This window comes from Salvelinus fontinalis, chromosome 19 (assembly GCF_029448725.1).
Source record: "Salvelinus fontinalis isolate EN_2023a chromosome 19, ASM2944872v1, whole genome shotgun sequence".
Classification (NCBI taxonomy): Eukaryota; Metazoa; Chordata; class Actinopteri; order Salmoniformes; family Salmonidae; genus Salvelinus; species Salvelinus fontinalis.
This window is the reverse complement of record NC_074683.1, coordinates 20,450,744-20,522,832: the sequence shown is the minus strand read 5'-3', so window position 1 is coordinate 20,522,832 and position 72,089 is coordinate 20,450,744. Positions and strand designations below refer to the sequence as shown.

Here is a 72,089-nt window from a genome sequence, read left to right as displayed (position 1 = left end):
ACACAGGTGGACTTTGTTTAACTAATTATGTGATTTCTCATTTCACTTTACCAATTTGGACTATTTTGTGTATGTCCATTACATGAAATCCAAATAAAAATCTATTTAAATTACAGGTTGTAATGCAACAAAATAGGAAAACCGCCAAAGGGGTTGAATACTTTTGCAAGGCACTGTACATGTGCTTTTCTTATAACACATTTCTGATTTCTATTTATGTGCTGTTCTATAAAACTATTTCTGTGTTCATGCAAGTGGCTGACTGAACTAATCCTCACTATCAGTAGCTGCAATTTGGCAGTTCGCCCAAACCTTGTTTTTAGAAAGAAAGATATCTCAGTTTCAAGGTCTCAGCTTAGAGAGGAGAAGCCTCGTGAGGTATTGGTCTGTCACATGTTATGAACCAGTATTGGTCAGTCACATGAATGAAACAAAACAGTAACTATTCATTAACCTGTCTAGGATCAGCGTGGCGCAAGCGGCACCCCCCCCCCCCCCCCCCCCACTGAAAAACCAGTGCCGCGAAATTCAAAAAAATTTTTTTTTTTAAATATTTAACTTTCACACATTAAAGTCCAATACAGCTAATGAAAGACACAGATCTTGTGAATCCAGTCAACATGTCCGATTTTTTAAATGTTTTACAGGGAAGACACAATATGTAAAGATGTACATCTATTACCTAAAAACACATTAGCATAATCCACCATCTTTTATTTGTCCACCAACACCAGTAGCCATCACCAATTCGGCTAAACTAAGATATTTATAGCCCCTAACCAACAAAAAAACTCATTAGATGACAGTCTGATAACATATTTATGGTATGGGATAGGTTTTGTTAGAAAAAAGTGCATATTTCAGGTAGATGGCATAGGTTACAATTGCACCCACCGTCACAAATGGAATAGAAAAACTACTTAGAGCAACGTGTTTACCTGCTTACTAATCATCAAACATTTCGTAAAAATACACAGCATACACAAATCGAAAGACACAGATCCTGTGAATACAGACAATATTTCAGATTTTCTAAGTGTCTTACAGCGAAAACACAATACATCGTTATATTAGCATAGCACATAGCACATAGCAGCCCAGCATTGATTCTAGCCAAAGTGAGCGATAAAAGTCAACATCGCCAAAAGATATTAATTTTTTCACTAACCTTCTCAGAATTCTTCCGATGACACTCCTGTAACATCATATTACACAATCCATATAGAGTTTGATCGCAAATGTTTATATTTAGCCACCAAAATCATGGTTAGACAATGTGAAATGTAGACAAGCTGGTCAGAAAATGTCCTTGCGCCACTTAGACAGTGATCTACTCTTATACATAAATACTCATAAACGTGACTAAAAAATATAGGGTGGACAGGGATTGATCGACAATTTAATTCTTAATACAATTGCGGAATTACATTTTTTAATTTATCCTTACTTTTCAATACAGTTTGCGCCAAGCGAAGCTACGTCAAAAAACATGGCGTCCTAAGCCACTAAAATGTTTCGACAGAAACACGATTTATCATAATAAAAATGTCCTACCTTGAGCTGTTCTTCCATCAGTATCTTGGGCAAAGGATCCTTTCTTGGGAGGAATCGTCTTTTGGTGGAAAGCTGTCCTCTTGCCATGTGGAAATGCCAACTGCGTTCGGGATGAACTGAAAGCGTGCCCACCTATTCACAGCGTTAAAGAAATAAATGTCCCAAAATCGCACTAAACGGATATAAATTGCTATAAAACGCTTTAAATTAACTACCTTATGATGTTTTTAACTCCTATAACGAGTGAAAAGATGACCGGAGAAATATAACAGGCTAAACTAACGCTTGGAACAGGAGCGGGTCGGTGTCCAGCACGAGCGTTACGCAGCAAGGAAAGACTTGCTAGCTACAGGGTTTTTTAATTTATAGGGCCTGTGAACGCGCAATCGACCCCATTGGAATCGTCATCACGTAAAGGCATCCAGGGGAAGACGTAAGAAGTGTCCGTATAGTCATAGCAATGACAGTGCCCTTTTAACTGACTTCAGAACAGTGGCCAACATTTCTCAAATCTGACTCCATGTCAGGGAAATTGCTGTAGAATGGGCTCTGTTCCACTTAGAGACAAAATTTCAACTCCTATAGAAACCATAGACTGTTTTCTATCCAATAATAATAATAATATGCATATTGTACGATCAAGGATTTTGTGGGAAGCCGTTTCAAAAATTACCCAATTAGCATAAATAGTCTAAACAGCGCCCCCATCCCCAACAGGTTAATTATGCTAAATCATGCAAATATAACTTGTCTGTGTATAGCCGTATATAAGACAGCTGCTGGGACTGCCCCAACAGAGCTCCTGATTGACATGTGTACTGTGGTGCATTACGTTTGTTGGAACCTCTCCAGCACGCTGACAATTAACAATGATTAATTTAAGATTGACTTTGAATGTCCCTGTGTAAGAATTTCCACAACACTGTTCACACTTGTAATTCATTTGGGACATCTTGTAACTTGTAATTCATTGTAAACATCTCTCACCACACAAACATTTATGAAAATATTTATTGTGAAATGTAACGAGAACATCACCAAAACACAACATAATGATATCTTTTTAAATTTAGTTGTTTTAACTACCAGTTGATCCAATAGCAAACAATGCAAGATACGTGTTTCAAATTGCTCTTAGAAGTGCTGAAAGTAATATGATATAGTACTATAAATGACAGTAGATTACAACGCTTTCAGATTAGGTAATACACTTACATTACCCAACAAAATTGACAGAAAATCTATCATTTCCATAATATCTATCCAATGTGTAATCAAAGTGTGATCAATGAAGACATCCTCTACAATTATTCATACAAAAAAAAAAAAAAATCAGGTATAATTGCAACATAGGTGTACTGTGTGTAATCAAATGTAAGAAATTAAATGAAACAAATGAAATGATTGAAAATAAAAGAATGTTTAGCTTGTATTATTTTGCAGCAAGCCTGTCTTGAGCATTTGGCTATTAATTATCATCCTTATCACAGTGAATGCCCTCATTGTTAACCTTTCACGAGTATCTACCCCGGGTCCGGGATCACCCCCCACCCCCCCACACTGAGTAGCATAGCCTAGCATAGCGTCACAATTAAATAGTAGCATCTAAATATCATTAAATCACAAGTCCAAGACACCTAATGAAAGATACAGATCTTGTGAATAAAGCCACCATTTCAGATTTTTTAAATGTTTTACAGGGAAGACAAAATATGTAAATCTATTAGCTAACCACGTTAGCAAAAGACACCACTTTTCTAACTCCATCAGTTTCTTACTCCATCAGGTGCTATCACCAATTCGGCTAAACTAAGATATTGATAGCCACTAACCAAGAAAAAACTCATCAGATGACAGTCTGATAACATATTTATGGTATAGGATAGGTTTTGTTAGAAAAATTTGCATATTTCAGGTAGATATCATAGTTTACAATTGCACCCACCATCACAAATGGACTAGAATAAATACATAGAGCAACGTGTTTACCTAATTACTAATCATCAAACATTTCGTAAAAATACACAGCATACACTAATCGAAAGACACAGATCCTGTGAATACAGACAATATTTCAGATTTTCTAAGTGTCTTACAGCGAAAACACAATAAATCGTTATATTAGCATACCACATATGCAAACGTTACCAGAGCATTGATTCTAGCCAAAGAGAGCGATAACGTAAACATCGCCAAAATATATTAATTTTTTCACTAACCTTCTCAGAATTCTTCAGATGACACTCCTGTAACATCACATTACAACATACATATACAGTTTGTTCGAAAATGTGCATATTTAGCCACCAAAATCATGGTTAGTCAATGACAAAAGTTGCCCAGCTGGTCAGACAATGTCGTGCGCCATATTAGACAGTGATCTAGTCTTATACATAAATACTCATAAACGTGACTAAAAAATATAGGGTGGACAGCGATTGATAGACAATTTAATTCTTAATACAATCGCTGATTTACATTTTTTTAATTATCCTTACTTTTCAATACAGTTTGCGCCAAGCGAAGCTACGTCTAAAAAGATGGCGTCATAAGCGATTAACATTTCTCGACAGAAACACGATTTATCATAATAAATTGTTCCTACTTTGAGCTGTTCTTCCATCAGAATCTTGGGCAAAGAATCCTTTCTTGGGTCTAATCGTCTTTTGGTCGAAAGCTGTCTTCTTGCCATGTAGAAATGCCCATTGCGTTCGGCATGAACTGGAACCGTGCCCAGAGATTCACAGTGTCTCAGAAATAAATGTCCCAAAATCGCACTAAAGGGATATAAATTGCTATAAAACGGTTTAAATTAACTACCTTATGATGTTTTTAACTCCTATAACGAGTAGAAACATGACCGGAGAAATATAACTGGCTACACTAATGCTTGGAAAAAGAACGGGTCGGTGTCCACCGTGCGTCCGACGCAGCTGGAAAGGAGTGCCTACCTACACGTGTTTTTGTTTTATAGGGGCTGTGATTGCGCAATCGATACCATTCAAATCGTCATCACGTAAAGGCATCCAGGGGAAGACGTAAGCAGTGTCCGTATCCTGATAGCGTTCACAGTGGCCTTTAAACTGACTCCAGATCAGGGGCCAAAACGTGTGAAATCTGACTCCATGTCAGGGAAATTGCTGTAGAATGAGTTCTGTTCCACTCAGAGACAAAATTCCAACGCCTATAGAAACTAGAGACTGTTTTCTATCCAATAATAGTAATAATATGCATATTGTACGATAAAGAATTTAGTAGGAAGCCGTTTAATCTGTAATGCAATTATGCTAATGAGAAAACAGCACCCCCTGTAGTCGCAAGAAGTTAATGCACCACAGGGAAAACCTTTTGGCATGACGAATACAAGCTTGACATTGGTCTGCATTGATGTCGTCACATGCCTCATTCATGGCCAGATGGAGGGTGGCACGCTCACGGGATGGCTATCGAACATCTTCCATCTCCATGCTGAAAAAAAAGTATCGATAGGGTTGAGGAAAAGAGAATATGAGGGCAGGTATAGGTTCACGCATCGGGGATGCTCCGAAACCATGCCTGAACCATCGCTGCATGGTTGAACCTGACATTGTCCCACATAACGACATTGGTGACACCTTGACAGGCCTGCTCAATTTAATTGAGAAACACAATGAGGTGTGCAGCATTGTAGGATCCAAGTCATGGCCTACGTCCTACCACACCATCTTCAGAGATAGCTGCTCACATTGCGATGTTTCCCCCACGTTGTCCAGGCACTTGGATGGTCGCTCGTTGGCCGATGAGGTTCTGCCCACGGTGCCAAGTTTTGGCCAGGTTGAAGCTCGTTTCATCAACAAAGATATACTTGTGATGGTTCACAGCAACATCAAGCACCATCACCCTCTAAAAATATATTTTGGTTATTTGTTTTGTTGTAGTTCAAATATGATGTTGTGAAGTAGCATGTGCATCAAAAAGTAATGGTTTGTTTATTTATTAAAATGTTATTTATTTGAATTTATTAAAATAAAATAAAAATGACAGTTCACATTTATATAAGTATTCAGACCGTTTACTCAGTACTTTGTTTAAGTACCTTTGGCAGCGATTACAGACTTGAGTCTTCTTGGATAGGACACTACAAGCCTGGCACACCTGTATTTGGGGAGTTTCTCCCATTCTTCTCTGCAGATCCTTTCAAGCTCTCCCAGGTTGGATGGGGAGCGTTGCTGCACAGCTTTTTTAGTTACAGTGGCAAGAAAATGTATGTGAACCGTTTGGAATTACCTGGATTTGTCACGTTCCTTTCCTTTGTTTTGTCTTTGTTTAGTTGGTCAGGACGTGAGCTGGGTGTGCATTCTATGTTATGTGTTTCTATGTTGGGTTCATTTTCAATTAGCCTGATATGGTTCTCAATCAGGGGCAGGTGTTTTACGTTCCTCTCATTGAGAACCATATTAAGGTAGGCTGTTCTCACTGTTTGTTGGTGGGTGATTGTTCCTGTGTCAGTGTTTGTGAAGAGCTGGAGGCAGCTAAAGCCGAGAGGCGGTGGTATGAGGAGGAAGCACAGAAGCGAGGCTGGAAGCCTGTGAGTCAGCCCAAAAAAATTATGGGGGGGGGGGGGGGCTACAAGGGAGTGTGGCGAAGTCAGGTAGGAGACCTGCGCCAACTCCCCGAGCTTACCGTGGAGAGCGAAAGTATGGGCAGACACTGTGTTATGCGGTAAAACGCACGGTGTCTCCTTAGCCCGGTGCGGGTTATTCCACCTCCCCGCACTGGCCGGGCTAGATTGAGTATTGAGCCAGGTGCCATGAAGCCGGCTCAACGCGTCTGGTCTCCAGTGCGTCTCCTCGGGCCGGCATACATGGCACCAGCCTTACGCATGGTGTCCCCGGTTCGCCAACACAGCCCAGTGCGGGTTATTCCACCTCCCCGCACTGGTCGGGCTACGGGGAGCATTCAACCAGGTAAGGTTGGGCAGGCTCGGTGCTCAAGGGAGCCAGTACGCCTGCACGGTCCGGTATATCCGGCGCCACCTCCCCGCCCCAGCCCAGTACCACCAGTGCCAACACCACGCACCAGGCTTCCTGTGCGTCTCCAGAGACCTGTTCCTCCTCCACGCACTAGCCCTGTGGTGCGTGTCTCCAGCCCGGTACCACCAGTTCCGGCACCACGCACCAAGCCTCCTGTGAGAGCCCTGTGCGCCCTGTTGCTGCTCCCTGCACTAGCCTTGAGGTGCGTGTCTTTAGCCCGGTACCACCAGTTCCGGCACCACGCACCAGGCCTACTGTGCGCCTCAGCCGGCCAGAGTCTGCCCGTCTGCCCAGAGCCGCCTGCACTGCCCGTCTGCCCAGTGCCGTCTGCGTTATCCGTCTGCCCAGCGCCGTCTGAACTGCCCGTCTGTCCTGAGCCTTCAAAGCTGTCCGTCTGTCCTGAGCCTTCAAAGCCGCCCGTCTGTCCTGAGCCTTCAAAGCCGCTCGTCTGTCCTGAGCCTTCAGAGCCGTCCGTCAGTCAGGAGCTGCTAGAGCCGTCCGTCAGTCAGGAGCCGCTAGAGCCGTCCGCCAGACAGGAGCAGCCAGAGCCGCCCGCCAGACGGGAGCAGCCAGAGCCGCCCGCCAGACGGGAGCAGCCAGAGCCGCCCGCCAGACAGGAGCAGCCAGAGCCGCCCGCCAGACAGGAGCAGTCAGAGCCGTCAGCCAGCCATGACCTGCCAGTGCCGTCAGCCAGCCATGACCTGCCAGTGCCGTGAGCCAGCCATGACCTGCCAGTGCCGTCAGCCAGCCATGACCTGCCAGTGCCGTCAGCCAGCCATGACCTGCCAGAGCCGTCAGCCAGCCATGACCTGCCAGAGCCGTCAGCCAGCCATGACCTGCCAGAGCCGTCAGCCAGCCATGACCTGCCAGAGCCGTCAGCCAGCCATGACCTGCCAGAGCCGTCAGCCAGCCATGACCTGCCAGAGCCGTCACTCAGTCCGGAGCTGCCCCTCAGTCCGGAGGTGCCCCTCAGTCCGGAGGTGCCCCTCAGTCCCGGAGCTGCCCCTCAGTCCCGGAGCTGCCCCTCAGTCCCGGAGCTGCCCCTCAGTCCGTAATTGCCCCTTAGTCCGGTGCTGCCCCTTAATGCAGTGGGGTTAATATGGTGGGTAACCATTAGGAGGAGGCCACGGAAGCGGGGATTAACTATGGTGGGGTGGGGACCACGTCCAGAGCCAGAGCCAGAGCTGTGGACAGATGCACACCCAAAATCTTCCCTATAGGTTCAGGTTTTGCGGCCGGAGTCCGCACCTTGGGGGGGGGGGGGGGGTATGGGGGTCTGTCACGTTCCCGACCTTATTTCCTTTGTTTTGTCTTTGTTTAGTTGGTCAGGACGTGAGCTGGGTGGGCAATCAGGGGCAGGTTCTCAATCAGGGGCAGGTGTTTAACGTTCCTCTGAGAACCATATTAAGGTAGGCTGTTCTCACTGTTTGTTTGTGGGTGATTGTTCCTGTGTCAGTGTTTGTGCCACACGGGACTGTTTCATTCGTTCGTGTGTTCCTTCCTGTTCGTGCGTTCTTGTTTTATGTTCTCAAGTTCAGGTCTGTTAACGTCGTTTATTGTTTTGTAGTTTATCAAGTGTTTTTTCGTGTTCGTCCTTTCTTTAATAAATCATGATGTATTCAACCCACGCTGCGTTTTGGTCCGATCCATGCTCCTCCTCAGACGAGGAGGAAAACGACCGTTACAGGATTTCTGCATAAAATGGTCATCAAATTTGATCTGATCTTCATCTAAGTCACAACATTAGACAAACATAGGGTGCTTAAACCAATAAAACACACATTGCATTTTTCTATGTTGAATACATCATTTAAACGTTCACAGTGTAGGTTGGAAAAAGTATGAGAACCCTAGGCTAATGACTTCTCCAAAAGCTAATTGGAGTCAGGAGTCAGCTAACCTGGAGTCCAATCAATGAGACGAGATTGGAGATGTTGGTTAGAGCTGCCTTGCCCTATAAAAAACACTCACACAATTTGAGTTTGCTATTCACAGGAAGGATTGCCTGATGTGAACCATACGCCGAACAAAAGAGATCTCAGAAGACCTAAGATTAAGAATTGTTGACTTGCATAAAGCTGGAAAGGGTTCCAAAAGTATTTCTAATAACCTTGATGTTAATCAGTCCACGGTAAGACAAATTGTCTATAAATGGAGAGTTCAGCACTGTTGTCTATAAAAAAAAGTTCAGCAATGTTGCAACACTTCCTAGGAGTGGCCGTCTTACATAGATGACTTCAAGAGCGCAGCGCAGAATGCTCAATGAGGTTAACTTTTTATGCCTGCAGGGGCAGTATTGAGTAGCTCTGAGAAAAGGTGCCTATTTCAAACGGCCTCGTACTCAATTCTTGCTCGTACAATATGCATATTATTATTACTATTGGATAGAAAAGACTCTCTAGTTTCTAAAACCGTTTGAATTATATCTGTGAGTCAAACAGAACTCATTTGGCACAAACTTCCTGACCAGGAAGTGGAAAGTCTGAAATTGATGCTCTGTTCTACTTCCTGCCTATACATGGGCATGATACGTATTAGTATACGTGCACTTCATACACCTTCCCCTGGATGTCAAGAGGCGGTGAGAGAAGAAATTCCGTGTTTATCTTGGTCTGAAGTGGAATACAAGCTCTTTGTATGACGTGTCCGCCCATTTCCTGTTTTCTGGAGAGAGCCAAAGGGGACTTGGATTTGCCTTCTGTTTAGCTGCCGTTATAGGCGACTAATATCTCCGGCTTTGATTTTATTTGATACATGTGACCATATCATCGTAAAGTATGTTTTTTCAATATATTTTCATCAGATTATTGAACATTTTTCGGGAGTTTTGCCGTGTTCCGTTCTCTTCTGTTTGTTGACATGGAGAGCTTCGAGCCACTTGGCAAGTGCGCTTGCTAATTCAAGAGGGAAAATGAACATTCTAAATCCAAACAACGATTGTTCTTGACAAAGGACACCTTGTCCAACATTCTGATGGAAGATCACCAAAAGTAAGAAACATTTCATGATGCTATTTCATATATCTGTCGTGCATGTAAACTAGTCGCCGGCGCCCAACTTTGGGGTACTCAGCTATACCGAAGCTGGATGTCGTAATGAAGTTATTTTTTAGAATTCTAACACTGCGATTTCATTAAGAACTAATGGATCTATCATTTCCTATACAACATGTATTTTTTAGTTATGTTTATGAATAGCTATTTGGTCAGAATATGTGTGTCAGAAAACGTGTCAAAAAAATATCGTTGCTGTTTAGACGTTGTGGAAAAAGTAGCTAAGATAGCAACATGTATAACCACTGATTTCATCTCTAAATATGCACATTTTCGAACAAAACATAAGTGTATGTATAACCTGATGTTATAGGACTGTCATCTGCTAAAGAATTTCAAGGTTAGTCAAAAATTATATATCCTTTGCTGGTTTGTTATGATCGCTAACTTTTACTGCTGGGAAATGGCTTGTCTTTCTGGCTATTGTGGTAAGCTAATATAACGCTATATTGTGTTTTCGCTGTAAAACACTTAATTAAATCGGAAATATTGGCTGGAATCACAAGATGCCTGTCTTTCATTTGCTGTACACTATGTATTTTTCAGAAATGTTTTATGATGAGTAATTAGGTATTTGACGTTGGTGTCTGTAATTATTCTTTCTGCTTTCGGTGCAATTTCTGATTGTAGCTGCAATGTAAACTATGATTTATACCTGAAATATGCAAATGTTTCGAACAAAACATAGATTTATTGTATAACATGTTATAAGACTGTCATCTGATGAAGTTGTTTGTTTGTTAGTTTGGTTGGTTCTTGGTTAGTTAGGTTGGCTTTGTGCATGCTACCTGTGCTGTGAAAAATGTCTGTCCTTATTTGTAGTTGGTGGTGAGCTAACATAAATATACGTGGTGTTTTCGCTGTAAAACATTTTAAAAATCGGACATGTTGGCTGGATTCACAAGATGTGTACCTTTCATTTGCTGTATTGGACTTGTTAATGTGTGAAAGTTAAATATTAAAAAACACCAGATGAAAGATACACATCTTGTGAATCCAGCCATCATTTCTGATTTTTAAAATGTTTTACAGGGAAGACACAATATGTAAATCTATTAGCTAACCACGTTAGCAAAAACACAACTTTTTTTACTCCCCAATTGTTTTCCTGCATAGGTAGCTATCACAAATTCGACCAAATAAAGATATAAATAGCCACTAACCAAGAAACAACTTCATCAGATGACAGTCTGATAACATATTTATTGTATAGCATATGTTTTGTTAGAAAAAATATTTGCATATTTGAGGTATAAATCATAGTTTACCATTGCAGCCACCATCACAACTCTCACCAAAGCAACTAGAATAACTACAGAGACCAACGTGTATTACCTAAATACTCATCATAAAACATTTCTGAAAAATACACAGCGTACAGCAAATAAAGGACAAAGATCTTGTGAATCCAGCCAATATTTCAGATTTTCTAAGTGTTTTACAGCGAAAACACAATAGCATTATAGTAGCTTACTACAATAGCCTACCACACTACCGCAGTCATTCATCAAGGCACGTTAGCGATAGCAATAGGCACGTTAGCGATAGCAATAGGCACGTTAGCGATAGGGAATAAACCAGCAAAATATATTAATTTTCACTAACCTTCATAAACCTTCATCAGATGACAGTCCTATAACATCAGGTTATACATACACTTATGTTTTGTTCGAAAAGGTGCATATTTAGAGCTGAAATCAGTGGTTATACATTGTGCTAACTTAGCATCTTTTTCCCAAAATGTGCGGATATTTTTATGACACTCCAACTATTCTGACCAAATAACTATTCATAAACGTTACTAGAAAATACATGTTGTATAGGAAATGATAGATACACTAGTTCTTAATGCAATCGCCGTGTTAGAATTCTAAAAATAACTTCATTACGACATCCAGCTTAGGTATAGCGAGAGAGTGCCCAAACTCTGGGCGCCATTGACTATTTCACGTTCGACAGATATATGAAATAGCATCATAAAATGGGTCCTACTTTTGATGATCTTTCATCAGAATGTTGTACAAGGGTTCCTTTGTCGGGAACAATCGTTGTTTGGATTTAGAATGTCCTCTTCCCCAGTCAATTAGCACAGAAAGCTAGCAAAGTGGCGCTAAGAAACTAGAGAGTGTTTTCTATCCAATAATAATAATAATATGCATATTGTATGAGCAAGAATTGAGTACGAGGCCGTTTAAATTGGGCACGATTTTCCCCCAAAGTGAAAACAGCGCCCTCTGTTCTCAACAGGTTAAATGGAAGAAAGACAGGCCAGGAAACAAAGATTTTTTTTTTTTAAAACAATCACCTCCCGGGTTAGATTTTCTCAGGTTTTTTCCCTGCAGAATCAGTTTTGTTATACTCACAGACAATATTTTGACAGTTTTGGAAACTTTGTAGTGTTTTCTATCCTAATCTGTAAATTATATGCATATTCTACGATCTGGACCTGAGAAATAGTCTGTTTACCTTGGAAACGTCATTTTAAAAAAATATATAAAAAAATCTGACCCCTAGCGTCAAGAGGTTATTAAGCAGACTGTGTTGGTCTATTGTTGTGGCCTAAATGTACAGATCAAATTTCATGACCCATTTATGCAGAAATCCAGGTGTTTTCCAAAGGGTTCACACACCTTTCTTGCCACTGTATTTTCAGGTCTCTCCAGATATGTTCGATCGGGTTCAAGTCCGGTCTCTGGCTGGGCCACTCAAGGACATTCAGAAGCCACTCCTGCATTTTCTTGGCTGTGTGCTTAGGGTCGTTGTCCAGTTGGAAGGCGAACCTTCGCCTCAGTCTGAGACCCTGAGCGCTCTGGAGAAGGTTTTCATCAAGGAGCTCCCTGTACTTTGCTCCGTTCATCTCTGCCTCGATCCTGACTAGTCTCCCAGTCCCTGCAGCTGAAAAACATCCCCACAGCATGATGCTGCCACCACCATGATGCTGCCACCACCATGCTTCACCGTAGGGATGGTGCCAGGTTTCCTCCAGACGTGACGGTTGGCATTCAGATCAAAGAGTTACATTTCAGTTTCATGAGAACAGAAACTGGTCTCATGAAGGTGCCTTTTTGAAAACTCCAAGCGGGCTGTCATGTGCCTTTTACTAAGGAGTTGCTTCTGCCTGGTCGTTCTACCATAAAGGCCTGAATGGTGGAGTGCTGCAGAGATGGTTGTCCTTTTGGAAGGTTCTCCCATCGCCACAGAGGAACTCAGGAGCTCTGTCAGAGTGACCATCGGGTTCTTGATCACCTCCCTGGCCAAGACCCTTCTCCCATGATTGCTCAGTTTGGTCGGGCGGCCAGCTCTAGGAAGAGTCTTGGTAGTTCCAAACTTCTTCCATTTAAGAATGATGGAGGCCACTGTGTTCTTGGAGACCTTCAATGCTGCAGACATTTTTTGGTACCCTTCCCCAGATCTGTGCCTCAACACAATCCTGTCTCGGAGCTCTACAGACAATTCCTTTGACCTCATGGCTTGGTATTTGGTCTGACATGCACTGTCAACTGTGGGACCTTATATAGACAGGTGTGTGCCTTTCCAAATCATGTCCAATCGATTGAAGTTATCACAGGTGGACTCCAATCAAGTTGTAGAAACATTTTAAGGATGATCAATGGAAACAGGATGCACCTGAGCTCAATTTTGAGTCTTACAGCAAAGGGTCTGAATAAATACTTATCTAAATAATATTTAATGTTTATTTTTTTATTATACATTTGCTATCATTTCTAAGAACATGTTTTCTCTTTGTCATTATGGGGTATTTTATTTATTATTTATTTATATTATGGGGTGTTTATTTATTTATTTAATCAATTTTAGAATAAGGCTGTAACTTAACAAAATGTGGAAAAAGTCAAGGGGTCTGAATACTTTCTGAAGACGCTGTATATCCTGGTGGGGAGATTAATTTGTTATCAAGGCAGGATAGTAGATACAGTACATTTTAATAGAAGACAATAAAAGACCGCTGTGGGAGTCAATTACTTACTTGACTTAAATGCGGTGGTTCGCGCTTTCAGTTTTGCGCGAATGCTCCCATCTATCCACGGTTTCTGGTTAGGGTAGGTTTTAATAGTCACAAATGGGTACGACATCTCCTATGCACTTCCTGATAAACTCATTCACCGTATCGGTATACGTGTCGATATTATTTTCTGAAGCTACTCTGAACATATCCCAGTCAGCGTGGTCAAAACAATCTTGAAGCGTGGATTCCAATTGGTCAGACCAGCGTTGAATAGTCCTTTCCACGGGTGCTTCCTGTTTGAGTTTCTGCAAATAGGAGGGGAGGAGCAAGATGGAATCGTGGTCTGATTTGCCGAATGGAGGGCAGGAGAGGGTCTTATATGCATTCTGAAAGGTATTATAACAAATGTTCTTTGTAAAAATCCCCAGCTACAATAAATGCATCCTCAGGATATGTGGTTTCCAGTTTGTATAATGTCCAGTGAAGTCCAGTGAAGTTATCTCGGTAGATAGTACGGTCGGCATTTGATTGTGAGATATTCTAGGTCGGTGAACAGAAGGACTTGAGTTCCTGTATGTTATCACAGTTACACCGTAAATCGTTAATCATAAAACATATACCTCCACCCTTCTGCTTCCCATGGAGAGATGTTTGTTCCTGTCGGCGCAATGTACTGAGAGCCCAACTGGCTTTACAGAGTCAGACAGTATATCGAGAGAGAGCCATGTTTCCGTGAAGCAGAGTATGTTACAATCCCTGCTGTCTCTCTGAAAAACAGCTCTCGCCTTGAGCTCATCAACTTTATTATCCAGAGACTGGACATTAGCGGGCACACTTTGAGTATCGGGCACACCTTGAGGAAACCTTGAGGAAACCACCCACCCACCAACACAACAAGACAAACTCTAACCTCTAACCTGAAAAAAGGAAACTAGGAAGACCCAGAAACAGCTGGAGAAGGTCTGTGGAGGCAGAACTTAGAGATGTATAATCATCATTGAAAGAAGAGAAAACCACCCAAAACCGAGCCCACTGGAGGAAGTTTGTGAAAGACTTATGCTCCACAAAAAGCAAAAGGGGTTAACCTTTTATGGCTGCCATCCCACTACCTGGATGATATGACTACAGCGATTGAAAGTGCAGGGCGCCAAATTCAAAAAGCTGAAATCTTATAATTAAAATTCCTCAAACATAGATTTGTTTTATATCATTTTAAAGGTAATCTTGTTTTTAATCCCACCAAAGTGTCCGATTTCAAATATGTTTTTCAGCGAAAGCACTACAAACGATTATGTTAGGTCACCACAAAACCACAATAAGCACAGCCATTTTCCCAGCAAAATATAGCTTTCACAAAAAAACAGAAATAGAGAAAATGAATCACTAACCTTTGATTATTTTCATCAGATGACACTCATAGGACTTCATGTTACACAATACATGCATGTTTTGTTTGAATAAGTTCATATTTATATCAAAAAAGAGCCACAAGGTTTCAACAGAAATACTCATCATAAATATAGATGATAATACAAGTTATACACATGGAATTATAGATATACCTCTCCTAGCCAAATTAGCCGCCATGTTGATCTCAACAGAAACCAGAAAATACATGATAAATGTTTCCTTACCTTTGATGAATTCATTAGAATGCAGTCCTAGGAATCCCAGGTCCACAATAAATGCTTGATTTGTTCGTTAATGTCCGTTATCTATGTCAAATTAGCTACTTTGGACATGTTTACCAAACGCCAAAACCAAAGCGCATCCACTACCGTCCACTATAACGTGACGAAATGTCCAAAAGTTCCGTTACAGTCGGTAGAAACATGTCAAACGATGTACTGAATCAATCGTTAGAATGTTGTCAACATACATCTTGAATAACGTTCCAACCGGAGAATTTCATCGACTTCAGTTGACCGATGGAACGGAGCTGACTCTCACGTGAACGCGCTTGTTCAATGCGTGATTACCTCCTGGCAGAGCTCACTAATTCCTGTCTCCTTCAGCCCCCCTTCACATTAGATTCATCAGACAAAGTTCTATTGACTGTTGACATCTAGTGGAAGCCGTAGGAAGTGAAAACTCATCTCATTGAAATCAAGCTCTGTGATTTCAATGAGAGCTTGTTTGAAAATTGGCACCCCCAGAAAAAATACAAACAGCAAGTGGAACAGGTTTTTGCCTGTCATGTGAGTTCTGGTATACTCACAGACATAATTCAAACAGTTTTAGAAACTTCAGAGTGTTTTCTTATATTAATTGTGTGTAAATATTGCATCATCCATCTCATATGTATATACTGTATTCAACACTATGCCACTGTATCTTAGTCTAATGCCGCTCTGACATATTTGTATATATTCTTAATCCATTCCTTACTTAGATGTAGGTGTATTTTGGATATACAGTGGGGCAAAAAAGTATTTAGTCAGCCACCAATTGTGCAAGTTCTCCCACTTAAAAAGATGAGAGAGGCCTGTAATTTTCATCATAGGTACACTTCAACTATGACAGACAAAATGAGGAGAAAAAAATCCAGAAAACCACATTGAGGATTTTTAATGAATTTATTTGCAAATTAAGGTGGAAAATAAGTATTTGGTCAATAACAAAAGTTTCTCAATACTTTGTTATATACCCATTGTTGGCAATGACAGAGGTCAAACGTTTTCTGTAAGTCTTCACAAGGTTTTCACACACTGTTGCTGGTATTTTGGCCCATTCCTCCATGCAGATGTACTCTAGAGCAGTGATGTTTTGGGGCTGTTGCTGGGCAACATGGACTTTCAAATCCCCCCAAAGATGTTCTATGGGGTTGAGATCTGGAGACTGGCTAGGCCACTCCAGGACCTTGAAATGCTTCTTACGAAGCCACTCCTTCATTGCCCGGGCGGTGTGTTTGGGATCATTGTCATGCTGAAAGACCCAGCCACGTTTCATCTTCAATGCCCTTGCTGATGGAAGGAGGTTTTCACTCAAAATCTCACGATACATGGCGCCATTCATTATTTCATTTACACGGATCAGTCGTCCTGGTCCCTTTGCAGAAAAACAGCCCCAAAGCATGATGTTTCCACCCCCATGCTTCACAGTAGGTATGGTGTTCTTTGGATGCAACTCAGCATTCTTTGTCCTCAAAACACGACGAGTTGAGTTTTTACCAAAAAGTTATATTTTGGTTTCATCCGACCATATGACATTCTCCTAATCTTCTTCTGGATCATCCAAATGCTCTCTAGCAAACTTCAGACTGGCCTGGACATGTACTGGCTTAAGCAGGGGTACACATCTGGCACTGCAGGATTTGAGTCCCTGGCGGCGTAGTGTGTTACTGATGGTAGGCTTTGTTACTTTGGTCCCAGCTCTCTGTAGGTCATTCACTAGGTCCCCCCGTGTGGTTCTGGGATTTTTGCCGTTCTTGTGATCATTTTGACCCCATGGGGTGAGATCTTGCGTGGAGCCCCAGATCGAGGGAGCTTATCAGTGGTCTTGCATGTCTTCCCTTTCCTAATAATTGCTCCCACAGTTGATTTCTTCAAACCAAGCTGCTTACCTATTGCAGATTCAGTCTTCCCAGCCTGGTGCAGGTCTACATTTTTGTTTCTGGTGTCCTTTGACAGCTCTTTGGTCTTGGCCATAGTGGAGTTTGGAGTGTGACTGTTTGAGGTTGTGGACAGGTGTCTTTTATACTGATAACAAGTTCAAACAGGTGCCATTAATACAGGTAACGAGTGGAGAACGGAGGAGCCTCTTAAAACTTCTTTGGGATAGGGGGGCGCTGTTTTCACTTTGTAAAAAATCGTTCCCAAATTAAACTGCCTCGTACTCAATTCTTGCTTGTACAATATGCATATTATTATTACTATTGGATAGAAAACACTCAAGTTTCTAAAACCGTTTGAGTTATATCTGTGAGTAAAACAGAACTCATTTTGCAGCAAACTTCCTTACAGGAAGTGAAAAATCTGAAATCGAGGCTCTGTTCCAGGGCCTTCCTATTCATTTGCTTGAAATCTATGGATATACATGCACTTCATACGTCTTCCACTAGATGTCAAGAGGCAGTGAGAGGTGGAATGGGGTGTCTAGCTTGATCTGAGGTCGAACAAGAGCTCTTGGAATGACGTGACCACTCTTTCCTTTGTTCAGCAAGGCGCGGGAAGGAACGCTGGATTGCGTTCTGAAAAGCTTTTGTTATAGACGGCTAATATCTCCGGCTTTGATTTTATTTCATACATGTGATAATATCATCGTAAAGTATGTTTTTTCAATATAGTTTTTTCAGATTATTGAAAGTTTATCGGGAGTTTTGGCGGTTTCCGTTCTCTGCGTTTGGTGAAGATAGACAACTTCGCGCCACTTGGCTAGCTTTGGTTGCTAATTCGACAGGAGAAAAGGACATTCTAAAACCAAACAACGATTGTTCTGGACAAAGGACCCCTTGTACAAGATTCTGATGGAAGCTTAGCAAAAGTAGGAACCATTTATGATGTTATTTCGTATTTCTGTGGAAAATGTTTAGTACTATTTTCCGCCCTCATCGCAGGCGCTGTCTCGCTATAACATAAGCTATATGTCGTACTAAAGTTATTTTTAGAATTCTAACACGGCGATTGCATTAAGAACTAGTGTATCTTTCATTTGCTGTACAACATGTATTTCTCAGTAAAGTTTATGTTCTTTGATTAGATTAGGTGAGTGTCAGAAATATATCCGGAAAATTTTGTGCAGTTTGGCTACGTATTCACATTGTAAAACCACGATTTGTACCGCTGAATATGCACATTTTCGAACAAAACATATCTGTATTGTGTAATTGTTAGGAATTTTGTTAATAAATAGTTAAAAAATTCTAGCTTTAGATAAAACTATAACTAATTGAACTCTGCATGCCTGGTGAAAAGAGATTTGTGTTGTGGGTCATAAAATAGGCAGAAAGGGTCGTTAAACTATGGTTGAACTGACCCAACATAGCCCTGAGGTGTTGAGATAAACTTTTTAGGTTTTCCATTATCTTGAGTTGTCTGCTAAAGTGGTAATCAATTATAGTGAGCCTTCAGGATAATGATTATATGGTGTTTCATGTGAGTGCCCTGTGAGGTTAGAATGAACTTTTGAACCTGTTTTCTATTTGTCAGGACAATGAGACTCATTCTGTAATCTATGACGTCATATCTTGTATATAAACCTGTGTTTATGATCAAATGGCAGCTTGCTCCGAGAATAAACACTACTATTATCTAATTTTGATAAGACTGTATCCTGTCTATTTTATGTTAATAAGTATCTTACAAATTCTTATAAACAGACAGATTGAATTTAATTAATGAGTACATTAGAGGAATTATTTAATTCCACTAACAGTAATATGATGTTATAGGACTGTCATCTGATGAAGTTTGTCATGGTTAGTGAATAAATGTATATCTTTTGCTGTTTTTTTCGCTATCGCTAACTTTGCGGTGAATGAATGCGGTTGTGTGTTTGGCTATTGTGGTAAGCTAATATAATGCTATATTGTGTTTTCGCTGTAAAAAAACACAACAAAAAATCTGAAATATTGGCTGGATTCACAAGATGTTTGTCTTTCATTTGCTGTACACCATGTATTTTTCATAAATGTTTTATGATGAGTATTTAGGTATTTCACGTTGGTCTCTGTAATTGTTCTAGCTGCTTTGGTGATATTTGGGATTGTAGCTGCAATGTAAAACTATGATTTATACCTGAAATATGCACATTTTTCGAACAAAACATAGATTTATTGTATAACATGTTATAAGACTGTCATCTGATGAAGTTGTTTCTTGGTTAGTGACTAATTCTATCTCTATTTGGGGGTTTTGTGCAAGCTACCTCTGCTGTGAAAGAAATGTCTGTGCTTTTTTGTATTTGGTGGTGAGCTAACATAAATATACGTGGTGTTTTCGCTGTAAAATATTTTAAAAAATCGGACATCTTGGCTGGATTCACAGATGTTTATCTTTCATTTGCTGTATTGGACTTGTTAATGTGTGAAAGTTAAATATTTCAAAAAATATATTTTTGGAATTTCGCGCGCTGCCTTTTCAGTGGAATGCGGGGCCGGGGCTAGACAGGTTAAAGAAGAAGTTACAGGTCTGTGAGAGCCAGAAATCTTGCTTGTTTGTAGGTGACCAAATACTTATTTTCCACCCTAATTTGCAAATAAATTCATTTAAAATCCTACAATGTGATTTTCTGGATTTTTTTTCTCATTTTGTCTGTCATAGTTGAAGTGTACCTATGATGAAAATTACAGGCCTCTCATCTTTTTAAGTGGGAGAACTTGCACAATTGGTGACTGACTAAATACTTTTTTGCCCCACTGTATGTTGTGAAACTGTTAGATATTACTGCACTGTCGGAGCTATGAGCGCAAGCATTTCGTTACACCCGCAATAACATCTGATAAACACGTGTATGTGACCAATATTTTTTATTTTCTTTTTTATTTGAGAGTCAATTTGTTCATTCTGGGAGTTAATGGTTAACCAATACTGTAGGATACCTTGTGTGTTATGTGCTGAGTGCAACTCTAGCCCCAGTGTCGTCTGTTAGAAAGACGCTACAAGCCGGTGATCCACTGTTAACACTTTATTCCAATAGTCAATAGTTAAAGGCACAACAATGGCGGTTTCGACAAAGACAGTAAACTAAACAGGTGTGCCTGGATTTTCCATGATATCCAAAAGGAAAACCTGCTGATCAACTAAACCTGCCAATTGGCCCATGGGTGAGGTTAGCTGGCCAATAGCCAGCCGTTACAGGGAAGAAGACCCCGCCCACAGATTTGCCTAATCCATCCAGCCTGATGTAATCTCTTTGTTTACATCCTAAAAATGTTAAGACTATGGTTTAATGTGTTACTTGGCTCCTAGTCCAGTGGTCGTTAAATAATTGTAGAGTATGAGATTTGCAAGATGAAGATAAATGGTTGACCCCTTTCCCGAAAACAAGACTTGCTCAGACTAAGGCATGCTATTATCACCATTTAACTTAGTTAATTCCTTTCAATAGAAAGCCTATGGCTTGGTAAAGTAACAAAAATTGATGGCATTGGCGTGTGTCATCCAGATGTAAAATTGATCTCTATTAAACCTGCGAGTGGTCAAAATGTACACAATTGTTACCAGGAGAAAAATGGGGGAGGGTCATGCTTTTTCAATTTCAGTCAGGGAGAGGGTTAACCAGTTGTGGTTGAACCAAGGTTTGACCCCTCACTGGCCAAACAAAACGTGCTTCATGGCTAAATATGTGGTTGCTTCAAGTTGTCTATTTATAGTCATTTATGTGTTCCCTTGGAATAAACTCCAATTCCAATGTTAGTCCATTATAGTTTGATAAACAGCTTACAGAAACAAAATAACTGTCACGGCTGTTGAAAGAAGTGGACCAAGGTGCAGCGTGGTGAGCGTACATATTCCTTTTTATTTGAATGTCGCCAACAAAACAATAAACAATACAAAACGACCGCGAAGCTTAACAGGGCTATGAAGCCTCTAACAAAGTTAACTTCCCACACTGAAAGGAGGGAAAAGGGATACCTAAGTATGGTTCCCAATCAGAGACAACGATAGACAGCTGTCCCTGATTGAGAACCATACCCGGCCAAAACATAGAAATAAAGAAACATAGAAAACAAAACATAGAATGCCCACCCCAAATCACACCCTGACCAAACCACATACAGACATAAAAAGGCTCTCTAAGGTCAGGGCGTGACAATAACAAAATGTAGACCTATACCATATCTTCTAAATATGTTAACTTGAACCTGTTTGCAGTCCACATTGTTCTAAGTAATTGCATGATTTCAATGTGGAAATATATACATAGAATTCACACTGATATAGGGGCTAGGCCTACTGTAAATTACATACTTTAAAAAAAATGTATTTTATTTCACCTTTATTTAACCAGGTAGGCAAGTTGAGAACAAGTTCTCATTTACAATTGCGACCTGGCCAAGATAAAGCAAAGCAGTTCGACACATACAACAACACATAGTTACACATGGAGTAAAACAAACATACAGTCAATAATACAGTAGAAAAATAAGTCTATATACAATGTGAGCAAATGAGGTGAGATAAGGGAGGTAAAGGCAAAAAAAGGCCAAGGCTGGCGAAGTAATTATAATATAGCAAGTAAAACACTTGAATGGTAGATTTGCAGTGGAAAAATGTGCAAAGTAGAAATAGAAATAATGGGGTACAAAGGAGCTAAATAAATAAATGAATACAGTAGGGGAAGAGGTATTTGTTTGGGCTAAATTATAGATGGGCTATGTACAGGTGCAGTAATCTGTGAGCTGCTCTGACAGCTGGTGCTTAAAGCTAGTGAGGGAGATAAGTATTTCCAGTTTCAGAGATTTTTGTAGTTCGTTCCAGTCATTGGCAGCAGAGAACTGGAAGGAGAGGCGGCCAAAGGAGGAATTGGTTTTGGGGGTGACCAGAGAGATATACCTGCTGGAGCTCGTGCTACAGGTGGGTGCTGCTATGGTGACCAGCGAGCTGAGATAAGGGGGGACTTTACCTAGCAGGGTTTTGTAGATGACCTGGAGCCAGTGGGTTTGGCAACGAGTATAAAGCGAGGGCCAGCCAACGAGAACGTACAGGTCGCAGTGGTGGGTAGTATATGGGGCTTTGGTGACAAAACGGATGGCACTGTGATAGACTGCATCCAATTTATTGAGTAGGGTATTGGAGGCTATTTTGTAAATGACATCGCCGAAGTCGAGGATCGGTAGGATGGTCAGTTTTACGAGGGTATGTTTGGCAGCATGAGTGAAGGATGCGTTGTTGCGAAATAGGAAGCCTAGATTGGTCCATGGCTGAGCATGAACATGCCAAATGTTGTCAATAAGCAAGATCAAATTCAATCGGATGAGGCCTAAAAAGAGTGAAAATAATTATAATCAAATTCTGAACAAAAAACAACTTGTTTTAAATAGGCTATGTCTAACTACACTTATAGGCACCATTATTGCTCCCTGTGGGCATATAGTATTAAAACAACACAGACCATGGAAGGTTTTACCCACATCCAAACTTCACAGTAGCTGGACAAAGATCCAATATAAAGAGTAAGGGAGAATATCCACTCAACGTTTTATACTGCTCCCAATTATAATGTTTTGTGTACACTGAAGAAAAATATAAATGCCACATGCAACAATTTCACAGATTTGACTGAATTACTGATCATATAAGGAAATCAGTCAATTGAAATCAAATTAATTAGGCACTCGTCTATGGATTTCACATGACTGGAAATACAGATATGCATATGTTGGTCACAGATATCGTTAAAAAAAAGTAGGGACGTGGATTAAAAAAAACAGTAAGTATCTGGTGTGACCACCATTTTCCTCATGCACCACGACACATCTCCTTCGCATAAAGTTGATCAGGCTGTTGATTGTGGCCTGTGGAATGTTGTCTCACTCCTCTTCAATGGCTGTGCGAAGTTGCTGAATATTGACGGGAACTGGAACACGCTGCTGTACACGTCGATTCAGAGCATTCCAAACATGCTCAATGGGTGACATGTCTGGTTAGTATGCAGGCCATGGAAGAACTGGGACATTTTTAGCTTCTAGGAATTGTGTACTGAAACATGAGGTGATAGCAGCAGATGAATGGCACAACAATGGGCCTCAGGATCTCGTCATGGTATCTCTGTGCATTAAAATTGCCATAGATAAAATGTAATTGTGTTCGTTATCTGTAGCGTATGCCTGCCTGCCCACACTATAACCCCACCGCCACTATGGGGCATACTGTTCACCACGTTGACATCAGCAAACCACTCACTCACAGGACACCGGGTACAGTTGAAACCGGGATTTACCGTGAAGAGAACACACTTCTCCACTGTGTCAGTGGCCATCGAAAGTGAGCATTTGTTACAATGTTACAATGCCAAAATGCAGTTAGGTCAAGACCCTGGTGAGGACGACGAGCACGCAGATGAACTTCCGCGAGACAGTTTCTGACAGTTTGTGCAAAAAAATGTTGATTGTGCAAACCTATTGTTTCATCAGCTGTCCGGGTGGCTCGTCTTAGACGATCCCGCAGGTGAAGAAGCTGGATGTGAAGATCCTGGGCTGGCATGGATACACGTGGTCTGCGGTTGTGATGGATGTACTGCCAAATTCTCTAAAACGATGTTGGAGGCAGCTTATGGTTTAGAAATGAACTATCAATTATCTGGCCATTTCTCTGGTGGACATTACTGCGCTCAGCATGCCAGTTGCTTGCTGCCTCAAAACTTGAGAAATCTGTGGCATTGTGTTGTGTGTCTAAACTGCACATTTTAGAGTGGCCTTTTATTGTCCCCAGCACAAGGTGAACCTGTGTAATGATCATGTTGTTTAATCAGCTTCTTGATTTGCCACACCTGTCAGTTGGATGGATTATCTTGGCAGTAACAGGGATGTAAACAAATTTGTGCACAAATAAGAGGGACATTTCTGTATGCATGGAACATTTCTGGGATCTTTTATGTCAGCTCATGAAACATGGGACCAACACTTTACATGTTGCGTTTATATGTTTGTTGAGTACTGTAGGCCTACGGTAAGGGTAGCCGAGTGATTTTGGTTTTAAAAATGTGAAACAGGAAGCAAGCAATTGTTACAGGAAAATCACTTAAATAATATCTTTTAAATTGGCGGTATTGACGAGGTTCTCATCTCTCGTTTAATGATGGGCGTGGACACATGTGGCCTACATTATGGGGGGGGGGGGGGGGGGGGGGGGGGGGGTTACACACCTCCGAAGCACAGCAATAATAATGTAAGCCTGCCTATAATACATATAATGTCAAATCAGCTCAATGTTTTGCTCCTCTCAAAATTGATATTTTAATAAAGCTTTGGTGATTGGGATTGATTTCCAAGTGCTTTCACGAGCCACACCTTTTATTGATGGTTTAGACTAGCCTACTTGATTGCATTGGGCAGGACAAAAAGAAAACAAACTTCATTGAGAGGGGGGGGGGGTATGGTTGGTTTATAATAAAATAAAATGGGAAAAACCTTTGTTTTCTATGTTTCTAAATAAGAGGTATATAGGTATACCAAAAGCACATTACTCTTGTTCCATGTGCTACGGGCAGTGAACGTCACGGCTGGATAGGCTGTTTCCGCTGTCAAAACCAGCTTTTGGTTGGTCTTAAATATTTCTTTATTTCACCTTTATTTAACCAGGTAGGCTATTTGAGAACAAGTTCTCATTTACAACTGCGACCTGGCAATATGCCTACCAGCGCTGCCTGCACGTTGGATCATGTTTTTAAGGACACACCTCAAATATTTCCACCCGTTTTATCTGAGCACAAGCTGATGTAAGACCCATCCTTGTGCAAGAGTTTGAAAATAGCAGACTGCTGGCTTTAACAGGTCGAAATTGCATACGAACTCAGGTGTTTGACACTACACTCTAAAATGGATCCTGGGGGACCCTTAAGGATAATTTAAGGTAAAAAAATGTCCCTTAAGGTCCCTGTATGAGCTTTAGGATAATATAAAGGTGAAAAAATAATCTTAAAGTTCATTTAAGAACCTATACTCTGCCATCAGTTCCTTTTTTAACTTTTGTACACTTAATGGGTACTTTAAAGATTTTCTTTCAAAAGAGGGGTTCGTTTTGAAACAGCCGCCTTAACGCCAGCCGAAAATAGAGCCCTGAATGTCCTAATGAAAGTGCATAGGCCTACCTGATGATATGTGGCCGCTGTGTTAAAAAAAACGGAGTAGCTTTCTCTTGAATTAATTGATGATCAAACACTTCAGTTGTAACTGGTTCTGTTGTGCAACATTTTTACAGTTAATAGGCAACTTAAGCACTGTACCAAACGTAGAACTTTTTTTAACAATAGCCTATATAGAAATCAAAACCTCTCTGGTGATGCAGCAGGCACTCATTCGTTGTCATGCTCTGTTGTGGTATTGAAAGATTGTCTCCAGTCATGTAAAATAATGTGGGACTGCATTAAATGTGTTTCTTAAAGCCATTTTTTTCTCTGACCGCAAATAAGATGCTACACAGTAAAAAGGGTGTGTAAAAAAAACAGTGTTGATTTATTTTAACCCAGTAGGAGTATTTTCAACACTATGAGGAGTCAATGAGCTCGAGTGTTGGAATTAAATTGGAGTGTAAAATGATGCAGTCATTTTGAGTCAAATTAACTGAAAAAAAATGTGACGCTGTCTGTAGAGTAACTTTAACACTATGTAGACTGGGACCAAATGTTATCTGAAACAGTCTTGAATACAATTCTATAGGAGTATAATATAATGGAGATAGTTTCACTCCTACCCTTGTCAACAGGGGAATGTGGAATGAAATGCAAAATTCACGCCCTGCAAAATGACTGCATAATTTTACACTCCAATTTAATTCCAACAGTAGAGCTCATTGACTCCTCATAGTGTTGAAAATGCTTTCTAAAACTGCATATCTAAAGACTCTGGTCTGTCCTAGGAGTGAGGGTAATATTTAATAATATTTTTCATAATTGCAAAATTAATAAATAAACATATCCTCTATATTCAGGCTGTATCACATCTGGCCGTGATTGGGAGTCCCACAGGGTGGCGCACAATTGACCCAGTGTCGTCCGGATTTGGCCGGGGTAGGATGTCATTGTAAATAAGAATTTGTTCTTAACTGACTTGTCTAGTTAAATAAAAGGTTAAATAAAATAAAACATTTAAACACCGAAAATCCAGTTTTCCTATGTCAAACGGTTTTGTAATATTTCAGTCTTCTGTTCTGGTTCGTTCCTTGTTCCTTGTCAATCATTGGCTCATTGGTGAAATTAGCATTCAGACAATATCTTTAAGTAAATTACTCAAAAACCTTTATTAACTTCTTGGAACTATAGGGGGTGCTGTTCCGCATTAGCATATTTGTGTCTCCAAATTAAACTGCCTCGTGCTAAATTCTTGATCGTACAATATGCATATTATTGTTATTATTGGATAGAAAACACCTTCTAGTTTCTATAGAAGTTGAAATTTTGTCTCTGAGTGGTACAGAACAATTTCTACAGCACTTTTCATGACAGGGTTCAGATTTCAATTTTTTTTACCTCTGATCTGGGGTCTGTTTTTAAGGCGACAGTGAATGCTATGAAGAAACCGACACTGCCTACGTCTTCCTCTGGGTGTCTGTACGTCATCACGCTTTCAATGGAATCGATGGGATATTCACAGCCAGTATAAAAGACCAAAATGTATAGAGACCGCCCTTTCTCGTCGTGCGCCTGAAGCGTGAAGGGCATCGGACCTGCCTCGTTCCAAATCGTTTTCTAACCAGCAATATTTCTCCGGTCATGTTTTTACTCGTTTTAGGTGTTAAAAACATCATAATGTAGTTAATTTGAACCGTTTTATAGCAATTTATATCCGTTTAGTGCGATTTTGAGGAATTTATTTGTTGTGCACTCTGAAACTTTGGACACGTTTTGGGGTGTCGGTCGTTGGTGGTGGACATTTCGAAGGACAGAGGACATCTATCGACCAAAAGACGTTTATAACATAGAAAGGATACATTGCCCAAGAATCTGATGGAAGAACAGCTCAAAGTAAGCAATATTTAATATGATAAATCGTGTTTCTGTCGAAATATTTTAAACGCATATTTCGCCATTTTGTTTGGTATAGCTTCACTTGGCGAACCCTGTATTGAAAAGTAAGGATAATTTTAAAAATGTAAATCAGCGGTTGCATTAAGAACTAATTTGTCTTTCGATTCCTGTAAACCCTGTATTTTTTAGTCAAGTATATGATTAGCTATTAATTAAACTAGATCACTCTGAAAGATGGCGACCGACATTTTCAGGCTTGTTTTGCTACTATTTTCATTGTGTAACCACGGTTTTGTATGGCTAAATATGCACCTTTTCGAACAAACTGTATATGTATATTGTAAAATGATGTTACAGGAGTGTCATCGGAAGAATTCTGAGAAGGTTAGTGAAAAAATTAATATCTTTTGGCGATGTTGACTTTTATCGCTCACTTTGGCTAGAATCAATGCTGGGCTGCTATGTGCTATGTGCTATGCTAATATAACGATTTATTGTGTTTTCGCTGTAAGACACTTAGAAAATCTGAAATATTGTCTGTATTCACAGGATCTGTGTCTTTCGATTAGTGTATGCTGTGTATTTTTACGAAATGTTTGATGATTAGTAGTTAGGTAAACACGTTGCTCATTGTAATTATTCTAGTCCATTTGTGACGGTGGGTGCAATTGTAACCTATGGCAGCTACCTGAAATATGCACATTTTTCTAACAAAACCTATCCCATACCATAAATATGTTATCAGACTGTCATCTGATGAGTTTTTTTCTTGGTTAGGGGCTATAAATATCTTAGTTTAGCCGAATTGGTGATAGCTACTGGTGTTGGTGGACAAATAAAAGATGGTGGATTATGCTAATGTGTTTTTAGCTAATAGATTTACATCTTTACATATTGTGTCTTCCCTGTAAAACATTTTAAAAATCTGAAATGGTGGCTTTATTCACAAGATCTGTATCTTTCATCTGGTGTCTTGGACTTGTGATTTAATGATATTTAGATGCTACTATCTACTTGTGAAGCTATGCTAGCTATGCTAAACAGTGTGTGGGGGGTGGGGGGTGCTCCCGGATCCGGGTTTCTGAGGCAGTAGAGGTTAATGCAATTGCAGACAGAAGTTGACAACAGGAACATAGCACGCATGTTTCCGAGTTAGTTCTGCAAAATAGTAAAGGGCCCAAGTTATTTTATTTTAGCCCAAAGTCCAGCTTTAGTGATGTCACTGGCTATGTCATTACCTTCTACTCATGAGACCAAGCCCATGCATACACAGCTGTACAAACAAGAGTTTCAGTGTTATCTAAAGGCTCAGCAGTAAATGTCCACTCCCCAAGTTGATTTATAGTGGAATGTCTGACTAGTCTCTTATCTCGTTCACTCCCCTGCAAAGTAGTCTCAGAGTCATACATCTCTCAGACCGTTTCTTTATAAAAGGCAGAGACTAGAAAAGACCGTGGAACAATATTAAACATTATAATGAATATCTATATATATATATATATATATATATATATATAGTTAATCTGTAGTCTAGGACCATATACATGTAAGGAGCGAGGGGTCTTATAACCCCTCCCCTTCTATTAATACAACATAAGCATAATCAATTATTATAATACATCAAACATTTGGTACAGCCCTTATCATGACCCCAGAGTGAACCCGACACTTCTGTGATGTATACAAAGTCTTTCTCCTTCACCAAGATAATCCATCCACCTGACAGGTGTGGAATATCAATAAGCTCATTAAACTGTGTGATAATTACACAGGTGCACCTTGTGCTGGGGACAATAAAAGGCCATTGTAAAATGTGCAGTTTTGTCAAACAACAAAATGCACAGATGTCTTAAGTTTTGAGGGAGAGTGCAATTGGCATGCTGACTGCAGGAATGTCTACCAGAGCTCTTGCCAGAAAATTCCATGTTCATTTCTTTACCATGAGCCACCTGGACAGCTGATGAAAATGAGGAGTATTTCGGTCTGTACTAAAGCCCTTTTGTGGGGAAAAATGCATTATGATTGACTGGGCCTGGCTCCCCAGTGGGTGGGTTTGGGTCCCAAGTGGGAGCCCACCCATGGCTGTGCCCCTGCCCAGTCATGTGAAATCCATAGATTAGGGCCTAATGAATTTATTTCAATTGACTGATTTCCTTATATGAACTGTAACTCAGTAAAATCTTTGAAATTAAGAAAGAAAGACATTCTACAATTAACTTTTAACAATTGAAATGCATTTCAGGTGACTACCTCATGAAGCTGGTTGAGAGAACGCCAAGAGTGTGCAAAGCTGTGATCAAGGCAAAGGGTGGCTAATTTGAAGAATGTAAAATGTAAAATATTTAGATTTGTTTAACACATTTTTGGTTGATGAAGCTGGTTGAGAGAATTCCAAGAGTGTGCAAAGCTGTGATCAAGGCAATGGGTGGCTAATTTGAAGAATGTAAAATCTAAAATATTTAGATTTGTTTAACACATTTTTGGTTGATGAAGCTGGTTGAGAGAATTCCAAGAGTGTGCAAAGCTGTGATCAAGGCAATGGGTGGCTACTTTGAAGAATGTAAAATCTAAAATATTTAGATTTGTTTAACACATTTTTGGTTACTACATGATTCCATATGTGTTATTTCATATTTTAATGTCTTCACTATTACGCTACAATGTAGAAAATAGTAAAAATAAAGAAAAACCCTTGAATGAGTAGCTGTGTCCACACTTCTGACTGGTACTGTATATATAAAATCTATATTTGATATAATATTGCATTTGGGCTTTACTACTGTAGCCCAAAGAAAAGCATTGAATAACACATTAGTAAATGGAAAAATATACAGTAAAAAAAATATTAAAGACTAAAAATGTTTAAGTGGCTGTCCTATATCTAATAGATATAAGATAGCTCAGCAAATATTTTCATGTTTGGACACATATTTAACCAACATTTTTGGTTTGCAGAAAGCTACCACCTTACTTCCATATTTTTTTAACCTTCATGACATTTTGTAAAGATTTCAACATGAGCATCATGTTTCCCATGAGGACCTATACGCTTCGCCCATTCACAAGGTAAACCTTTTGAAAGGGTGTCTAAAGGCGTCGCATGATTCCCAGCCAAAACAGTTCGGTAGAGTTTGTGCATATATTATGACAACATTTTGTGATGTTTTTGTTAGTTTTGGACTTTTGTGAGGGTTTTTTGTCTGGAGGCAAGCTGAAGTTCGGAGCTGAAGTCTCCGCCCCTTCAACAGTAGGGATTCTTCAATAAAGTCTTTGTTGTCGTTCAATGAGAGACAACTCGTTTTAATGCACGTTTTTTAATGGAAAAAGATTGCACCAAAAATTTTAGTTCGATGTCAAATTGTATGACGAAGAACTTGTGTGACTAAGAACATTTATGACAGAGTTCATGAGTTATCTTAGATTAATTCTATTCCGAGGAAGTTATTTTAGATTAATTCTATTCTGGTTACGCTGTCTCAAAATGGACAAACAGTACTATTCCTGTTTTTTTCAAATTTTTCAAGCAAAGGTATTTGAAGGCGCACACTGGTTCTGTTCGGCCAGGCGAGTTCGGTTAGTCGCCAGCCGAACTGAAGCATGCTGACACCTTAAGAGCAAATGATAACAACAGTGGATTGATGTGAATATTTCAGTCAATTCATTGACATCAACCATTATGTAACCATCAGCATAGTCTAGCGAGACTACTATCTGGATAACTGTCCCTCGTCTGCCCATAAAATAAATCCTATTTTATATCAATTCATCACCCTATCAAGCAGTGGAGTTTTGATTTCAATTGAGGGGAAAAAAAATACCTGTTTTTTTCTCTCTCTCTCATCAATCCACACAACATTTATTTGAAATGTTTTCACTATTTGGCCTTGCATCATTCAATAGGGACAACATTTTTACCGCTGACTTGTTCTTGTTTGGTCATACAATACAATGACACAATGTCTGGTGTGTGTGTGTGTCTGCATATGTGTGCATGCATGCATGTGTTTGCAAAGTATGTGTAAGCTGTGTGTGTAGTATATGTATTTCCAAGATGGCGTAGCAGTGGGATTTCTGTTTTGATTGTCTTGTCCCGTCCCTTGTATATATCATTTTTATTCGTAAATAATTTTTGATATTTTTAATCTCAATTTCCATCTACAGACTGTGTTTCTGGACCTAAGGAAGGCTTTTGATACTGTTAACCATGAGTTTCTCATCACAAAATTGTCCAAGTTCAACTTTCCCACCGACACCTTGAGATGGATGAAATCATACCTTGAAGGCAGAACTCAGTGTGTCAGAGTGAGCAATGAGCTGTCGCCCACTCTTAGCTATGATGTGGGCGTGCCCCAAGGGTCAATACTGGTGCCCCTCCTGTTCAGCCTGTACATGAATGATATGCCTTCTGGCTGTACTGGGTCTGAAGTTCAAATGTATGCAGATGATACAGTGATATATGTGCATGCAAAGAGCAAACAACAAGCTGCACAAGAACGCACTACTGTAAAGGTCCAGGTTACAAAGTGTCTCAGTGACTCATGTTTGCATCTCAATGTGAAAAAACCTGTCTGCATGCTCTTCACAAAGAGGGCAACGGATGCTACTGAGCCAGATGTCTATGTGTTCAGGTGGTATCTGATGGTACACCGACGCATGTCTTGTATTCAAGATCCTAAAGGGCCTGACTCCCCCTCCACTCAGTACGTGTGTTAAACAGAAAACCCAAACATATGGCAGCAGATCCACAAGGTTTGCCATGAGAGGTGGCTGTAAAGTTCCCTTAACCTGTCTAGGACTGGGGTGCCGCCCCACATTCCACTGAAAAGGCAGAGCGCGAAATTCAAAAAATATATATTTTTTAAATATTTAACTTTCACACATTAAAGCCCAATACAGCTAATGAAAGACACAGATCGTGTGAATCCAGCCAACATGTCCGATTTTTAAAATGTTTTACAGGGAAGACACAATATGTAAAGATATAAATCCATTAGCTAAACTCATTAGCATAAGACACCATCTTTTATTTGTCCACCAACACCAGTAGCTATCACCAATTCGGCTAAACTAAGATATTGATAGCCACTAACCAAGAAAAAAACTCATCAGATGACAGTCTGATAACATATTTATGGTATAGGATAGGTTTTATTAGAAAAATGTGCATATTTCAGGTAGATGTCATAGTTTACAGTTGCACCCACCGTCACAAATGGACTAGAATAAATATATAGAGCAACCTGTTTACCTAATTACTAATCATCAAACATTTCGTAAAAATACACAGCATACACTAATCGAAAGACACAGATCCTGTGAATACAGACAATATTTCAGATTTTCTAAGTGTCTTACAGCGAAAACACAATAAATCGTTATATTAGCATGCCACATATGCAAACGTTACCAGAGCATTGATTCTAGCCAAAAAGAGCGATAACGTAAACATCGCCAAAATATATTAATTTTTTCACTAACCTTCTCAGAATTCTTCCGATGACACTCCTGTAACATCATATTACACAATCCATATACAGTTTGTTCGAAAATGTGCATATTTAGCCACCAAAATCATGGTTAGACAATGACAAAAGTTGACCAGCTGGTCAGACAATGTCGTGCGCCATATTAGACAGTGATCTAGCCGTATACATAAATACTCATAAACGTGACTAAAAAATATAGGGTGGACAGCGATTGATAGACAATTTAATTCTTAATACAATCGCTGATTTACATTTTTTAAATTATCCTTACTTTTCAATACAGTTTGCGCCAAGCGAAGCTACGTCAAACAAGATGGCGTCCTAACCGATTAACATTTCTTGACAGAAACACGATTTATCATAATAAATTGTTCCTACTTTGAGCTGTTCTTCCATCAGAATCTTGGGCAAAGAATCCTTTCTTGGGTCTAATCGTCTTTTGGTCGAAAGCTGTCCTCTTGCCATGTAGAAATGCCCATTGCGTTCGGCATGAACTGGAACCATGCCCAGAGATTCACAGTGTCTCAGAAATAAATGTCCCAAAATCGCACTAAGCGTAAATAAATTGCTATAAAACGGTTTAAATTAACTACCTTATGATGTTTTTAACTCCTATAACGAGTAGAAACATGACCGGAGAAATATAACTGGCTTCACTAGTGCTTGGAAAAAGTGCAGGTCGGTGTCCACCGCGCGCATGATGCATCTGGAAAAGAGTTCCTACCTACACGTGTTTTTGTTTTATAGGGGCTGTGATTGCGCAATCGATACCATTCAAATCGTCATCACGTAAAGGCATCCAGGGGAAGACGTAAGCAGTGTCTGTATGCTCATAGAAATAACAGTGGCCTTTAAACTGACTCCAGATCAGGGGCCAAAATGTGTGAAATCTGACTCCATGTCAGGGAAATTGCTGTAGAATGAGTTCTGTTCCACTCAGAGACAAAATTTCAACGGCTATAGAAACCAGAGAATGTTTTCTATCCAATAATAATAATAATATGCATATTGTACGATCAAGAATTTAGTAGGAAGCCGTTTAAAAAATTACACGATTTACATAAATAGTGACAACAGCACCCCCTAGCCTCAACAGGTTAAAGAAAAGCACCTTTAGTCAATCTGCTTTCTCTGTGAGAGCTTCCAATGTCTGGAATAGACTGCCATCAGACACGCATAACTGCATCACCTATCACACTTTCACAAAAAACATTAAGACATGGCTAAAAGTCAATCATATTTGTGAACATAATCCCTAGCTGTGTATTGTCACTTTCCATGTTGTCTGTGGTCTGTAGCTTGTGAGGTGTGGAAATACTTCGCTGCTCTTATGGATTTTGTCTTGTTGCTTTCTGTGCTATGTTGCTCTGTCTGCATGTTATGTCTTGCTTGTCCTATGTTGCTCTGCGTGTGCTCACTGCTCAATGATTGTCTATATTGTAATTGTTTTTAATAACCTGCCCAGGGACTGCAGTTGAAAATTAGTCGGCTGGCTAAAACCGGCACTTTTACTGAAACGTTGATTAATGTGCACTGTCCCTGTAAAAACATACTCTCCTGCAACCCGGCTCACCCAATGTGGTATGGATCTGCTATTTTTTATACTTTAGAACCGGAACCAGCTAACTAGCTACTAGCAAGTAGTAAGTTAGCCACTGCTAGCGGTCAACACCATTAACTCGGACATCTGCCAGCCTCAGCCCAGTCTACTCCTGCCAGCCTGCACAGCGCGATATCAACCCAAAGCATATCGGACTGCTTTTCTACCACATCTCCGGATTCCTACCACAAGCTCTGAACCTTTAGTTCGGATCATCTCAGCTAGCTAGCTACTATCCGAGTGCCTACTCCTGGCTAACGTCTGTCCCGAAGCAAGCACCAGTTAGCCTGGAAATAGCCTCGAGCTAGGCCCATCTCCCGGCTAGCCGAAGAGATCCATCAAGCAATTCCTGGGCTTCAATTACCTCTTTTGCTAATTGGCCTGGATCCTCTGCTGCCGACACGGAGCCCCGCCGATCCATCATGACTGGTCTGCGACGAAACCGTCCGAGGGGGTTTCAACAGGCTCTCCCGTTGCGACGTCCCCCTGAGGCCCATCTGCTAGCCTGCTAGCCCCGGCCTGTTAGTTGTCTAAATCGTGGTGCCTCCAGCTCGCCTAGCTACTCACTGAACCCTATGATCACTCGGCTACACCTTCCTCTCAATAATGTCAAAATGCTTGGTCTATTGCTGTTTTGGTAAGTCATTTTTGTCTTATTTCACTGTAGAGCCTCCAGCTCTGCTCAATATGCCTTAGCTAGCCCTTTTGTTCCACCCCCCACACACGCGGTGACCGCACCTGGCTTAAATGGTGCCTCTAGAGACAAAACCTCTCTTATCGTCACTCAATGCCTTGGCCTACCTCCAGTGCACGCACATCCTACCATTCCCTTGACTGTACATTATGCCTTGAATCTATTCTTACACGCCCAGAAACCTGCTCCTTTTACTCTCTGTTCCGAACGCAATAGACAACCAGTTCTTTTAGCCTTTAGCTAAACTCATATCCCACTCAATCTCTGTTCCTCTGGTGATTTAGAGGTAAACCCAGCCCCTGCAGCCCCCAGCATCACTCCCTTTCCCCAAGCGCTCTCATTTGTTGACTTATGTAACCGTAAAAACATTGTTTTCATGCATGTTAACATTAGAAGCCTCCTCCCCAAGTTTGTTTTATTCACTGCACACTCTGCCAACCCGGATGTCCTAGAAATGTCCATCCCTAACTATAACATTTTCCGACAAGATAGAACTGCCAAAGGGGGCGTAGTTGCAATCTACTGCAGAGATAGACTGCAGAATTCTGTCAAACTATCCAGGTCTGTGTCCAAACAATTTGAGCTTCTACTTTAAAAAATTCACCTTTCCAGAAACATGTCTCTCACCGTTGCCGCTTGTTACAGACCCCCTTCAGCCCCCAGCTGTGCCCTGGACACCATATGTGAATTGATCACCCCCCATCTATCTTCAGAGTTTGTACTCTTAGGTGACCTAAACTGGGACATGCTTAACACCTCGGCCGTCCTACAATCTAAGCTAGATGCCCTCAATCTCACACAAATTATCAAGGAACCTACCAGGTACAACCCTAAATCCGAAACCATGGGAACCCTCATAGATATCATCCAACTTGTCCTCTAAATAATCCTCTGCTGTCTTCAACCAGGATCTCAGCGATCACTGCCTCATTGCCTGCTTGCGTAATGAGTCCGCGGTCAAACGACCACCCCTCATCACTGTCAAACGCTCCCTAAAACACTTCAGCGAGCAGGCCTTTCTAATCGACCTGGCCCGGGTATCCTGGAAGGATATTGACCTCATCCCGTCAGTAGAGTATCAAATCAAATCAAATCAAATGTATTTATATAGCCCTTCGTACATCAGCTGATATCTCAAAGTGCTGTACAGAAACCCAGCCTAAAACCCCAAACAGCAAGCAATGCAGGTGTAGAAGCACGGTGGCTAGGAGAAACTCCCTAGAAAGGCCAAAACCTAGGAAGAAACCTAGAGAGGAACCAGGCTATGAGGGGTGGCCAGTCTTCTTCTGGCTGTCCCGGGTGGAGATTATAACAGAACATGGCCAAGATGTTCAAATGTTCATAAATGACCAGCATGGTCAAATAATAATAATCACAGTAGTTGTCGAGGGTGCAGTACATCAGGAGTAAATGTCAGTTGGCTTTTCATAGCCGATCATTAATAGTATCTCTACCGCTCCTGCTGTCTCTAGAGAGTTGAAAACAGCAGGTCTGGGACAGGTAGCACGTCCGGTGAATGATGCCTGCTTGCTCTTCAAAAGTGCTTTCCTCTCCATCTTAAATAGGCATGCCCCATTCAAAAAAATGTAGAACTAAGAACAGATATAGCTCTTGGTTCACCCCAGACTTGACTGCCCTTGATCAGCACAAAATCATCCTGTGGCGTTCTGCAATTGCATCAAATAACCCCCGCAATATGCAACTTTTTGGGAAGTCAGGAACCAATATACTCAGCCAGTTAGGGAAGCAAAGGCTAGCTTTTTCAAACAGAAATTTGCTTCCTGTAGCACTAATTCCCCCCAAAATTTGGGACACTGTAAAGTTAATGGAGAATAAGATCACCTCAGCTGCCCACTGCACTGAGGATAGGAAACACTGTCACCGCCGATAAATTTACGATAATCGATCATTTCAATAAGCATTTTTCCTCGGCTGGCCATGCATTCCACCTGGTTACCCCTACCACGGCCAAACTCTCAGCACTCCCTGCAGCAAATTGTCCAACCCCCCTTGCTTCTCCTTCACCCACATCCAGACAGCTGATGTTCTGAAAGATCTAAAAATCTGGACCCTCTCTTTCTAAATTATCTGCTGAAATTGCTGCAACCTCTATTACTAGCCTTTTCAACCTCTCTTTTATATCGTCTGAGAACCCCGAAGATTGGAAAGCTATAGCAGTCATCCCCCTCTTCAAAGGGGGAGACACTAAAGACCCAAACTGTTATAGACCTATATCCATCCTACCCTGCCTTTCTAAAATCTTCGAAAGCCAAGCTTTTTAACAGATCTCCGACCATTTCGAATCCCACCGTACCTTCTCCACTATGCAATCTGGTTTCCGAGCTGGTCATTGGTGCTCAGCCACGCTCAAGGTCCTAAACGATATCATAACCGCCATCGATAAAAGACAGTACTTTGCAGCCGTCTTCATCGACCTGGCCAAGGCTTTCGACTCTATCAGTCACCACAATCTTATCGGCAGACTCAATAGACTTGGCTTCTCAAATGACTGCCTCGCCTGGTTCACCAACTACTTCTCAGATAGAGTTCAGTGTGTCAAATCGGAGGGCCTGTTGTCCGGACCTCTGGCAGTCTCTATGGGGGAGCCACAGGGTTCAATTCTCGGGCCGACTCTTTTCTCTGTATATATCAATGATGTCGCTCTTGCTGCTGGTGATTCTCTGATCCACCTCTACGCAGACGACACCATTCTGTATACATCTGGCCCTTCTTTGGACACTGTGCTAACAAACCTCCAAACGAGCTTCAACGCCATACAACACTCCTTCCGTGGCCCCCAACTGCTTTTAAATATGAGTAAAATTGTCACGTTCCTGACCTGTTTTCCTTTTTCTTGTATTTATTTAGTTGGTCAGGGCGTGAGTTGGGTGGGTTTGTCTATGTTTAATTTCTATGTTGGGATGTTTGTGTTCGGCCGGGTATGATTCTCAGAGACAGCTGTCAATCGTTGTCCCTGATTGAGAATCATACTTAGGCAGCCTGGGTTTCACGTGTGTTTTGTGGGTGTTGGTTTCTGTGTCTGTGTTTGTTGCACTACATGGTACTGTATCGGTTTATGCACTTCGTTTATTTGTTTTGTAATTCAGTATTCAGTTTTGTTTTAATAAATCATTATGAACACTAACCACTCTGCGTATTGGTCCGATCCGTCTCGCCTCTCCTCGTCCGAGGAGGAGGAAGAATATGACGATAGCCGTAACAGAAACACCCACCACCAAAGGACCAAGCGGAGTGGAGAAGGGCGGCAACAGTAGCGGAAAAAAACCCAGGACTCCTGGACTTGGGAAGAGATTCTGGACGGCAAAGGACCCTGGGCTCAGCCAGGGGAATATCGCCGTCCCAAGGCGGAGTTGGAGGCAGCGAAGGCAGAGAGGCGCTGGTATGAGGAGGCAGAGCGGCGACGTGTTTGGGAGCCCGAGAGTCAGACCCAAAAATGTCTTGGGGGGGGGCACACGCGGAGTGTGGCAAAGCCGGGTAGGATACCTGAGCCAACTCCCCGTGCTTACCGTGGAGTGAGAGGGCGTCGTACTGGTCAGACACCGTGTTATGCGGTTAAGCGCACGGTGTCCCCAGTACGCGTGCTTAGCCCAGTGCGGGCTATTCCACCTCGCCGCACTGGTAGGGCTAGGTTGGGCATCGAGCCGGGTGCCATGAAGCCGGCCCAACATATCTGGCCTCCAGTGCGTCTCCTCGGGCCGGCGTACATGGCACCAGCCTTACAGATGGTGTCCCCGGTTCGCCAGCATAGCCCAGTGCGGGCTATTCCAACCTCGCCACACTGGCAGGGCTACAGGGAACATTCAACCTGGCAGGGTGGTGGAGGCTCGGTGCTCAAGAGCGCGTGTACTCCTTCACGGTCCGGTATACCCGGTGCCACCTCCACGTACCAGTCCACCGGTGGCAGCCCCCCGCACCAGGCTGTCTCTCCGGGTTCTCTCTCCAGCTGCTCCCACCTGTCCAGCGCTGTCAGAGCATTCCTCCTCTCCAGCGCAGCCTGAGTCTGAACTGCCTGCCTTCCCAGCACTGTCTGAACTGCCTGCCTTCCCAGCGCTGTCTGAACTGTCTGCCTGCCCAGCGCTGTCCGTCTGTTCCAAGCTGTCAGAGCTGCCCGTCTGTACTGAGCCTCCAGAGCCGTCCAGCCAGGACCAGCCAGAGCCAGCCAGCCAGGATCCGCCAGAGCCAGCCAGCCAGGATTCGCCCCTCAGTCCGGTGCTGTCCCTCAGTCCGGAGCTGCCCCTCAGTCCGGTGCTGCCCTTTGGTATAGTGGGATTGACATGGAGGGTGGCCATTGGGAGGAGACCACGGAAGCGGGGTTTGACTATGGTGGGGTGGGGACCACGACCAGCGCCAGAGCCGCTACCGTGGACAGACGCCCACCCAGACCCTCCCCTAGAGTTTATGCTGGTGCGCCCGAAGTTCGCACCTTAAGGGGGGGGTTATGTCACGTTCCTGACCTGTTTTCCTTTCTCTTGTATTTTTTAGTTGGTCAGGGCGTGAGTTGGGTGGGTTTGTCTATGTTTGATTTTCTATGTTGGGATGTTTGTGTTCGGCCGGGTATGATTCTCAATCAGAGACAGCTGTCAATTGTTGTCCCTGATTGAGAATCATACTTAGGCAGCCTGGGTTTCACGTGTGTTTTGTGGGTGTTTGTTTCTGTGTCTGTGTTTGTTGCACCACACGGTACTGTATCGGTTTATGCACTTCGTTTATTTGTTTTGTAATTCAGTATTCAGTTTCGTTTTAATAAATCATTATGAACCCTAACCACTCTGCGTATTGGTCCGATCCGTCTCGAAGAATATGACGATAGCCGTAACAAAAATTAAGTGCATGCTCTTCAACCGATTGCTGCCTGCACCCTCCCGCCCAACTAGCATCACTACTCTGGACGGTTCTGACAACTATAAATCCCTAGGTGTCTGGTTAGACTGTAAACTCTCCTTCCAGACTCACATTAAGCATCTCCAATCCAAAACTAAATATAGAATCGGCTTCCTACTTCGCAACAAAGCATCTACTTGCACATCATCATCATCTGCACATCTATCACCCCAATATTAATGCTAAATTGTAATTATTTTAGCCTCTATGGCCTATTTATTGCCTACCTCCCTACTCTTCTACATTTGCACACACTGTACACAGATTTTAAAATGTTTCTTTTATTTTGTGTTATCGACTGTACATTTGTTTATGTGTGTGTTGTTGTTTTTGTCGCACTGCTTTGCTTTATCTTGGCCAGGTCGCAGTTGTAAATGACTACTTGTTCTCAACTGGCCTACCTGATTAAATAAAAGTGAAATAAGTAAAATAAATGTATCCTGGCACCGTGCCAGGGGCACAGATGAGCTCATTGTTCAAACACGGATTTCCACATTTCCATGTGTCCCAGTGTTCCAATGCCAAAGCTACAGAGCAGAGGAGAGAAAAACAGAACTGGAGTAAAGGGAGGGAGTGATGGAGGGGGCTGCCTGCTGCACACATGGGCACACACTAAATCAAAGGTACTGTACAATCTTTTATCAACCTGCACCTTTTTGGTCTGCATTGTATATGTATTTCTATTGGCTAAGAACTCTGAACACTGCAAACCAACTGCAAACAAATCGGAACCTGGGAGAGAGACATACACAATGGAATAGGCAAATACACAACATCAGAAATGCTCATAGAATTAAATTGGCACTCAAACTGACTTTACAGATTCATTCATGCATGCAGATAGACAGTGTAGTTAGAGAAGTCACATGAACGCACACAGTGGCAACCTCTGGCTCACTTGTCTCTAGCAATTTAGGGCTAGACCTGTTACCAGGACAACCACACCCCTGCCTCTGGCTTTGGGGGAGGTTTTTAAAAGCCTACCACTGAGTAGAGAGAGAGAGAGAGAGAGAGAGAGAGAGAGAGAGAGAGAGAGAGAGAGAGAGAGAGAGAGAGAGGAGTAGATAAGTGGGTGTGATAAAACAGCACAATATGAAACTGAGAGAGAAAGTGAGAGAGAGAGAAAAAAGGGAGGAGAAAAATGGGAGTGTACATACAACTCTTGCTCTACTACACAGTGTAAAAAAGGGGAGGGGACATCAAAACAATCAAGAGAAGAGAATCTCTGTTACCTTCTCATTCCTCCTCTGGAGCTACTGAAAACAGCAACAACAACAACCACCAACTGACTGAGACTTTTCACATCTCAGAACTAGACAGTCCACATTCTCCCTCTTCAAAACAGGGCATTTAACCCCCTCCACCCTGTGGCCATGGGAGAAGACTCATCGCACGCCGAGCGCCTCAGCAACAGCAGCAGCATTTTGGTCAACCCCCAGCAGTACCATGCACAGCAAGACAACATGGACCTCCTGGTGCCCAGCTTCAGCCCCAGCTCGGCTCCCTCCTCCCCCACCGACACCCTCTCCAGGCTGGGCTTGAAAACCCCCGGGAGCCCCACCAGTCCCATGGCCAAGGATCAGGTGAGTGCCATCACAGTGGTGGCTCTACTCGACAAGCTGGTCAACATGCTGGAGGCGGTGCAGGAGAACCAGCTGCGCATGGAGCAGCGCCAGGCTGACCTGGAGGGCGCCGTGCAAGGGGTCCAAGGCGACGTGACTCGCCTGTCCAAGAACCACACCAGCACGTCCAACAGCGTGAGCAAGCTGCTGGAGCGCTCGCACAAGGTCAACACCCACATGAAGGAGGTGCGGGAGCGTCTGGACAAGCAGGCGTCGCAGGTGAAGCGGCTGGAGGCCAACCATGGACACCTGCTCAAGAGGAACCATTTCAAAGTACTAATTTTCCAGGTAGGGATAGAGGGGTGGATGGATGGATGTGGTTTAGTGTAAGGGGAAAAGGGAAAAGTGGTGAGGAAGAGAGAATATTGAGAGAATGAAAGAAATGTAAGAAGTGTGTTTGGGGGTTGTGAGAGAAGGAGATGGAACAATGTTAAACGTGTTAAAAGTGTTTGTTTGTAGGGCCTCCCGAATGGCACAATGGTCTAAGGCTCTGCATCGCAGTGCTAGCTGTGCCACTAGATATTCTGGGTTCGAGGACCAGGCTCTGTTGCAGCTGGCCGCGACCAGGAGACCCATTGGGCGGTGCACAATTGGTCCAGCGTCATCCAGGTTAGGGGAGGGTTTGGCCGGCAGGGATGTCCTTGTCCCATCGCACACTAGCTACTCCTGTGGCGGGCCGGGCACAGTGCACACTGACACTGACACGGTCGCCAGATGCACAGTGTTTCCTCTGACACATTGGTGTGGCTGGCTTCTGGGTTAAGTGGGCATTGTGTCAAGAAGCAGTGCAGCTTGGTTGGGTTGTGTTTCGGAGGACTCACGGCTCTCGACCTTCGCCTCTCCAGAGTCTGTACAGGAGTTGCAGCGATGAGACAAGACTGTAACTACCAATTGGATACCATGAAATTGGGGAGAAAACGGGGTAAAAAAAAGTGTTTGTGTGCATATGTGTCTAGTGTGTGAGAGTGAGAAACAGAATGTTAAAAAGGTTTGGGAGAATGTTGAAAGTAGTGTGTGTGTGTGTGTCCGTCAAACTGATTGTGGACGTTGGGTGCTAATGCAAGGGTGTTTATGAGTGCAGTCGTCCTAAGTATGGCTGAATAATTTGTTCAAACAGGGCCAAATACCATGCAGAGGTGGGAATGTGCGAGATAGAGAGAGTCCACCCACCCTGATCATGCATGTGCAGCACATACTACTGTAATGTTTGTGTTGTGTGTAAATGACAGGCTTTGCAGCTGTGTGAGAGAGAGAGAGACATGGTGTCAACACGTAACTACAGAGGGAGTGGTGTTTTGAAGAGCTCTTTGGATATGTAAAAGTGAGAGTGAGAGTGTGTGAGTGTGTGAGTGTGAGTGTGAGTGTGAGTGTGAGTGTGTGTGTGTGTGTGTGTGTGTGTGTGTGTGTGTGTGTGTGTGTGTGTGTGTGTGTGTGAGTGAGTGAGTGAGTGAGTGAGTGAGTGAGTGTGTGGGTGCAAGCTGTGTGAGGATGGTTGTGTGTGTCTGGGAACACTGCGGAGAGGATAATAAAGAAAAGCGTAGATCACAACTCGCACTTAAACTAGATCTGTTTTCAAGACCAAATGGCCATTATGTCTTATGATCTACAATCAGTGGTGGAAAAAGTGCCCAATTGTCATACTTAAGTAAAAGTAAAGATACCTTAATAGTAAATGACTCAAGTATAAGTGAAAGTCACCCAGTAAAATACTACTTGAGTAAAAGTCTAAAAGTATTTGGTTTTAAATATACTTAAGTATCAAAAGTAAATGTTATTGCTAAAATATACTTAAGTATCAGAAGTAAAAGTATAAATAAGTTCTCCAGGCGGCACAATTTTATTGTTTTTAACATTTACGGATAGCCAGGGGCACACTCCAACACTTAGACATAATTTACAAACGAAGCATTTGTGTGTAGTGAGTCCGCCAGATCAGAGGCAGTAGGGATGACTAGGGATGTTCATTGGGTGAATCGGACCATTTTCCTGTCTTGCTAAGAATTCAAAATGTAACGAGTACGTCAGGAAAAATGTATTGAGTAAAAAGTACATTATTTTCTTCAGGAATGTAGTGAAGTAAAAGTAAAAGTTGTCAAAAATATAAGTAGTAAAGTAAAGTACAGATACCCAAAAAAACGAAGTAAGTAGAACTTTAAAGTATTTTTTACTTAAGTACCTTACACCAATCTAGTGAAATTAGATCTATGCATTAAGAGTGAATGCATTTTGCTTTTCCTCCTCTGATTACTGAAGTGATTTACAATATATAAGTAATAATATAATGTATAAAAGTATAATATACCACTTGGCAGACACTTACAGTACAATTACTGCATTCACATTTAATATGTGACTGTGATCCCTGCGGGAATTCAACCTGAAACTAAAGATTATTAGTGTCATGCTCTTACCAACTGAGCCAACACATGAAAGGTGTGATCAGATGATTTTAATAGTATTTGAATAGTGTTTCCCAACCTTACTCTTTGGTCAGTCCTAGCTCCATTATATTAAATATACGGAATTATTGAGTGGCCAGTATATTCTTGAATGATTTGATAGGGCTTGATACTGTATGTGTTCAGTCAGGAAAAAAGGCAAGTCATATTGACACAGGCTAAGCCCTGAGAGCTCATAGTCACTGATCTTATCTGGTTTCCCAGGTGCTACTGCTCTTGTTCAATAGCAACAGGTGCAAATACTGCACATTGGCTCCAACTGCATGACTCTAGTCTGGTGGTTGTGCATTGGAGTTGATTATCCACAGGTAATCCCTATAGTTGTTGCCTACGTACAATTGCTTAACTGTTTTGAGTCCTTATAGTGTTATGGTTTAAAATGGTGTGACATAATGATGATGGGGTCATGGGTAATAATGATAGCATTATCTGTACTATATGACCAGCAACATACAGTAAGAGTAAAAAAACAAACATCAGAGGATGCCATTCTGTCACACAGTGCTACAAAGAACACGCTATGAGTCACAAAATACGCGACTCACTGATAAGGCATTTAGATTCTCACTCCGCACCCCTGAGCTCTCTTTTGTCTTTTGTTTGCTCCTGGCCTAGAAAATATATCTCTGCTGATTGGCGTATTCGTCCACGAATTGATTGAGAACACACGGTGCTCTGTACGTGCCACACAAGTTGGAAATGCCGCCGCGCTGCTCCCAAGGGCACTCGGTAAATATGGCACTGCCATGGACAGGCTGACAAGGCCCTGCCCCTCGCGTGCTCCTCTCCCTTTAAAGACCCCTAACGAGGCCGGAGGAAAATGTAGTGCTTAGTGTAGTTCGTAGATTGGCCCGTTGTTTGTTTGTGTTTGTGCTCCAGTGCTTTTCCTGTCTCCCTGACCTCCCCTCTTTCGTGGGGAGACACATATTCTCCCCTTCCCAGCCACAAAACAGAAAAGTCCAATGCCATGTGGTAGCTGCTGGTTGTGACAAAGTTGGTTCTTGATACCAAGGGGAGGGGAAAGGTCTTGGATTAGCGAGAGGGTAAACATGAATTTACATTAAAATGGGAAAGAGGTATAGTCATACAACCGTGGAATGTGACACTTTTTGCTGTGCAGTTCCATGCATGTGTGTTTGTGCATGAGTGTGCACATGCATGCACACGTGCATGTGCACGTGTGCAGGCATCTGTTTGCGTGTGTGTGTGTGCACGTGTGTGCATGTGTGCAGTTTTCAAGATGAGTAGAGGGATTGGAGGGGTCAGGATGGGAAAGGAAGTGATGACCTTTTATCACACACAATCAAAACACATTCAAATCCAACAGCATTGAATGAAAACACATTTCACAACCAAACAAAACGTGCTGCGTCAAGAAAACGAAACGCAGCCTTATCGAAAGACGTTCTTTAATACATTTGATCTGAGCAACTTTGGATAACTGTGTATTTGTGCTGGAGAGTGCAAACAGATCGCAAGTTGAGTGATCTTTGGTCTTGCCCATTGTATTTGTCAATCATAATTTTTAACAAATACACTTGAATTAAGAATGAAACATTTTGGCATCATATAAATAGTTTTCCGAATTCAATTGAAGATTTCAGTAGTCAGCTTTGATTCATTAAGACTTTACTGCCATTGTCACAGAACTCTTGACCAAAGGTCTCTAGGCTTGTCAGCATCGGCGGCAGTGAGTAAGCACTGGTATTAGGTTTATTTATCCAAGTTCCTTATGCAGGATAAGGCAGAGCCAGTCCTGCTTTAGCTGCCTCACCCAGTTTTTTTCCAATTTAACCCCTGATACAACTAATCATTCTTTGAATACTTAGAAATGCTTCCTTCCCTCCTCGTTCCCTTGAAATAAGCACACATCTGTAAGGTTACCACCACTTTACTTTACCATCCCATTATCAATCCAACCAATTCAGATATACGATTTCTTCAAGGAAGGTAGAAAGGAAGGAGACATTTCTAAAGTATTCCAACAAGGCCTATCATTTGAACACAGGAAAAGCCTAACTAGACATACATGTGATTAACTAACTTCAGGCCTTGCCAGTCAGTTACTGTGTTTATTGCGCTCTCATATCATTCTATTCAACAACGTTGATGTCGAGTAGCTGTTTGTACATGTGTCAGTTAAGAGATGCCTAGTCAACTCCATAGCATCTATGTTGTAGAATAGATCTATTTCCACAGGTCCTAGCAGGAGAACAAGACTGGCTTGAGGGTGCAGCTGTGATTTGTGTGTGTGAGTGTGTGTGAGTGTGTGAGTGTGTGAGTGTGTGTGTGTGAGTGTGTGTGTGTGCCTACATCTCTCAGGTGTTATGTTCCAGTAGGCAAGGCTCACTTAACCTAGCTCAAGGCATGGTAATACCACTGAAGCTCACACTCACGTACAAATATCCTCTCCTTGCAAGCGTTTTGTTTTTACCTCTCTTTCAAACAAAGCCTTCCGTTTCGTTATCCCCGATGTCCATGGATGAGTTTGGTTCAGTGACACCTAATCGCAACACGAACGAGGGCCTTGAATCCCAATACTCATCTGGGTCATGTTCATTAGGCACCAAACGGAATAAATCAGACTGGAACAAGGAGGCATTAACTGTAACAAGTTTTCCATTGAAAATATATAAAAAGCACAACCCTGTATCTGTCCCACAGCCTAATGTGGCTCTCTGTCTGTGGAGACAGAGAAAGGTAGTCCTACAGACTCAAGTGAACAAGCCTGTGTGTTTACCCTGTGGCTCCTCTCTTTGTTACCGGTCTCATTTTCCCTTTGGAGTTCATTCCTATTTTAATCTCCCTATTTTTGAACAGGCTACGGAGAGAGAGAAGTGTATAAAAGTGGGGGAAGGAGAGAGAGAGGGAGAAGTAGAAAGAGAGAAAATGACAACAGAGAGAGGGGAACAGAGTGAAATAGCTAAAATGAAAAATCGAGGGATAGAGAAGAGAAAGGAGGATAGGACATATGTGAAGTCAATTAGACAAAATGATAACACTAGGAAATGAGCAAAAACTATTGTATTATTCAATAAAAACATGTTTATTTTGGACCAGGTTAAGTCCATTTGTATGCTGTGAGGGCTAGAATTCAACAGTTTAGTGAACACACAACTGTATCCAAATACATATATTTTTGTATTTCTTAATTTTAATTAGCAAATTTGGTCCTCATAGGCCCATAACTCCAAGGAGTGTGTGTGTGTGTGTGTCATGACTCATGCACACAAACACACACACACAGACACAAAGCGCTTTGGTTATGTTCCACACGCAGGTGGTGCCTTATCTGAAAGGATTACAGAATCTAATTGGAGGAGAAGAGGTGACTGAGGGAAACCAGCGGGGATCAAACCAAGCCAAAGAGGCTAATTGTCTCACAGAGCTACAGTAGGAAAGAGAAAACAATAGTTATCTTTCAGTGGCCTCAATCCAGATGGGAGTTCATGTCATCTTGCTTCTCTTTGTTCCTTTTTGACATTTGAACCATGGCACAGGCAGCCATTCATCCACAGTCACAGGACAACGTCTAAAGGTCCAAAAGAGAGGCTGAGGAAAGAGAAAAAAATAGCCCAACAAACTAGGGCTTGAGAAAATTGTTCTAATTCTCTGTGTTGATTTGACCTTGACCAAATAGAAGTTTCCAAGTAAAGTCCAAGTAAACACTGGAACAATCAAGCATAGCCCCAGGAAATAGGGGTGCTGAGGCCTTTAAAAAAATGTGTATATATATAAAACAATTATAATGATAAATAAAATAAACAAATATATTTTTTCCCACCAAATGAGTGCACTAGGCCTTTATTACTCCTGTATGAGAGTAGAAAAATACTTGTCAGCAGAGCGGAGACAAATACCCCAGTGCTGGTCGGCTGCTGGTCAAGCTGGTCTGAACAGCATGGTCTAGCGTTCTGCAGGCCAACCAGCATGTTCTATGCTGATTAATACATCGGAAATATTGGCTGGAATCACAAGATGCCTGTCTTTCATTTGCTGTACACTATGTATTTTTCAGAAATGTTTTATGATGAGTAATTAGGTATTTGACGTTGGTGTCTGTAATTATTATGGGTGCTTTCGGTGCAATTTCTGATTGTAGCTGCAATGTAAACTATGATTTATACCTGAAATATGCACATTTTTCGTACAAAACATAGATTTATTGTATAACATGTTATAAGACTGTCATCTGATGAAGTTGTTTGTTGGTTAGTTTGGTTGGTTCTTGGTTAGTTAGGTTGGCTTTGTGCATGCTACCTGTGCTGTGAAAAATGTCTGTCCTTTTTTGTATTTGGTGGTGAGCTAACATAAATAAACGTGCTGTTTTCGCTGTAAAACATTAAAAAAATTGGACATGTTGGCTGGATTCACAAGATGTGTACCTTTCATTTGCTGTATTGGACTTGTTAATGTGTGAAAGTTAAATATTTAAAAAATATATATTTTGAATTTCACGCCCTGCACTTGATGTGGCTGTTGTCATAAGTGTACCGGCACCGCCCTGCAGCCATAAGAAGTTAAACAACAATGAACAGTGCCAACAATGCCACAGTGCTGGGAGCTACCCAACCAGGTTCAATGTTAGCTAGCTAACAATAGGCTCTAACTAGAAAAGAAAAAGGCTCTGGGAAACGAATAATAACATCTGCTAAAGAGCTAGCCAGCTAACGTTAGCTAGCTTGCTAACAGTACACTTTAGCTTAAGACATATGGCTAGCTAGCTAGGTAAACAATGAACCTAACTAGGTAAACAACGTTTAAGATCACACACGTCACATAACGTTAGCTAACGAGACAGCCAGCAAACGTTAGCTAGTTAATCAACAATGAACAAAGTGCCAACAATGCCACAGTGCTGGGAGCTATCCAACCAGGTTCAATGTTGGCTAGCTAATATTAGGCTCTAACTAGAATAAAAACGGCTCTGGGAAACAAATATTAACATCAGCTAGGGAGCCAGCCAGCTAACGTTAGCTACACTTTAGCTTGAAATTAAACCACTATCTGTCAAAATTAGAAATGTGTAAAATCTGAAAATGTAGCTAGCTAACGCTAGACTATCTTGCCTGTATACATCATCTTGCACGAATGACTCCCTGTCAGGAATGCCATATCACAGTTGCCCTTAGTTTGAGGATGTAATCCGGAGACAGGTGTTTTCTCCATCTCTTTAGCTATCTCACTCTAATTCCACTGATTTCAAAACTTGATCCTCCAGAAAGTAGAGCGCAACACTTATGCAGCTCCACTACACAATACATTTCAGGATTACCAACACAGACTGACGAGCTCAAATAGACAGAAGCCCTCTATATGGCAGACCAATCTGAACTCCTCTCTCTGCATTTCCAGCTCACTCATTATCTCAGCCAATCATGGCTAGGTTGCTGACTTTTTCTGGGGCTTAACCAACAAGGCTCGTAATTTAACAATTGTATTTGTATTTACGGATGTCATACAAGTTTGTTATTAAGGCACATGAAAGTTCACATGTTTGAGAAGGCTTTTCTGCCAAAAAAACACATTTTGATAAAAATTTAAAAAATGACATTCAAACGGCTCTCCTGTGAAGTCGTGACTTGCGACATACGCCTTGTTTCCTGAATCGGGTCACATATAGCATGCATGGCAATATGATAATGATGGTAGTGGTTTTGCAGACCAGCTACATTCTGATTACTTGGGAGTCAACCTCACTTGAAATTTGATGGGGTCTCATTAGCATATTTGGGTGCCTCTTCTAAAATATTTTGTATTTGTGCCAATCGTTAGTGGAAATGTTGTACCAATTTAAGTGGTTTTATCGTTATGTTTCTAAAGTTTGAGAAGCTCATTTATCCACTCCCAGTTCTACTTTCTTTGTAAGAACTTGTGTCAATCAGAAGCTGCACTGTTCATGTTTCATGAACTTAATTGCTGTTGGTCCTTGGGAAGTTCATGTTTAATTATCAATAACTTACTGTCAGCTTGCTGCAAGTAGTTATTGTAATATTCACACTAACTTACTGTGGCTGATCTCTGTCACACTCACTGACCTGATGGTGCGGCAGGAAGCTCAGTTTGCTGCCAACCAAGAGGTTGAGTCCAGGTGAGGGTGGGTCCCAAGTGTGTTAACCACAAATAATGCTTAAAGGACTTTGGCGAATTGTGCTAAACTACTTCAGTTTTTCTTAAACATATTGTTTTGGGTTGGACGTTTCAATGTGTGGTTTATGCATGCATAATCTATGATCAGAATTACTGAGTACATTTACATGCACACTAATAATTCGATAATAAACTGATTATGGCAGTAGGAAGATTATGCAATAGTCATGTAAACACTTTACTCTGCTTATCTTCATAAGGTCAAAATCAAAGCAAGCACTTATCTTCATTTTATGGGCTCTTAACCAACCGTGCACTTTTGTTTGTTTTTTCTCTCATTGTTGGTAACTTATTTTGTACATGATGTTTTTGCTACCATCTCTCATGACCGAAAAGAGCTTCTGGACATCAGAACAGCGATTACTCACCTTGAATTGGACGATACATTTTTCTTAATGTGTCGAACGAGAGGGATTTACTCCAAACACCAGAACAGGCCCTCATCCCCGTCATTCGCAGGAGAAAGAGACGGAGGTTTCGCGGAAGGAGATCAGGGTGCCTTGTGAGGATGAGGCGACGAGTGGCTAATCTGCCTTTGCCATCGGTACTAGTGGACAATGTACAATCGTTGGATATTAAAATGGACGAGCTAAAAGCACGTATATCCTACCAATGGGACATTAAAAACTGTAATATCTCATGTTTCACCGAGTAGTGGCTGAACGATGACATGAATAACATACAGCTGTACCGACAGAATAGAACATCAGCATCTGGTGAGACAAGGGGTGGCAGTCTATGTATAGTTTTAAACAGCTGGTGCACGATATCTAAGGAAGTCTTGAGGTTTTGCTCGGCTGAGGTAGAGTATCTCATAATAAGTTGCAGACCACACTTGTCACGGTTCATGAATCCACTGCCTCTCTCGCTCTCTCTCTCTCTCTCTCTCCTGTGTTTGTGTGGGCGTGGTTTCCAATCTTGGCCTGATTGTCTGCGCCAGCTGGAATTAATTATCTTCCCCTTTATAGGTTCTGTAACCTGTGTTTCTTGTTGTCAGATCGTTGTTTCTTCCCTGAGGTTGTGTCGTGTGTCAGTGCTCTTTCTCTCGCAGCCCTTGTGGGGATTACCTGCTGTGCTCCTTCATACCCAGCCGGACTCACTCCCTTGGATTTCTCAGCACGCTATCATCAGAGGATGTGCCCTAGGCCCTGGGTTGGATTCTGTCTGAGTATATTCTGTCTGTCCTGTTGATGCTGTAAACTATTTCATTAAACCATCGTTGCTTGCATCTTGCATCCGCCTCTGTATTGTGACAACACTATCTACCGAGAGAGGTTTCATCTATATTCTTCGTAGCTGTTTCTTTACCACCACAAACCGAAGCTGGCACTAAGACCACACTCAATGAGCTGTATACGGCCATAAGCAAACAGGAAAACGCTCATCCAGAGGCGGCGCTCCTAGTGGCCGGGGACTTTAATGCAGGGAAACTTAAATCCGTTTTACCTCATTTCTACCAGCATGTTAAATGTGAAACCAGAGGGTAACATGTTCGCTGTGGTTGAATAATTATTTTGTTTGATGGTTTTCTGCGTTTATCAGAGTGCCATCAGGTAGCCTGATTTCAGATGTGTCCATGTAAACCGGATTTGTCACAGTTTCTGTGTTATTTGATTGTTGTTTCCTTAGGTTACCGCTGGTGGGAACCCTTGCCCTGTTTTCTAGTTTCCAGGTTACCTTGATTATTACTTATTGGATTCACCTGTGTTTAATTACCTTCTCGGTTCACCTGGTTGCCTTGTTATTTAGGTTCCTCAGTTGGTATGGATCTTTGCTTAGGTCTTAACAGTGTGCTCTTGCCTTGTTTCTGTTAAGACTAAGTAAAAGTTCTGGATTTACCCTTACCTCTGCATGCTGTGTTTTTCTGCGCCTGGGTTCGAGTTCGTACTAGCCTTATTGTTACAGGATTATTAGGGAAATCATTCTTCAAAGCTATTATAATAAAACTATTATAAAACTATAATAATAATTTGACTATCCACAATAATCGCATTGTGTGTATGTAACCGTATTCATTGTCTTACCTCAGTTAGCCACTAAATCCCTAGTTGGAAACCAACTTTTTTAAACTGTGGGCTGGCATTTTGCCTACTGAGGGAATCTCCAAATAGGGGTCCAGCCCCTTAAGGGTCCAGCCCCTTAACAATTAGAGTTTCAGCCAATGAGCGTTTATCCCCTCGCCATTTGATTGACAATATCAAGATGCACCTGAATCTTCATGGACGAGAGCCAGACCAGAACTAATGGAGTCAATGTATGGATTATGTAAACAATTGCCATTATTTTCAACATGTCAGCCGAAGAGGTAAAGTATACAGGCTATGCATAGTGTGTTTAATGAACACTGATTTACAAACTGATGTATTTTATAACATTACCTTTTGTTAGTCGAGCTAGCTAGCTAGCTAGCTATAGCCAGAACCATGTATTTTAGAAACACAAAATTCTAAATAATGATGAGTGAGAAAGTTAGAGGCATAAATATCATAGCCCCCCAAAAATGCTAACCTCCCTTGTTATTGTAATGGTGAGAGGTTATGATATTTGTGTCTAACTTTCTCACTCATAATTATTCCTGATTCATTCAGGATTATCCTTAATCATGGTAGCATCCACATGAATGTAGAAATGTTTAGAAACATTATAGTCTTATTTATAATTATTTGGTTTTCCAAGATGGCGTAGCAGCAAGACGTGTTTGCTTTTGTCCCGTTTTTGTCCTGTGGAAATATTCAGCTTTCATTTTTCTGTATACATTTCAATCTCTTTTTCCATGTTCAAATTAAATATCTTCCTGCAAACCCGCCTCACCCAACGTGGTACGGATCTGCAATTTCTTTAGACCTTATAACTGGAACCTCCGTCAGAATCTAGCCAGCTAATTAGCTACTAGCTATTTAGTCATTGTTAGCCACTACTAGCACTCTTTACCTTTAGCACAGACACCAGCCACTTTAGCCCGGATAATATCTGCCAGTCTGCACAGCGCGATATCAGCCCTGAGCATATCGGACTGCTTTTATTTTTTTTATTCTCCCCCCACTACATCACTGGATTCCTGCCGCAAGCTCTGGCCCATTACACCGGATCATCACAGCTAGCTAGCTGCTACCGAGTGGCTATTTCCCTTGTCCAGAAACAAGCACCAGTTAGCCTCGCGCTAGACCCATTCCCCCGGCTAGCAAACGAAGTACACCAACTACAATCCCTCTTACCAATTGGCCCGGACCCTTTGTCGACACGGAGCCCCTCCGATCCATCACGACTGATCTGCTGACGTATTTCGGCCGATGTGCTCTCAACCGGCCTCTGCGTCGTTGATTTCGGTGAGGACCCAGCTACTAGCTCCAGCCCGCTAACGCTCTGAGCACCGTGTCTCCCGCTCGCCTAGTGTAGTGACGACTACCGAGTGGCTCCCTGTTTTGTCCATTGCTGCTTATTGGACCCCATGATCACTCGGCTACACAGCTGATGCCTACTGGACTGTTAATTAACATGGTACTTCATTTTTTTTTTGTCTGTCGTTCCCAGCCTCGAACTCAGGTCATGTGTGTAGCTAACTGACCCCCTCTGCCTGTTCATCGCCATTTACCCGTTGTTGTTGTCTTAGCTGTTTACCCGTTGTTGTCTTAGCCCTCCCAATCAACACCCGTGATTGCTTTATGCCTCCCTCTAATGTCAATATGCCTTGTATACTGTTGTTTAGGATAGCTCTCACTGTTTTGCTCGCTCTACATGCCTCGGTTAGCTCCTTTGCCCCACCCCCCCACACATGTGGATAACTAGGTTAACTGGCACTTCCACTGTACTCGCACCCTACCTTGCCCTTGTCTGTGCATTATGCCCTGACTCTGTCCTACCACGCCCAGAAGTCTGCTCCTCTTACTCTGTTCAAAATCATAAGACTTGCTTTTAAAAATGTGTATAAATCATTTTCATATGGTATATTAAAGTTGTTATAGAAGTCTCGGTGTCTTCTGAACAAACCATATTGACGTTTGTGCAAATGTATGTATTGTTCAAAAGTACACTTTTTAAAAACATTTTTATAAAGTTCCAAGAAAACAACATTGTTTGTGAATATTATTTACATTTATACACATTTTACAGAATGTTCTTCTTGCTCAATGATGGCAACTCCTATACAGGTATCTCCAAGGCCACAGGAAAGTCATGATTGCTAATGTCCATCTACTGGGCATAAAGAGCATATACAACATTTCTTCCCCATATAGAAAAGGGTTACATGTCCCCCCCCAAAAATGCAGAGCCTTTCAAAACACTATGACATTACAAGTGGGAATTGGCACAAAGTGAGTCATGAATATAAAGCTTTGCACTGGATTTACCAACATGTAAACATGTAGAGGGGCTGGGCATCCTGAAGATGCACAACACTACAATAATAAAATAAATCAAATCATGTAGATATTCTGGAATTATATTCTGATTCTGTTCTCATACCTAGTCCTTTGCTCATGTGAATCCTCCAGTAGATTTGGCTATGAGTGTGTTAGGGGATTTGACATTAATGTGATGAATAACTTTAAAAAACATTTTTTACCCCCTTTTTCAATTATGATCTTGTCTCATCGCTGCAACTCCCCAACAAGCTCGGAAGAGGCGAAGGTCGAGTCATGCGTCCTCCGAAACATGACCCGCCAAACCACAGAGGCCAGCTGCACCAATGTGTTGGAGGAAACACCATTCAACTGATGACCGAAGTCAGTCGGCAGGCGCCCGGTGTGCCACGAGTTGTTGGAGCGCGATGAGCCAAGTAAAGCCACCCCCCCCAAACCCTCCCCTAACCCGGACGATGCTGGGCCAATTGTGCACCACCCTACAGGACTCCCGTCTGTAGAGACACCTCTAGCACTGCGATGCAGTGCCTTAGACCGCTGCGCCACTCCGGAGGCCCTAAAGAGTTTGTCTCTATCCCACCCCGGCTTCCAGACAGATCACAACACTGTCAGTTCCTACTGCTTGTTCAAGGCATACCCTTTGAGCATGAAGCACACATTTACAATTGCGTTTACACACACATTAGCCTTTTATGTTATAAAACTGGTTCCTTGATATTTTTCAAACAAAGTTGACCTTTTCACAAGAACCAATCCGATTTGTTTTACACAGAACAATTTCGATATGGTTAATGCTCCTGGAAAGCCTGAGAATCCTGTCAATGTTAATTGACCTAATCGATATTAAATGCAAATTAGTGGATGTGAGAAGTATTGCCTCAAAGCAGAGTCTTCTAACATCAACAAGCACATGGTTTGCCATGTCAATGGAGGCTTTGATAACATGAGCCTATCCATATGACGTACAGATTAGGGAATCTGAGCAGCATTGCCTCAAACTGACTCCTCTAAATGAACAGTGCTGTTCTATTGTATACCGCGGGGATGGATTGATTCATTTATTAGACCATTTTTTAAACATACATAGGAGCGTTTCAGCCAAAGAGGCCTCCACATAGAATTTAAAATATCATCAAGGATACCACAATAAAGCATGAAACTGTGAATCCGTGCAGCACTTCCTCTAAGCCGAGGCCTTTAAATGAAAAGCTTTCTTAGTCTTGATGTTGAACGCAAGAGAACAGAACACTGATGACAGATTTACCTCCACCGTCACTGGAAGCTGCACATGCTTGGCATCCGCCTGATTCCACCTGAGCTGTGAATCATGCAGTGCGTGGCTTAGATAAGGTCCTGAGTATCTGGTATCTACAGGATAATAAAACAATCAGGAGTATCTATGGTATTTCATTTGGCTTCTCGCGGTGGAGTAGAGTTTCAAGTATTTTGTTAGGGCCGGTAATGTATGATTATTTGTTTATTTTGTTTATTGCTTTGCTATGATTGATTGATTTGCTATGATTGATTATTGGTTGCTTTGTCATGAGGTCTGTCTGATATGATGCACTGTTCAGGACCACATTGCAAATAAGTGTTACATGATCATTTCATGTGTTATCGTCTGAGCACTAGACCTACACCATTTGTACAATCTTTTCCACCACAAAAGTAAATAAAATCAAAAGAGTTGTTCACACACCTTATATAGAGATCCAGGTGCATAGAATCTCAATGTTTGACAATAATAAACTCCAGCACACTGGCATTCCTGTTTGCCCCACAATGTGTTTAATGGATGTCAAAGCAATGTTTTGGTCAATAGACCTTAATTAGGCACCACATGGACGTGAACGGACTGAAACAGGGACCTGGACTCGTTTTGTTTTTTCTCGTCGCCCAGCGTTTGAAAGTATTTTAAGTTGCATGCCCTAATGTACGACCCAGGTTTTTCCCCCCACAAGAACCATGGTACATTAACATACTTGTGTTTTCTGTAACGTATTACGCTTAAAATATACATTATCCATGTGTCACAGTCACCAACTCGAAAAAAGAGAGGCCTTTAGTCTATCAAGAATAATTCGAATTTATGAAAAACGTGCTATTGGTTGACTGGTCTGACTTTTAAGGGTGACTGATTGGTGTTCTTTGCGGGGAGGGCATGCAATTGGTAGTGAGTTAGTGATGGACAGGGTGGGAGGGGCTCTTCCTGTCCTTCTGGTTGGTCCAGTCCCTACCTTTGCACTAATGACAGCCTATTGACACATGATATGGTCCTAAAAGCAATGTGTGGCATCCTTCCTCTAGCTTCCAGCATTCTTCCATGCTGTGTAAGATTCCGGAGGGCACAAAAACTCATAGTTTCACACACATGCACACAAACACACTTACTTTCCACTCTGGGTGATTTACTGAATCCTGACTTGAGATATATTCCTCAAACGTTTGAGTAAATCCACGTTTACATCAACGCATGATTTACGTAGAAGTTCATGTTATGCCGGCATGTCTTTTAAGGAGATCGTTTGTATGAAAAATATATGTTTGTGTCAACATGAAGACAAGTTAATTTTCATTTCATCTCCAGACATGTTTTTTGATTGATCTGATTTGGATTAGTTTGTTTGACCAGGGCGTTGTGTATTTGCACTGTTTTGTCAAGTGCAAGAATCCAAACTTTTTTCAGCAACAATAGAATAGAATACTATTTTAGTCTAACTGAATAGGGGCTTACTCTGTCTAAATATCCGTGGTGTGTGTGAAGGAGTGCTGTGTGTGGGAGTGCGGGTGGCGAGAAGCCCATAAGGAAGGGTTTTCGTTTTTCACAGTCAGTGGAGAGGCCCACACACGCTCGCGCACACACACACAGTTCTGTAGATTGTGAACTATAGGGTGTTGTGACTGGTACCTGTAACTGGTACTGTTGAATAACTACTGCTCTGAAATTACAAACCACCAACTGTCATTTGGGGATTTATTAAACACTTGAACCATGACATCCGTTTATGGCTGCCAAAGCAAATTTGTGCAGAGGCAAATTTATGTACTGTGAAGTTGGATTTTATATTCCAGACTCTGACATTGCTCATTATGATATTTATTGATGTCTTTCTTTACATTTTCGGGGGAATCGTGTGTATTGTATTGTTTGGCATTACTACACTTTTGGAGCTAGACTCATAAGCATTTCGCTGTACCTGTTTACGTAACAAATAACATTTTATTTGATTTAATATTTGTGTGGATTATATTCGTGATTAGATTAAATGTCTTGAGTCAATAAGTATTCAACCCATTTGTTATGGCAAGCCTAAATATGTTAATAAGTAAAAATGTGCACTCACGCTGTGTATTATTACACCAGTCATTACAAAAATACAGATGTCCTTCAAAACTCAGTTGCCGGAGAGGAAGGAAACTGCTCAGGGATTTCACCAGGCCAAAGGTGACTTTAAAACTGTTACATAGTTTAATGGCTGTGATAGGAGAAAACTGACGATGGATCAACAACATTGTAGTTACTCCAATACTAACTAAATGACAGAGTGAAAAGAAGAATGCCTGTACAAAATACAAATATTCCAAAACATGTATCCTGTTTGCAAATAAGGCACTAAAGTAAAACTGCAAAAAATAAATGGCAAAGAATTTAACTTTGTCCTGAATACAAAGTGTTATGTTTGGGGCGAATCCAGCACAACACATTGTAGCGGTATTAATTAGAGAAAGGTAAAGAAGATTTTGTTCGGGCGCCAGGCAGGTATTAACCCTGCTGAAAGAAAAATAGTAGAACAGCGAGAGTACCACTACCAGACCCACACACATCAACAGAAGAGACTGCCTAGAGTGTAGCCTGTTGACCAGATAGCCAGCGGAGAGAAAAAAGAACACACCCTATAGATCCCACATCACATCAGTCCTTCCACAATTCTTGGTAACCCCACCAAACATACCTCATATAACAATAATGGCAGAGCAAATAAACAGCAACTTCATACAATAATGAATGAACTCAGTCATCACACAGAGGATTTGCAATAGGTTGTATTTTCTTCCTGGGAAGGAGTGCAGAGGGTATGAATGGGTGGTGTTCATATACACACTAGTCCAGGTCCAATGAAACTTCAATGTACTTAGGAAATAGAGTCGGTTGCAGTGTAAAGCACTGGAACCTAGCGTGAAGAGAAAGAGAGAAAGAGAACAAGAGAGGGCTTAGCTGTGGTCTGGAGGGTGAAGGTATCCGGTCTGACTGTCCGATGGTAGATTGGGTGGTAGTTGAACGCTTCGCAACAAATGTTGCTCCTAATCCATTTGATCCATAACCATCGCGGTCCCAAATGAGAACAACCACGTCGTCGAGCGATCACACCGAGGATTGATCCAAAAAACTGTACAACCACATACGGTGAAGACAAAAAAAAACTCTGCAGCATAGCACACACAAACCAAACTGACGCGCCAACAGGAGTTCCTCTCCAATAGAGCTTAAGGAGCTCTTTTATCTCCTCCTTCCTACTGCTCATGCGCTCTTAAAGTGGCAGCGCACTTAAGTGCAGGATTTCGCCACAACATTACTGAGTACCGCTCTTCATATTTTCAAGCATGGTGGTGTCTGCATCATGTTATGGGTATGCTTGTCTAAGGATAGTTTGTGGGGATAAAAGGAAACTAACAGAGCTAAGCATAATCCTAGAGGAAAACCTGTTTTATTCTGCTTTTCAACAGACACTGTGAGACAAGTGCACCTTTCAGCAAGACACTAACCTAAAACACAAGGCCAAATATACACTGACATTGATTGTTCCAGAGTGTCCTAGTTACAATTTTGACTTAAATCTATGGCAAGACTTTAAAATGGCGGTCTAGCAATGATCAACAACCAACTTGAGAGCTTGAAGACGTTAAAAGAATCATGTGCAAATATTGTACAATCCAGGTGTGAATATCTCTTAGAAACTTACCCAGAAAGAACCACAGCTGTAATCACTGATAAAGGTGATTTTTAACATGTATTGTGAATACTTACAGTACCAGTCAAAAGTTTGGACACACCTACTTATTCAAGGGTTTCTTTGTTTTTTACTATTTTCTACATTGTAGAATAATAGTGAAGACATCAAAACTATGAAATAGCACGTATGGAAAATGTAGTAACCAAAAAGTGTTAAACAAATCAAAATATATTTTATATTTGAGATTCTTCAAAGTAGCCACCCTTTTCCTTGATGACAGCTTTGCACACTCTTAGCATTTTCTCAACCAGCTTCACCTGGAATGCTTTTCCAACAGTCTTAAAGGATTTCCCACATATGCTGAGCACTTGTTGGATGCTTTTCCTTCACGCCGCGGTCCAACTCATCCCAAACCATCTCAATTGAGTTGCGGTCGGTTGATTGTGGAGGCCAGGTTATCTGATGCAGCACTCCATCACTCTCCTTCTTGGACAAATAGCCCAACACAGCCTGGAGGTGTGTTGGGTCATTGTCCTGTTGAAAAACAAATGATAGTCGCACTAAGCGCAAACCAGATGGAATGGTGTATCGCTGTAGAATGCTGTGGTAGCCATGCTGGTAAAGTGTGCCTTGAATTCTAAATAAATCACTGTCACCAGCAAAGCAACCCCACACCATCACACCCCCTCTATGATTCACGGTGGGAACCACACATGCAGAGATCATCCATTCACCTAGTCTGTGTCTCACAAAGGCACGCCGATTGGAACCAAAAATCTCAAATTTGGACATCAGACCAAAGGACAGATTTCCACCGGTCTAATGTCCATTGCTCGTGTTTCTTGGCCCAAGCAAGTCTCTTCTTATTATTGGTGTTCTTTAGTAGTGGGGTCTTTGCAGTAATTCGACCATGAGGCCTGATTCACACAGTCTCCTCTGAACAGTTGATGTTGAGGTGTGTCGTTACTTGAACTCTGAAGCTGGTAACTCTGAACTTATCCTCTGCAGCAGAGGTAACTCTGGGTCTTCCATTCCTGTGGCGGTCCTCATGAGAGCCAGTTTCATCATAACGCTTGATGGTTTTTGCGACTGCACTTGAAGAAATGTTCAAAGTTCTTGAAAGTTTTGGCATTGACTGACCATGTCTTCAAGAAATGATGAACTGTCATTTCTCTTTGCTTTTTTGAGCTGTTCTTGCCATAATGTGGACTTGGTCTTTTACCAAATAGGGCTATCTTCTGTATACCACCCTTATCTTGTCACAACACAACTGATTGACTCAAATGCATTTAGAAGGAAATAAATTCCACATATTATTAAACTTATAACAAGGCACACCTGTTAAAAACCTCTACAGCATTGGTGGGTCCCCCGCGGGACAATTGAGCTAACATAAGCTAATGTGATTAGCATGAGGTTGTAAGTAAAAAGAACATTTCCCAAGACATAGACATATCTGATATTGGCAGAAAGCTTAAATTCTTGTTAATCTAACTGCACTGTCCAATTTACAGTAGCTATTACGGTGAAAGAATACCATGTTATTGTTTGATGAGAGTGCACAGTTATGATCTTGAAAATGTATTAATAAACCAATTAGGCACATTTAGGGGTGTCTTGATACAACATTTTTACAGAAATACAATGGTTCATTGGATCAGTCTAAAACTTTGCACATGCACTGCTGCCATCTAGTGGCCAAAATCGAAAGTACGCCTCGGCTGGAATAATACATTATGCATTTCAAAGATGGTACAAAAAAAATACAAACGAAACCCATGTTATTTTCTTTGTATTATCTTTTACCAGATCTAATGTGTTATACTTTCCTACATTAATTTAACATTTCCAAATTGAAAAAATGGGCAGACTACCTCATGAAGCTGGTTGAGAGAATGCCAAGAGTGCAAAGCTGTCATCAAGGCAAAGGGTGGCTACTTTGAAGAATCTCAAATATAAAATACATTTTGATTTGTTTAACACTTTTTTGGTTACTACATGATTCCATATGTGTTATTTGGATGTCTTCACTATTATTCTACAATGTAGAAAAGTACAAATAAAGAAAAACCCTTTTTTGACTGGTACTTTATGTAAATAAGATATTTCTGTAATTAATTTGCAATAAATTTGCAAGAGTTCTAAAACATATTTTGACTTTTTTCATTATGGGGTATTGTGTGTAGAGGGGGACAAATACATTTTGAATTCAGGCTGTAACAACAAAATATAGAATAAGTCAAGAGGTATGAATAGTTTCTGAAGGCACTGTCCTGTAGCAGTGCACATGCAAGGCTAAGATCCAACTAGCTAGTCCAACTAAGTTGTATCTGCTTTTGATATACAGTATCTAAGTACAGGTAACTGCCAAAATAAAGAAAACACCTTGAGTAAATGAGGGATACAAAGGATATGGAAAGCAGTTGCTTCCACACAGGTGTGGTTCCTGAGTTAATTAAGCAATTATCATGCTTAGGGTTTTATATATATATATATATATATATATATATATATATATATATATATATATATATATATATATATATATAGAATTCCCAGTTTTACCCATTATTTTTGCTACCATGGTTAGAAGCGAAGATATCTCAGTGACTTTGAAAGAGGGGTCTCAAAGGAGCATAAGGGGTTTAATGTGTTTGAGTGTTTGAGTCTCAGTCACAAGATCTCAATGCAATGAATACTTATGGGAGATTCGAGAGTGACGCCTGAGACAGCTTTTTCCACCATCATCAAAAAAACACCAAATTATGGAATTTCTCGTGGAAGACGGGTGTCGCATAACTCCAATAGATTTCCAGATACTTGCAGAATCTATGCCAAGGCGCATTGAAGCTGTTCCGGTGGCTCGTGGTGGCCCAATGTCCTATTAAGACACAATGTTCTGTTTCCTTTATTTTGGCAGTTATCGGTATGTTTAATTCTGATGCTTATCTGATAACCATATACAATTATAGTGTGCATGGCTTTGTGTTCATCCGCTTGATTAATAAATTAATGACCTGAGGCTTGTTTCAAGTGATCATCCCATAACTTCACATGACCACCTTCCTAATCCTAACACCGTCCTCTCCCCTCTGTTCTCCAGGAAGACAACGAGATCCCCTCCAGCATGTTCATCAAGGACTCCCCCAAGACCTGCCAGGCCAGCCAGCTTGAGGACGACGCCCCTGCGGCACCTGCCCCGTCTGTCACCGGCATAGATGCCAACCACTCTCAGGAGGAGGGTCTCCATAACATCAGCCTGTACTCCTCCGACAATGACACCGGGGGTCACCACGAGGATGATGAAGCCCTGGAGGGAGAGGCAGAGCTGGGCCTAGAAACGGCCCTGCCCTCCTTCGAGAGATCCAGAGCCGACCGGCTGAAGCGCTCCAGCCTGAAGAAGGTGGACAGCCTGAAGAAGGCCTTCTCACGCCAGAGCATCGAGAAGAAGATGACCAAGATCAGCACCAAGATCGTGCCGCCCGCGAGCCGTGAGAAGATCAAGAAAAGCTTTACACCAAACCACCCTAAGAGTCCCACCGCCAAGAGCTCTTCTTTCAAGGTGTCGCCCATGACGTTCAATGTGAAGAAGTTGCGCGGCGAAGGGGAGGCTTCGACACAGCCCGGAGGCTCGCCTAGCGGGCAAGCCCACGTGGAGATCCCTCCCCTGGGTAGCATGGATGGGGATCTACCCCTGGCGGAGGTGTACTCCCAGGAAGGGCTGGGTGTGGAGGGGGGAGAGGAGCTAGCTAGTCCTTCTACCCCTGGGAGCGTGCAGGCCGATTTGACCATCAATGGAGAAGCGGGGAGCCTTGAGTGTGACCTGACCATCGATCGTCCACTGGGACTTGCTCTCCCGGAGCATGATGACAATATGGGGGAGGAGGAAGAGGTTTATGATGAGGTAGAGGAGCAGGAAAGCCAGGTGGAGGTAAAGGCCCCCATACCTGCTGTGGAGCAAGCCTCATAATCTCACCCCTCTCATCTTTTGCTTCTGCACATTCCCTGGCCATTTTATGTTAACATACCAACACTGTAGTCATCCCTCCATCTTTCCAGCCTACCAATTTCTGAAAAATCTCAAGCTCCAGTGCTAACGATACGGAGCCCCTAAGCATCCCTGGCCCTCCAATGCCTCCAGCTCTGCATGTACGATTGATCCAGGAGATCCATGGACATATCCCAGATCAACAAGCTTCCATTTCAGAGATCCTGATTTATCAAGAGTGATCAAGATATCCTGCATCAGTTGCTCCTGCCTGGTGTGTATAGCTACCTACCCTTCTTTGGGGCTACCTTAGGACAAGAGCCAGCAAGCCAAGGGACTATAACTCACCTTCCCAACTGGAACCTGGGCTTCTGAACAGCACATCTCCAGGATGCTGAGCCAACTCTCTCTCTCTGTGTTGATCTGTCTTCGCATGGGCCTCTCTGTCTGACGGATAGTCTCTTTGTTCTCCTGCCTCGCTTGAATGCCGGTAAATATTTGGCAAAGAGGGTAAAGCCCACAGCTTGGGAAGGGTAGCCCATTGCCAGGTTGTCTGGGCATTGGTATGGGGCGGTAACTATGTTTCTAACGCAAGGTTGGTGTAAGGCTGAGGTTTGTGACATATGCATTTGACCCAGGTCTGGATATAACCACACAACCTGAGTGCAGGGTAAAAATGGAGCCATAGCTCTAAGGCAATTTCATGCCATCCCTGCCTTAGTTCATTTATTTGCCATAATATATATACTCATCAGAGCTCTCATGACAAAAACAGCTTGAAAAACACAGCTTGAAAGTGGTAAGTGGTTTTAAGGAGTGAAATATCAGTAGGCATAACGACTTATATAGAATCATGTTTGAGTACTGTCACCTGACTTTCATAAATATACTGTCAAAATGGTCATGTTGGAGTTGATTACATGTGCATTCGGTGCACCTAATGTTAGCATAGCACTCACATAAACAATGTTGACACATTCCTATATGGTTGAAACACACATGCACACAAACACTTGATTAACTAGCACACATTTACTGAGGCACCCACAAAGACAATCACACACACACTCATACACGCACGGAATTCTTCAAACTTACACAGGCTGTTGTGGGTACTTGCCATCCTGGAGTGAGGAATTCCTGTTTTGGAAGCCATGTTGGAAAAAAAACAGCATAGACCAGCATAGGCTGGTGACGAGCCTTCATTGTTTGGACACTGGTCACCAGCATTCCAGCATATGGTGGCCACCCGCAAAACCCGCATCAAGTTACGTTATGCTGGCTTTGCAAAGTGATGTCTAATTCCTAATTGAATCCAGCCTGAACGGGGATATCCAACATTTGGAATGTTTATTCACCCACGATTTGCATTCAGAATGACTGCCAGGGTTTTGCCCTCAAAACATCAAAGCAAGCTTTATTTATACACCACATTTCAGACATGGAATGCAACGCAATGTGCATTACAGGAAGAAGAAAAAAACGAATAAAAAATTATTAAAATATAGGTGAAATATTTCCTACACAACAAACATAAGATAAAAAACTAAAGAATGGCACAAACTTAACCAATGGCTGTGCTGTGTAGGCCTATGGTGGCAGTTCAGGAGGAGAGTCAAAGGCTTTTTCTAAAAATGATTTTTGATTAGGCCTAACCCAAGAATGCACTCTTGCGTGCGGACTATCCTAAAGCCTTTATTCTGTTCAGTTTGAGAAGGATATAACGTGATATATTAGAGCGCTTTGGTCCTTGATGCTTTACAGTATGCATTGTTTCGTTTCTTTGACATTCAGAGGCTGAGACACAACCTTCTATAGCCGAGGACCCCAGAAATAGACTTTGCTTGGGAAGTAATCTAATTCTCTCACTATCAATCGATTAAGCGATTCACTTTCTGTACACATTTTTTTTAAACCCAGACAACTTTTATGGAAACAAGGGCTATTTTTTCTCAGACCTGCAAATACGATGATAGATTCATGCAATGCTTTGACTATAAAGGAGATCTTTCCACCCCTACTCTCGTCCACGGTGGTCTGTGAACCCACAACCTTCTGGCCAGCAGCCCTGTGCTCTATCAAAATTCCTGCATTGCCATGTAATGCTTACAGGAAGAAGAACACTTTCTAAAAAAAATTCTAGAAGGCTCTGGTCTGTCCAAGATGTGAGGATAAATGGTATAGACATGTTCTCCGCTATCCACTTTGTTTTAATTATTATTATTTGGGGTATATGGGAGAGTCACTTTTTTTCAAGCATTCAGGGAGTGTTTAATTGAAATGTAACTGATGAAGGTAGGACTGTCCATATTAATTTCAGAAAGATCCCGTTTTCTCCATGTGACCCTTACTACAAAATAATGTTCACCAACTAAACTGGAGCAGTTTCAGTAACGGGTGAAATAAGTTCAACTAAGATATTGGGTTAGTATGTATGTTATGTATCTTTGTGTAGCATAAGATCAAATGAATTGATTAATTAAAACAATCAATGTACATGCAAAAACACAGATATTGAAACAAACTATTCTACAAAATCAAACTGCAATATAGCATCCTGGGAAATATGATAATGAGGAGCGTAGTTTAGCAGACCAGCTTGTCCAGCTAGACCATGCTGGACCAGAATATACTCCAAAGAAGAAGAAAAAAAGGTTCTTTGCCAGGGCTGAGGGTAATTTTATTTTTCATATAAAGAATTGCCTCTCCACAGTGTTTTCCTTTTATGCCATGAAATGCTACACTGTTGCAAAGTTCCTTTAACTGCATGGTACACTATAGGCTACTGATTGCAGTGAAAGGAAGGTAAACAACAAGTTACTGAATTTTTACAGCTGAATGGAGGTGTTATGGCTGTAAAAGGACAGCATGCTGCTGAATGCTGGTTACCCAAGACTATACCTCACTTGGGATTTGAACTCAAACTCTTTGTTGCTAATGACCTGAACTTCCTGCTACACCACCAGCTCTATGTGCATGACAGAGCTTGGCCACTGATTTACTGGCAAGAACACAGTTCTGCTCACTGCTAGAGGTTGCCCAGAATCAAGTCAATAATTGTATAATTATCTGACAACACCAATGTGAAAATATCAGTACTCAGGGACACTTGATGTAATATGTGCATAAATGCTTTGGGGATTTGTACTCACAAGCCTTTAGGCGGAAGTGCATTAATGTTTCAACAGTGCCACCAGGTACGTCTTTGTTACCAAGAACATGTGCATTCAGAAAGTATTCACACCCCTTGACCTTTTCTCCATTTTGTACAGCCTGAATTTGAAATGGATTACATTGTGATTTATTTTGTGACTGGCCTAACACAATGCACCATAATGTCAAAGTGGAATTAGGTTTTTCAAAGTTTTTACAAATTCATTAAAAATGGAAAGCTGAAACGTTTTAAGTCAATAAGTAATCAACCCCTTTGTTATGGCAAGACAAAATAAGTTTAGGAGTAAAGATTTGCTTAACAAGTCACATAGTATGTTCCATGGACTCACTCTGTGTTTAACATGATTTTTGAATGACTACCTCATCTCTGAAACATACCGGTGGTCTGGGGTGGCAGTTAGCCTAATGGTTAGAGCGTTGGACTTGTAACTGAAAGGTTGCAAGATCAAAACCCCAAGCTGACAAGGTACAAATCTGTCATTGTACCCCTGAACAAGGCAGTTCACTGTTCCCAGCCCATCATTGAAAATTAGAACTTGTTCTTAACTGATTTGCCAAGTTAAATAAATGTAAAATAATTTTGCATATTTGGGGGCATGGTCTAATATATGTGTTTTTGTGCCAACCATCAGTGGAGGTGTTGTACCAGTTTAAGTGGTTGATGGTTGTCAAAGGTTGAATACCTCTTTTAACATGGTCAGTTTTGCAGTTGTTGTAAGAGCATGTGACATTAAATAAGAGTGGTACTGTTAAAAATGTACTTTGTATTTGACAGTAAATTAATGGAAGTTAGTTATATGGATGTTACTGAATTTTGTGCCCGCTGAATTGGCAAACAGCTGTCAGTTATTGTAAAATTCACAGCAACTGCTAGGAACATACTGACAGTTAGGTTGCCAGTTAAGCTTCCAGTTAGTTATTGTAAAACGCACAGTAACATATTTGCAACTAGATGCCAGTAGCTCACTGTAACTTCAAGGAACTGATAACAAGAACGCTTATGACATTAGGTGACAACTAATATGTAGTTTTTGGCATGAGAACACTTGGGACCCAGCCTCACCTGGCATCAACATCTTGGTTGGCAGCAAACTGACCTTCCTAGCACACCATCAGGTCAGTGAGTGTGACAGAAATCAGCCAAAGTAAGTTTCTGTGAATTCTACAAATACTACTTGCAGCAAGCTGACAGTAAGTTTTTGACATTTAAACATGAACTTCCCAGTGATCACCTTCCATTAACTTACAGGAAAATGCACAGTAACTTTTAATTAAACAGCTCTTGATTGTCACAAGCTCTTACAAAAAATTGTACCACTGGCCATAGACAAATCAGTTGCTCTAACTTAATCAACTTAACAATAAAACCCCTTAAACTGGTTCAACCCTTCCACTAACGGTTGGCACAAATGTAACATATTTTAGACCATGCCCCGAAATATGCTAATGAGCCCACCCCACCACATTGCCCCATCTATATTTCAAAGTTCCATGAAAGGTAAACAACAATTTAACAATAACACCAATAAACTGTAAAACAAAATATATACTGTATTTTTACTGCAACTCAGTAGCTGGTAACTTACTATCAAATAACAGGTCATTTTTAACAGTCTATGCCATAAGCACATCTGAAGTATCCTATAAGTATAACTGTAAAACATGTCATTGCTTCTACCTTCTAACCAGAGGGTTCTTCATGAGGGGATTCTAAACGTAACTCAAAATGGTTCCCCTACCTACAGGAACAAATCAAACCCTTTCACATTACACCCAAAACAGTTCCCCCATAGGGACAAATTACAATGCCTAGTGGTTCTAATCTTTTAACACTGTCACACCTAGTGCTGTTATGGTGACCATATTACCACCACATGGCCGCATTAAAACTCCACGTGACCGAGTCACGGTAATCTCTTATGGTAGTACCCAACTTGCTAATGTCTGTCCATCAAGTCACTAATGGCCTGTTACTATTGTCCCGCTAACCACTCTGACATCAATTAAAATCCAATCGAAAATCACATCAAACACTGATCATCAAAACAGTATCATGCATTTAGAACTCACCTCACTGTGATTAATCTGTCTGAAGAAAGATGTTCAACAGGTTTAAACTGAATGGAAAACATGGTCATTGTGGATGTTGTTTCAAAGCCTAAAAACGAAATGTACAGCACGTTCTAAGGTGATGATTAATTCAAAACATCCATATGCATATTAGAGCGTATGCAAAGGCTTGGCCTAAATATGAGCCCAAGCCCGAAAAAAAACACTGAGTTAAAATAATGATTGTGTCATTATAGAATACATAGCCTACCGCACATTAAGCACGGCAGAAATACATAAATATGTACATAATTGGTCTAGCCGATACCCCGAAATGAAACATATTCTAGTAATTGCTTTTGAGTGTGGACTGTATTATGCATACTGTATTATGCATACTGGATGGCCTGGTTACCTCATGCTACGCTCCAAACTTTCTAAACATGAGTCGGGGAGAGAACATATAGGCCTAGGCGATACTGTTGGTTCATTGATAGTGCAGGGTGGCTTACAGAGTTACAGTGCCTTCAGAAAATATTCACACCCCTTGACTTTTTTGTTTGTCTGAATTTAAAATAGAGTCAAATTTGATTTTTTGGGGGACTGGCCTACAGACAATAGCCAATACTGTCAAGGTGGAATTATGTTTAGACATTTTGACTAATGAATAAAAAATGTAAAGCTGTAATGTCTTGAGTCAATAAGTATTCAACCCCTCTGTTATGGCAATCCTAAATACGTTCAGGAGTAAAAATTTGCTTCAGTAACATAAGTTGCATGGACTGACTCTGTGTGCAATAATAGTGTTTAAGATGATTTTTGAATGACTACCTCATCTCTGTACCCCACACATACAGATAATTGTAAGGTCTCTCAGTCCAGCAGTGAATTTCAAACAGATTCAGCCACAAAGACCGAGGTTTTCCTTACCAAGAAGACAGTGAATATTTGAGTGGCCGAGATAGTTTTGACTTAAATCTGCTTGAAAGTTTATGGAAAGATCTGAAAATGGTTGCCTAGCAATGATCAACAACCAATTTGACATAGCTTGAAGAATTTTGAAAATAATAATTCGCCAAATGTTGCGCAATTCAGGTGTGCAAAGCTCTTGGAGACATACCCAGAAAGACTCACAGCTGTAATCGCTGATTCTAACATGCATTGCCTCAGGGGTTGAAGACTTATTTAATCAAGATACTGTATATATATATACATACATAAATGGTATAAAAAAATATTTCTTCTACAAATGTAAAAATGTTTCTTCTATGTTGCCATTAGAGTATTTTGTGAAGATCGGTGGCAAAAAAATTACAATTAAATCCTTTTGAATCCCACTTTGTAACAACAAAATGTGGAGAAAGTCAAGGGGTGTGAATACTTTCTGCAGGCACAGTAGCCAATAATTTGTGACATTTTGAAAGACATTTTCTTCATATCATGTTTCTTCAGAGCTGTCTAAAAAAAAATGGATTTATTGTGATGGTGCATATTAAAATAATTGATTAGACTTTAAATGTAGATGTTCCAAAGACGAGCACCAGCAACTTGTATGAGTGGAGGCCCGGAGATGCTAAACATGGTTGTTACTTAACCATGTGACCGGCAGTCTTTCGCATTACAATAACCGGCTGACAAAATTTCATGACCACCACAACCATAGTCACATGAACAGATCCAGTATTATGGCAGGAAATTCAGGTTGCTGGCAACTGAGAGGTTGTGAGTTCAAATCGCAAGTGAGGTTGACACCAAAGTAATCATAATTTTACTGGTCTGCAAAACCACAACCATCAGTATCATATTTCCCAGCATTGCAGTTAGATTTTAAGAATATTTGTTTTCAATATCTGTGTTGTTGCATGTACATTGATTGGTTAAGTAATACATTCATTTATGTTTTGCTACACAAAGATAAATAACTAAACTAATCCAATCTGTTAGTTGGACTTATTGCACCAGTGACAGAAATGGTTGTTTGAGTTTAGTCTAATTTTGTTTATCTTTCTGACACTGGCAGTCAATCTGAATCCACTCTGGCTGGATTCCAATAGGAATTAAACATCACTTAGCAAGTCAGCAAAATGTAACTTCTTGCTGGTCAGCAGAGCGCACATGCATGGCCTTTCATTTTTTACCACAAGCAACACACAAGCAAGTGTAAAATATCATGACATTGCAACCAGGGCCAACATTTGTCACATTTTCAAGACAGAAATATGTCCCGGGTTCACATCCCAGGTAAACACATGAAATACCACTTTTGATCCTGAAGTTGAACCCTACATTTCCCCAGTATATCTCCAACCTATTTGTTGTCATGTAAAAACTATGCAAGGGAAGTGCTGTTGGTCATTACGGAGGTCTGGTAAACAGAGAAAGAATCCAATGCCTGTAACGAAAATTCAAATTTTCTCAGCACCGCTTTAGCGGGAAAACGCGGCAAGAAAGCCTTCCTATAAATATTCCATGGTGTTTCATTGGCTGATGAAAAGTGTTTGAACTTTGAACAATGGAACCTATGGAGGAGGAAGAAGGCATATGTCTTAGATGACTATATTGATTATATTTACACATTATATAATGAAATTATTCTATCTGTAATACAGTATCTATGGTATGTGCTCGTCCACGTATGGATGGTGTTTCCTCTTATAGATATCACAGTACTGGAAAAAGTGCCAAACTTTAAATATGTGTAGAGATTACGATTCAAATGTGACTGATTTTCAGGTGTTTCTTGTTTTTTTTTAAAACATACACAATTTTAAAAAATGTCAGCGCTTTTCAATAAGCTTCATAGTGCTTTACATTGCATGGGAGTAACGCACTCCACCTGCCACCATTGTGTACAGTAGCACACCAACCTGGGTGACAGCATCCATTTTATGCCAGAAAAGCTCACCACACATTGGCTCTCACAGTGAAAGAGGTGAATGTCACAGGTATCAAGTCCCCATACATGGAGTACTAGTATTGTTATTGTAACATGTTGGTTTTAGATTATACTTTATTTAGTCAGATAATTTCACCCAGTTGTAATCCCTCAAGCCAAATCAGTTCTTTCTCCGTGGCAGAACACTCTTAGCAACATTTTCTGTAACGGATTTTCTTCCTATAGACACTACTTGTAATTGATATGCTCGAGTTCAGCATCACAATACATAAATAAAGATTTGTAACAACTGCTGAAGTCTACCTGTGCTTCTTCAATTGCCACACCAAGTCATGTATTACTGACAGTGGAGGCCCCTCAGAGGGGGAAGGGGAGGAACATCCTCCTCAGTAAAATTTCATAAAAATGTAAATAGTGAAACATTAAAAAAGTCTTTAGATAATTGATTAAAATACACTGTTTTGCAATGGTCTACAGTAACTTCAACAGTACTGTCTGGGGTAGCACCGTGGTGTAGTCGGAGTACAGCTAGTCCTCCTCTGAC

The 72,089-nt window shown here is 41.4% G+C and overlaps 1 protein-coding gene across 1 annotated transcript; it reads left to right on the top strand.

Annotated features, from left to right (window-relative positions):
* Positions 1–40,969: 40,969 nt before the first annotated feature.
* Positions 40,970–71,837, top strand: LOC129816484 (caveolae-associated protein 2-like). Its single transcript, XM_055871024.1, has 2 exons — positions 40,970–41,804; positions 62,542–71,837. The coding sequence occupies exons 1-2, from the start codon at positions 41,268–41,270 to the stop codon at positions 63,406–63,408; spliced, it is 1,404 nt and encodes a 467-aa protein (XP_055726999.1). The 5' UTR covers positions 40,970–41,267; the 3' UTR covers positions 63,409–71,837.
* The last annotated feature ends 252 nt before the right edge of the window (positions 71,838–72,089 follow it).

Excerpts from the sequence above, each read along its gene's own strand:
- LOC129816484 (XM_055871024.1), top strand. The coding sequence starts at position 41,268 with ATGGGAGAAGACTCATCGCACGCCGAGCGCCTCAGCAACAGCAGCAGC. Across the intron at positions 41,805-62,541 it reads TCAAAGTACTAATTTTCCAG|GAAGACAACGAGATCCCCTC; the intron begins GTAGGGATAGAG and ends TCTGTTCTCCAG.